This window comes from Symphodus melops (genome assembly GCF_947650265.1).
Source record: "Symphodus melops genome assembly, chromosome: 15".
In the NCBI taxonomy this organism is placed as follows: Eukaryota; Metazoa; Chordata; class Actinopteri; order Labriformes; family Labridae; genus Symphodus; species Symphodus melops.
In genome coordinates this window covers 1,191,973-1,245,388 of record NC_136705.1, presented here as the reverse complement: position 1 = coordinate 1,245,388, position 53,416 = coordinate 1,191,973, and the positions used below count along the sequence as shown (strand labels likewise).

General features: G+C 46.5%; 4 protein-coding genes across 4 annotated transcripts; 3 read left to right on the top strand and 1 right to left on the bottom strand.

The window, feature by feature from the left end:
- Nucleotides 1-4,187: 4,187 nt before the first annotated feature.
- epcam (epithelial cell adhesion molecule) lies at nucleotides 4,188-7,088 on the bottom strand. The gene is made up of 9 exons (XM_079363082.1): nucleotides 6,732-7,088; nucleotides 6,021-6,131; nucleotides 5,649-5,910; nucleotides 5,467-5,532; nucleotides 5,317-5,383; nucleotides 5,132-5,230; nucleotides 4,846-5,043; nucleotides 4,667-4,711; nucleotides 4,188-4,575 (listed from the first exon to the last, which is right to left on the bottom strand). Exons 1-9 carry the CDS (start codon nucleotides 6,790-6,792, stop codon nucleotides 4,552-4,554), a joined length of 933 nt encoding a protein of 310 aa, XP_079219208.1. The 5' UTR covers nucleotides 6,793-7,088; the 3' UTR covers nucleotides 4,188-4,551.
- Nucleotides 7,089-9,446: 2,358 nt separating this feature from the next.
- On the top strand, nucleotides 9,447-30,364 carry LOC306836187 (uncharacterized protein). The gene is made up of 25 exons (XM_079363146.1): nucleotides 9,447-9,712; nucleotides 12,809-12,864; nucleotides 12,987-15,068; nucleotides 15,826-15,948; nucleotides 19,044-19,177; nucleotides 19,729-19,896; nucleotides 19,982-20,161; nucleotides 20,273-20,456; nucleotides 20,526-20,864; nucleotides 21,044-21,193; nucleotides 21,856-22,073; nucleotides 22,717-22,792; nucleotides 23,030-23,320; nucleotides 23,425-23,661; nucleotides 23,735-23,887; nucleotides 24,101-24,279; nucleotides 24,869-25,064; nucleotides 25,180-25,299; nucleotides 25,534-25,653; nucleotides 25,748-25,768; nucleotides 25,889-25,950; nucleotides 26,205-26,397; nucleotides 26,755-26,883; nucleotides 27,118-27,250; nucleotides 30,197-30,364. The coding sequence occupies exons 1-25, from the start codon at nucleotides 9,708-9,710 to the stop codon at nucleotides 30,339-30,341; spliced, it is 5,694 nt and encodes a 1,897-aa protein (XP_079219272.1). The 5' UTR covers nucleotides 9,447-9,707; the 3' UTR covers nucleotides 30,342-30,364.
- Nucleotides 30,365-37,808: 7,444 nt separating this feature from the next.
- Nucleotides 37,809-42,124, top strand: calm2a (calmodulin 2a (phosphorylase kinase, delta)). The gene is made up of 6 exons (XM_079363372.1): nucleotides 37,809-37,905; nucleotides 39,575-39,605; nucleotides 40,774-40,917; nucleotides 41,025-41,131; nucleotides 41,233-41,368; nucleotides 41,468-42,124. Exons 1-6 carry the CDS (start codon nucleotides 37,903-37,905, stop codon nucleotides 41,494-41,496), a joined length of 450 nt encoding a protein of 149 aa, XP_079219498.1. The 5' UTR covers nucleotides 37,809-37,902; the 3' UTR covers nucleotides 41,497-42,124.
- Nucleotides 42,125-43,974: 1,850 nt separating this feature from the next.
- On the top strand, nucleotides 43,975-48,927 carry stpg4 (sperm-tail PG-rich repeat containing 4). Its single transcript, XM_079363132.1, is given in 7 exon segments — nucleotides 43,975-44,264; nucleotides 45,485-45,694; nucleotides 45,696-45,728; nucleotides 45,875-45,939; nucleotides 46,165-46,210; nucleotides 48,382-48,486; nucleotides 48,733-48,927. Coding segments are annotated over 7 exon segments (684 nt in total). The 5' UTR covers nucleotides 43,975-44,147; the 3' UTR covers nucleotides 48,841-48,927.
- The last annotated feature ends 4,489 nt before the right edge of the window (nucleotides 48,928-53,416 follow it).

Sequence of the window (53,416 nt, the reverse complement as noted above, 5' to 3'; positions counted from 1 at the left end):
GAGTCGAGCGGTTTACCGTCTCGTCTTCTTTTGAAGTCTTTACAAAGTGTTTGATTAGAGATATCGACCAAAACATTATTTTTTATTTATTGTTTTTGTCTCCCCAAAATCAATATTAAGCCCCGAAAATGAAAACGATCCGGTTTAAGGTTCTGGAAGACCAAAACCTCCCGTGATCAACAAACTACACCCCATGTTTTCGTCCGGAGGAGTCGGAGGTCGTTTGTGTTTTTTTTGTAACACAATGTGATGTTGTTATAAAACAACGTTAGCTCTTTAAGCACAGGTCGTCACCGTCGAATCACCTGACTCCACCGACTCTGACCCTACCTCGCCATCAGGCAGGTAGTGTTTTAGTTTCATGTCCACACACACCGCGACCACGAGCGTGTGTGCCTGTAGTTACTGATTGGCCAGCGGCGAGGTGGAACTTTGATCTTTGACGAGAGAGCAGCTGAAGCCTTGTGTTCTGAATTTCACACGACAGTTTTTGTTTGTTTGTTTTGTTTTGAGAAGTCAAGCCGGGTGGTGATTATTTATACAGATTCGGGGTGAGGAGGTGAGAGGAAGTGACACGTGGTTTATGGGAAGCGTTTCCTGTTGAAATGAAATGGGAACTGGAAAAGTGGTACTTTAAGCAGATGTTTGTTCCTTCCTGTGTCGTCGCTCCCGCCTGAACTTGGCGGCAGGTTTCATATTTATTTGTGTTGTTGAAAAAACAAACAAACAAACATCATTATTGTAAAATGTGATTATTTGAAGAGTCAACAATAAACGACAGAGAACACGCAGCTCGTTTCACCCAGTCTCACGCTCATTTCTTTCCGGCTTCACCTCAGTTTCTCCTGCACAGACTCCGCCTCCTGATTGGTCGGCGGGATCTGACGTGCTGATACCTGCAGCAGGTAGCTGACAGCGAGTGACGCACCCTGTAGTATCAACACAGAGAGAGAGAGAGAGAGAGAGAGAGAGAGAGAGAAGGGGGGAGGGGCGGGAGGATATCTGATACCTGAACTGTCTGAACTAGTTTGAGACATGCTTTTGTACCTGTTGCCATGGAGACAAGGGGGAGGGGGGAGGGGGGGGCTCACAGCGGGAGGGAAAAGGGGTGAGGCAACAAAAAAAATGCACTCAATAATAGATTAATGACTTTTAATAATTTGCTCTGTGGAAAACTTTAGGAACATAAAATCAAACAAAGTCGACGGGAAACAAAAAGCTTCTTTGTTCTCCTGAAGTCAAATTCCTTCGTGTGTTTTGGAAAGTAAAGGACAAACGGTCACTTCTGTGTTTCCACCTGAAGAGCTGCGTTCAGCTGAGAATCACACACACACACACACACACACAGCGCTGTGATCATGTTGTAACAGGTTACACAATAACAGTTTCTCACAGAGTCCGGGAGCTGCTTTAAAAAAACAAACCTCTACCCGAGGGGAGACGTGTTTCCCAAAGCTGCTGTTCGTCACATAAAGGAGCAGAAATACAGACAGACCGAGACAGAACCCGAGACCAGACTAAGACCGAGGTGGGGCGAGGCCGAGACAACACCAAGACCATAAATGTAAAAAGCAGATCCTCATCTTGAGTCCTCATCTCTTAGACCAGAACACCGGGGGATAAAAATCCAATCCAAGTCGGTGTCTAACCTGACTCACCAGCTGCTACTAACCTTTAGAGTCAGGCCGTAGAGTCCTGCTCTCCTGGTGTTCAAGGTCAGCTGATTTGACCTTGAATCCACATATTCATACACTGCTGCTAGATGCCTTGAATTTCCCTCGGGATCAATAAAGTACCAGCCTGCCAGGTAGGTAGGTTTGGGAAAGATCGTGCCCTGCCAGGAGGGCAGAGGCTCTATGTGGCGTGATGGAAATGTTTAAGTCTTCATGTTTGCCTTTGTTTGGGGCCTTTTTCTCTCATTCGCCGAAGAAGAGAAGGGTCTTCAAATGCTGCTTTTGCTTTCGAATAAATGTTTATTCTCACTCTTTGTTATTGAAAAATTCCACGACACCCCTCAAGAGGATGTTCAGGTGACTGAGGTGCACGAAGCTCGCACGCTGTTTTCACACTTTTACAAACCTCCTGAATGTCCAGAGAGCTGCATGCAGCTCATATCTCTGGTCGCGCCCTGGTACACTTTAAATGTGAGCCAATTTCACAATGCAGCGAGAAACAATAAAGGTAAAAATCATTTGACATTTCCAAAAATATAGATATGGACTAATACAAAGGTAACAACGCACAAATATCCCTTCTGGGCCTCCATACATGGTGGTGGTTAGTGTGCCTGCAGAGGTCCTGGCCTCTTCCTTCATTTATGTTTTAGTTCGGTTGACTCGGGACATTTGTGGGCATGGAGCAGGTGCACTTCCTCCAGCCAATCACAGTGCACAGGTGAGTGCACTGTGAGCCAATCACAGTGCACAGGTGAGTTTAGGACAAGATTCAACCTGGCAAATATGGCGGACATGAACGTAGCAGCAAAGAAGAGAAAATAGAATCACAGAGAGGCGAAGGGCAGAGCGGGTAAAGCTCGTTCTGAACCGAGCGTGAACCCTGTGTTGGCTTTGACCCGTGGACGTGGAGTTGATCTACTTCCTGTTGGACAGGAAGCTGACAAACACCTGTGCTAGCGTGCGGTATTAGTAAAGGTGCACAGTCATCCTGCAGCCAGTGTGCACAGCAGGAGGCCACGTCTCAATGTTGTGTTCACAAACAAACCTTTAAGTGTGTTTAACCCCATGTTTTGTCCCGTTTCTAAAAGTATTGTGGACATTATTTGACGTGACCTTAAACTCTGTTAGTTAATAAACTGCTTGTTTTAGTATCACTCCGTATCTAAAGCTGTTGATTGTGAATATTCCTGCCTTTGTGTTGCCACACAGTTTATGATTAACACCCTGCTGCTTTGACTTTTCACCTGACTTGGGATCAAAAGCTGCTGCAGTCCTTTAAGTGTGTGTGTGTGTGTGTGTGTGTGTGTGTGTGTGTGTGTTTGTTGTGTACATAGCTGTGTGTTTGTGAGTGCAGAACCAGACCGACAGGTTGGGCGTGATGCCAAACACTTCTTTGAAACACACATCTCTAAATGACTAACCTCCTCCCTCTGCAATGCCTAACAGATGTGTCAAAGCAGGAAGTCACAGCTGACTCTCAAACTGTCAAAATGTTTCGTACTTCTACTTTTCTATCCGTATCAGATGAACCAAAATCTCCATTATTAAAATACAAAAGGTGTCAAAAAGCCAAATCCTACAAAAGGAAGTAGCTCTTTTAGACGAGGCAGGTGAACAGGTATACCTGCATACTCACTAAATTGCATAAACACTCCCATTGGATCCTTTTTACTGCTCTCACATGTTCATTTAAAGTTCTGTTATTGTGTCCACCTGGTCCTCCACCAGCTCCGCTCCAACACGCTGTGTTCTCACAGGCGGTGGAGGAAAGATCGACAGGTGTGTTGAGGATGATTCAGAAAACTGTTTCAGCAATCCAAAGATTTTGATTTTTAATTTTCAGGTGAAAATGGGAAACTTAATTTTTTTTTTTACATCTCTTCCATGAGTTGCATTTAAAGAGTTTTTCGACAGCGTGATAGATTCTGGTTGGAGTAGAGTCGCTGGCCCGCTCGCAGGCGCTGACATAAAACATCTTATTCTAAGAAGGGCAGACAAAATTCACGATCCTGTTTTAAAGCTGCTGCAGGCTCCATTTCAGTGAACCAACAATTAAACGTTTGTTGCATTTATTTCATTAAAAACATTTGTTGCCTAAAATTAGGATGCACACTTGCAAACCTCCAGCAGCCCCCCCATTGTGACCCCAGAAAGCTTTCCCCCCTTTGATGAGCAGCTTTTAAAGGCATGAAGACATCAGATCTGACATTTCACTGAAAACATCAATTTAACCTGAAAGAATTAAATGTTCAAAAGAAAGCTGCAGGTGAAGAACAGCACGTGAACAGCAGAGATTTAAGTTTCTGTCAGCGACACAAACAATACCAAGAGGGTGACACATCCGTAGCAGAGCTGCCACGCCCTCCAGGAAGTCACCCAGGTGGAAAACTTCCATTTTACCTTCCCTGTGTAAACAACTCTGTTTATGAAAGCTGCCATCTTACCGGAGAGACCGAGCGTCGGTCACCACCGAGGTTCAGGAGACACAAAACAAGACGGCGACACATCGAGAGTCTTTTAAAACTTTTTTTTTTATTCAAAACAAACCAACAAACAAACATTAGTAAGAAAGAAACTGTACAATCTATGACGTGGAATTTAAACTCAACTCAGAAAAACGGTTTTAAAAAGCACAGTTCTTTATGGCAAACAGATTGGATGAGTTAGACTTTACATTTTTCATAAATAAAAAGGTTGATCCAGTAGTGCCGACAACATTAAAAAAACAAAACAAATAAAAAGCCAGTTAATTGTTCCTTTACAATCTGCATTCCTCAAGTAAAATGTCAAACATGGCACCGTCCCACTGCAAATAGAGTTCGTCCTAAAACACAGGTGAAGTACGAGCTGGATCTCCGGATCCTCCATGAAGACTTCACATGGCCTCCATCTCTCTTTGCTGGATGGAAAAAGAAGAAACAAAATGGAGTTAAACAAATGAAAGAAACTTTTAGAAACACGGTGACAAAAAGACGGGCTCTTCTTCTCACCTGGGCTTTGTTGTATCGCTGATTCTGACGCTTTCTAGCGAAGAACTGAAAACAAAAAGAAACAGGAAGAGAGTTACGACTCGGCTCACAGCTGCATATAAAATACAAATCAAAACGTGTGTGTGTGTGTGTGTGTGTGTGTGTGTGTGTGTGTGTGTGTGTGTGTGCGTGTGACTTACCAGCACGGCCAGGCCGGCGAGCACAGCCAGCACCACCACCACGATGACGGCGATGATTCCACCCGACAGGTTCTTCATGGTGAAGGTGGGCGGCTCCTCGTCCACGTAGTACACCAGGATCTCCTCCATCTGCAGCTTCTTGTCGCCCACCATCGGCTCAAACTTCTCCTGGTCCTTGAACAGGGGCAGCACCTTCACCTGCAGGGGGGAGGAAGAGGACGAGTCAGGAGAGCCAATCACACGCCGCCCTCTCACCGAGAACGCACACCAGAGTCTGTATACATACGTCTTTCTCCATGTAGTAGGCCATGTTGGCCAGATCCGTCTTGCGCTCTCCCTTCTCCTTCTTCACGTCCACGACGATGGTGCGGCTGTCCTGGTCGTACTGCAGGACGTCAACACGTTTAATTTAACGCTCTTTTTTTTAAATTTACATTCATATTTCATGTAGCGGCGTTCTCTCTCACTCACCTTGATCTCGCTCACCAGCGCCTTGTTAAAGTTGTTGTAGCGTTTGTGAATGGCATTGGCGATGGCGCTGCAACACGAAGAGGAAAAGTCAAACATTGAGCCGGTGCGTTTTTAGTCAGATCACAAGTTTCATGAAATGTTTAAACTTACATCTTCAGCTTGGACTCGTCCACGTTTCCTGTCACTTCTTTGTGTTTGAGCTGAAGACGAACCCAGCTGGAGAGAAAGAAGACAAACGGGTCAGGATTAAAATATCACAACGAGGACGATTAGAAAGAAAAGATGTGCGTCCAAGGTGAAGCATCACAAAGGAGGAGAACGTTTATACTCACTATGTCTCCACCAGCTTCTCGCACGTCAGCGTCTCGTCTCCCTTGTCGGTTCTGCGGACGCCGGCGCTGTTCACACACCAACACTCCTTGGTGTTGTTGCACTGCTTGGCCTTGAACGTGCCGTCGTTCTCGCACACGGGGTCGTAGATGCCGTCGTTGTCCACGAAGCCCTCCTCCGTCGGCTTCCCTCCGATGGATCGGGTGTCCAGACCCTTTTTGGCTCGGTACATCTCAGCCTTCATGAGGAAGCACTTTGGGATCACTGAGGGGGGGAGGGGGGGAAGGGAGGGAGGGGAGGGGGGATCAGCGAGAGATCAGAGGAAAGGAGCGGCAGTATCTGCAGGATGGATGGTGATGATGTCTTTTACTTACGTTTGTCACATTTCAGTGTTTGTCTGTTGTTGTTGTTGCTGTCGTCGACCATGATGAAGCAAGAACATGGAGTTCCATCGCAGGTGGCCCACTTCATGCTCGGACATGAACCTGAGAACAGAAACAAAAATCAGACATTTCAACATAACACCTGCTTCAGGGACAAAAGTGGAAAGGCAACCGGATCATTTTAAAATCATAAAATGTGCTCAGAGTTTCACTTCACTTTCCTGAAGTCAGGAAGTTCACCCGATTCTGACAACTAGACAAAAAGCTCCAAGTTTGAAATGCATTTCAGACATCTAAAGTGTCTCATAGGCCGAGTGTAATCCTGTTTAGTTCAGGTGTATTCTACCTGTCATTACAGAGAGGGACAGGGCGGGTGGACGAGCAGGTTTGTCGAACACCTGGGCGTTGGTTTCCCCAGGGAGCGGGACAAAACCTCCCCACCCCCACCCAACTCACCGTGCATGCAAACAGCTCTGAACCTCACCTTTCCGCCTCCCACCACTGATAAACTACATTTAAACATAATGTGAAGCTTAAAGAGCAGAACAGGTGAACAGTTACAGGTGAACTCCTGTAAAGGTAACTTTAAACTGAAGTCCTTGAAACACAAGCAACATGATCCAGCTTCTGTGTGAGCGCAGACTGCGCAGGAGGACTTGTGTCTTTATTTGATAAACTTGTGAAATCAATCAAACTACTCACAGCTTTGCGCCGAAGCTCCCACCGCGAGCGCAGCCAGCACGAGCGCAATCCACATGTTCATGATTTAGTTTAAAAAATCGACTTGAAGAGAAAGTTTCCTCCTGATGCTCCTCTGACCGTCCGTCGTCCTCTGAGCTCAAAGATGGAGTCACACACACAAAGCCTTCTTCTTATTCCCCTGCAGGTGTGTCCCGGTCCAACCTGTTTGAGGAGAAACTCCACGAGCGCGCGCTCACGCACACACAAAGGTAAGTGTTTATAAAAGCACGCGCAGGTCTGTTGATTATTGGTTATATCCCGGTCGATGTTTGTAGTCGAACTGACGGAGAAGTGTTATGAAGTAAATTTATAAGATTGATAGTCTCGTGACGTCACTCTAATTTACATAGAGGCGGGACTTGTCGTCAGGCGCACCTTTTCTCCGGAATGACCATATTTGGTCTCCCTCTCGCGCCCTCTCTGTTGACAAAACGTTCTTCTTTCCACTCAGCAAATCCCAATTGACTTCAAATATTTGTTTGACACGTTTCTAAAGATTCTTTGTCATCCGGATTGTTTTTAGTTTCATCTTTTCTTCAACAGTTTCTGTGATGTAGAGACGAAGCAGAGTCATATACCTGCAGGGGTTCAGATTATTGTGTTTTTAATTCACCTGTAGCATTTAAAAACGTGTAGCATTTTTTAAAAAGTAATGATCTTTAAAGTCAAAGGGGAACAATAAATAGATTTTATCATATTAAGAATTTGTGTACAAAATGCAGCGTGATTGTTTGATATCAAATGTTGATGAACCATCAAACAGACTCAGAATAATTAATTCATTTATAAACAATAAAATAAACGTTTGTTTGTGAGAGATTCTGTGCGAGGCGATGACGTCATCAGCAGGTATCTTGCCTGACAGAAACCAGAGGCAGGTGTTGTGAGTCAGGCTCTGCTGGATGACACGGCTGACTCACTGACTTCAGTTCTCACACTGATTCTCCATCTGAGAATCCCTGTCACGCCTTTCTAGTATTTTTATCCTTCTTCATCATTTCACAACAAACACTCAGTCTGACGTCAGGCTCAAAGTGAAACCACAGTCATGAGATGGGATTCAGGATCAGAATGAGTTGAAATCATTCTGATATTTATCACGTCATAGAAGCTTTACAGGGTGAAAGAAGGTTTCAGAATAAAGGGGGCGTGGCCAAAACCCATTCAGATTTATTTGTCCTTTGCAGGAAATTTGCTTTCACCCTCGTACGAGAGACACATAAACAGACAGGCCTCAAGATACATAAAGACATACATTACATCCTCCACCATACACATGTAACACAGAGAACAGAAACAACAGAAAACAGAAACACAGGTATGAGCGGTATCGTCACATCAGGAGCATGCGCATGCGCAAATGATCAGCAGTTTGTTTTGGTTTCATGCTGGTGCTCAAGTGCGACATCTACTGGATCAAAAAGTTGCACATTCTTCCTTTAAACTTTATTAGCCTTAATGACAAACATTTTACAAAAATCGAAAAACTTGTGTGTGTGTGTGGAGGGACAAAACAGGCAGGAAGTGATAGATAGTATCACACCTATTTGTTTTTTTTGAAGCAGGCTGTAAACATGTAAAAACAGGCTGTTTGAATGGGTGTGTATGTGACTTCCTGTGCTGCTGCAGCCAGCCTCTAGTGGACACTCCAGGAACTGCAGCCAGCCTCTAGTGGACACTCCAGGAACTGCAGGATCTTCAGCATCGACCCACTTTTGGGTCCCGCACCCAGCAGCTGAGAACCACTGCTCCAGGAGAAACTCTGCACACAGAGAGGATTTGTGTCTCTCTGTAATGTCTGTGCCTTCATATCTGCAAAGTGAAAAGTGACGCCGCCATGTTGGATTTAAATTAACCAGCGACTTTGTTGACATCATCAGACATGAAGGAAACCTGCTGTGTTGAAGCTTCTCTGACAACAAAGCAGCAGCCAGTACGTCCTCCTTCTAACTTTAGATTCTGCTCCTGAAGGGTCTGGATCTGATTGGACCAGAGAAGGTAGGCGGGGCTTTGAAGGCCGTTTTGGACGCCCCTGGGTTTGATCAGATATGAGAGCAGTTATCAGATGAGCAAAGTTTTTTCAAATATAAGCATCTTACCGAACCGTATAAGTAAAATCTGCTTGCTGCACAGGTAGAATCAACCGTTTATAACTTATTCAGGTATTAATTCTCTCTTTCAATATCGTGAAAGCAGATCATGGCTTCAAATAAGTGAAATCAGATGTTTTTGAGTAGAAAGTTCGGCAGATCGATTCGCCAAGATTGAGTTTTTTTTCAGTGAAAAGATGAAATGATGTTTTTGAACTGCAAGAATACCAATCAATGATAAGAATGCAGAAGTCAGCCGAGTTCACAGCAGATGTTGTAAAACCTGCCGTGTTGTTACCCAAGTCGAGGCTGAATCAGACGCACGCGGTGACATTTAGGTGTCTTCATTAAACCCTCATTGTTCAGGTATTTATAAGGATTGTAACTGAATCCGCGTTCTTAACATCTGTGATACAAAGTGGTATCAAGGAGAATCAAACCGTTAAATACCAGCGCTCTCCCTCTCTCCCCTGATGCTCTGCTGAATGAAAGTCATCTTCTTCTCGTCTACAGCGGCGAGGACAAACGAGGCCCTCAGGAGCCCTCGGGGGGGGGACCGGTCCCATCATTGTTCCACGGCTGACACACAAGCAGGGGAATATGGGTGTTCCCCTTCCCAGAGGTTTAAGATGTCAGGGCAGAACATGGTGTGCCGAGGTGGGCCATTGTCCCCGATCCCAGGGGCGGAGGAGGAGGAGGAGGAGGGGGGACGATGAAGGTGGAAGAGGATGACTCTGATCGACATCAGACAGTTTGACTCTGTCAGGAAGAGAAGGTGGAGAGATCCAGAAGAGGGGAGTTGAATCGCTCTCTCCCCCAGAAACACTCAAAGAAGACCGGGGGAAATATGCGGTGAGTGTTTTTAATGTTTCACATCTTGATTCGCGGATGGTTATCTATTTAGTTCCACACAGACCTTAACTACATCCATCATTATATTATGTATAATCTTTATTCACGGTCTCTTTTAAGAATATAATGAAGAATACATATAATCAATCTTACATTTTTTTTATCAGAAACAAATTGTACTAAAAGACAGATTAGAGGGAAAATCAGTTCAGTCTAAAATCTGCATTTTTAGAGTCACAAAGCTGGTTAGGTCATCATGCTAACTTTACAAAGCTAAGCTAATCTGGACGAGGTTTCATCTCTGAATCATCGGAGAAGCATCGCGCTCTCATTGAGCGTGACCTGAGGATGCTCTCTGTGGGCACTTTAGATCTACAGATAATTCACTGTGTGTTTGGAAGCTGCACAGCTACAGTGACACACACTGTTGGAGATGAAGAGGCGGCCGGAAGGCTGGGGGTTCGATCCCCAGCTCCTGCAGCCACCATGTGTCCTCGGGCAAGGCACTTAACCCCAACTAAACCGGTCTTGGCACCAAGATGGATTTTGAGCAAACAGATTAAAAAATCAGCGGCTTCTAAAGCAGAACATCCTCTCTACAGAAATATTTGACTCGAGAATTGCTCTGTGTTGTTCTCAGACGCTTGGACTCCACCGTGCTCCTCACGTTTCAAACGTTTGTTTTTTCAAAGGTGTATGTATTACCGATGATGATGGAGTTTATGGCAGCTGTCAAACTAATCTGTGTTCCAGTTACAGTCCCTCGGGAAGGCTTGACTGGACAGTAGACTGTTACGTATTTATGACACGAAAGTCTGCTTCTGTACTCTCACTGGCCTTTTGGAAGCATCTCCTGGGACACAGATAATAGCGCTGCATGGCCTGAAGGGAATACTGACATTAAGACCGTAACCCAGGCTGGAAAACAGGAATTGTTTGTGATTTTTTGATTGTTTGTGAACTACTTCTTGCCTGTTTTCCTTTAAAGCCTCTGACTGACGGTCATGAATACAGAATGATATTATGTTAACAATTTAATACACACATGTCGTACTAAATGTGGTGGTTCTTGGAAATAGATTAGATCTCAGCCTTGTAAAAATGCAGGTGTTAAAATGAAGGCTCTGTGCCTATTATCATTAAATATGAGAGCAGTTATCACTTCAGATAGAAGTGATTGTAGCCGAGCTAAAAAGCCTCTGCATGTTTCTAATAAGCTCCAGCAGCAGAAAGCTGCTCAAACTAGGATCAATGTTGGAGATGAAACATGGAGAGAGGTTAGAACGCAGAAAGCTTTACAGACCCATGCAGAGCTGGCTAAACACTGAAGCTACAGTGTCTCTACATGCAGAGCTGGCTAAACACTGAAGCTACAGAGTCCACCACATGCAGAGCTGGCTAAACACTGAAGCTACAGTGTCCACCACATGCAGAGCTGGCTAAACACTGAAGCTACAGTGTCCACCACATGCAGAGCTGGCTAAACACTGAAGCTACAGTGTCCACCACATGCAGAGCTGGCTAAACACTGAAGCTACAGTGTCCACCACATGCAGAGCTGGCTAAACACTGAAGATACAGTGTCCACCACATGCAGAGCTGGCTAAACACTGAAGCTACAGTGTCCACCACATGCAGAGCTGGCTAAACACTGAAGATACAGTGTCCACCACATGCAGAGCTGGCTAAACACTGAAGATACAGTGTCCACCACATGCAGAGCTGGCTAAACACTGAAGCTACAGTGTCCACCACATGCAGAGCTGGCTAAACACTGAAGCTACAGTGTCCACCACATGCTGACCTGTGTTAGAGGAGGGGGCGGGGCCAGCTCTCTGTAATGATTAGAGTTTAGACTGCAGTACTTATTTTAAACACTAGGGGTCAGAGGTGCATATTGCTCCTTTAAAATTCCAATTCATTTAACGTTAAAAGTTGACTTCTTCAGATGTTTGACCTTTGAAGAAAAACCCTGGTACTTATTTTTATTATTTATTAGGCAAATGATTTTCTTGTTGTACTGCTTTGGGAGGAGTCAGAATGAGCTTATTGTTTCAGTGTTGCGTAAACTGTAAACAAAACAGACTCCTCCCATTGTGCAGAGGTGTTAGTTAGTTGGAGAGGTGACACATACTCTGAAATCAGGTCAAATTAAGACTTGACCTCCCTTTTTTATGAAAACAATAGTAGTGCAGGAAGAGCAACATCTGGGCTGATTGCTATTTAGTCTTTGATGACACCTGGAGTCTGTTAGTCTTCCTCACAGGTGCCCTAAAACGACGACATAAGAGTAAAAGTTCAAACCTTCTCTGAAGTGAACGATTTGAGCAGACAAGTAAAGCATAAGCTCTTCTCAGCTTTTGGTTTAAAAGAGTTTTACAACAACCAAACAGTGTTTTGAAATAATGCCTTGTTAGCATGGCTAGGACTTAGGGCGTAAAATGTTAAAGGTAACACACTGTTCTCTTCTTCAACCAGTGTAAATAATTCTAAGAGCTCTTCTAAACGTGTGTGAAGTGTGTTGTTGTAAATCCACTCTGATCCTGTATTTGATCATGTCTATAAACCCCTCTATTTCAGCCCTGCTCAGAACAGGCTGTTTCTGTGTCTGTAGCTTTAAATATGTAAATGAGCTGTGTCTGGCCACGCCCCCTCTCTGGAAGGGCTCGGGTGTACTCGCTGCTTTCTGGCTCCATGTCCTATTGTTTACGGTGAGAAGGCAGACTCAGAGGGCAGAACAAACACCTAGCTGTGGAAGTGTCACCCACCTGGGGGAGGGGCTACTGCCCTTTGTGATGTCATGAAGGGAAAATCTCCAAACAGCCTGTTTGAGCACACATTTTCTGAAAAGTGGAGCAGGCAGCGGATGGAGAGGATGGATTTTTCTCATCATTGGGCGCTTTGTATACAGACCAGTGCACATGTCAGTGCAAAAATAATAGTGGAGGAATAAAAGGAATAGTAGGATTTCACTCTTCAGAAAAACTTTATTGACACACGCTCATTGACAGAAACACTTAAAGGTCGTACCAAAGAATACAGTCTAGTATCACTCTAAAGGCTGATTCTCATGAATCTCTTTATTTGTCTTCACAGGTTTCCACTCCTCTGGCTGATAGGTCTTCTTGCAGGGCTGGAATGCTGCTGTGCAGGTATCTAACCTTAAACATCCCTATCAATGCTGCTCCTACTGAATTTTAAATACCATAAACACATTGATAAGGAATAGGTCGACACAAAATCAGATTCATTTTTTTCTCCGTCTTCTCTCCAGTTGCTGACCTGAATGACTGCGAGGCCGCAGGCAGCAAGTGCCACCCGCAGGCTGAGTGCTTGAAGGTCAACAACAACTTCACCTGTGCCTGCCGCATGGGTTTCCAGGGCGACGGTCTGCTGTGCAGCGACATCGATGAATGTCTTAGCGGCCTGCACGACTGTCACCGGAGAGCTCGCTGCAATAACACTCTAGGCAGCTACAGCTGCATCTGCAGCGATGGATATATTGGAGAGGGTAAAAACTGCCAGGACATTGATGAGTGCCAAAAAGAAAATGGTGATTGCCATCCTAACGCCCTCTGTACAAACACTGAGGGGGGGCGACAGTGTCAGTGTAATAGTGGCTTCCTGGGAAACGGCTTCCAGTGCTCTGATATCAATGAATGCGCTAACCAAAGAACTTGCCACTGGAACGCCACGTGCACCAACAACCCCGGGTCCTACGTGTGTACTTGCAATTCTGGATATAAAGGCAACGGAAACTACTTGTGTCTTGACATAGATGAATGTTCAGAGACTCCTCAGGTGTGTTCTTCGTCCCTGGGCTACAGAGGATGTAAAAATCTGCCCGGCTCTTATCGCTGCACATGCAGCACAGGCTTTGAGAGTAACGGTCGGAGCTGTGTGGACATCGATGAATGTGCAAACAACATCTGTAGTCTGTACGCAGACTGTGTGAACACCATGGGGTCATACCGGTGTACCTGCAACAGTGGTTTTGTCGGAAATGGACTGACATGTGCCGACATAAATGAATGTAATGAAGGCAATCAGTGTGACCCTAACTCTGTCTGCATCAACCGGCTGGGGAGTTATGAGTGCTCTTGTCAGAATGGTTTTGTAGGAGATGGCCGACTTTGTGATGACATCGATGAGTGCGAAACACCAGGCATCTGCCCTTCTGCCACGACTTGTGTCAACACTGGCGGGTCGTATTACTGCGACTGTGGAAGTGGCTTCATCTTCAATAATTCCAAGTGCCAAGACCTGGATGAGTGCATGGCAGGCGGCTGCGACCCGGATGCTATCTGCACAAATTCCCCAGGCGCCTTCACTTGTCAGTGTGCAGCAGGGTACAGAGGAGATGGCTTCACCTGTGAGGATATAGATGAGTGCTCACTGGCTAAGCAGTGCCACTCTAATGCCCTATGCTTGAACCTTCCCGGCTCCTATAACTGCACCTGTAGTGTAGGTTACTCTGGAGATGGGGCGATCCAATGCAAGGATGTAAACGAGTGTCTGGTGGATAATGGGGGCTGCAGAAACAGAGCTACATGCGTCAACAACCAAGGTTCCTTCTCTTGCTTGTGTGAATCAGGCTTCCTCCTGCTCAACCGGACTTTTTGCCAGGATATAAACGAGTGTGAAGAAGTGGACGATCGATGTGGAGTGAACGAAGAATGCAAGAATAACGATGGGTCGTACGAGTGCCCGTGCAGAGTTGGTTACTTCCGCCCTGCCAGCGACATGGACTGTGTTGATGTGGACGAGTGCAAAGACAACCCCTGTCATGTCAACGCAACGTGTCTCAACACCATCGGGTCGCACACGTGCACCTGTAAGCGAGGCTTTGCAGCAAATGGCACCCAGTGTGAAGACATCGATGAGTGTTCTGAACAGGGTACATGCCATCCACAGGCGCTGTGCACTAACTTCATAGGGGGCTTCTTTTGCTCCTGTCTGCAGGGTTTCAAGGGGGATGGCTTCTCCTGTAAGGATGTGGATGAGTGTGCCCTCTCTGACACCACATGCTCTGCCTTCTCAACGTGTATCAACTCCCCTGGTGCCTATGTCTGCTCATGTCTGAACGGCACTGTGGCCTTCAATGACACCTGTGTGACACCCAGTCCGTTGTGTGACCCGGCCTGCCACAGTCGCGGCCTGTGCCACCGATCACCTGCTGGATACCAGTGTGTGTGTGACCTGGGTTATGTTGGGGATGGGCTGACCTGCTCTGATATTGACGAGTGCCAGAGGGAAAATATATGTCCTGAAAATGAAACTGAGTGCATCAACATCCCAGGATCCTTTTCCTGTGTCTGCAAGAAAGGCTACGCTCTCAATGGAACAAAGTGTTTTGGTAAATCTTTATTGTTTCTTTCTAAGTGATTCCATCTACCGTTCATTAAAGTTAATGTAGTTCTAGGACCTGCAAAACTCAACAGTGAAACAACATCAGCTCCTCTCGTCAACACCAGGATTACTAGTCTGTTTGTAAATCAAGCTCTATAAATAAAGCAACCAAACATAGAAGGTAAATGTGTGATTTCTTTGGCTTTGATCAATTGTGCATACTACGAGAGTGGCTCTAAAAACATGGACGCAGTCTCAGTGATGAGACAAGTTGGTTTCAGATGGGGCTTTTGGCGGCTGCCATGTTGGAAATGCTGACTTAACCAAACTGCAGACTAATTCAAAAACAAAGAAGGAAAGTGAAGGGGGCCTTAAGTCTCCTTGAAAATAACCACAACATGTAACATGTACATCCATCTGTCAGTCAACTCAGCCAAGCCCCTCATCATGCACATTTTAAAACGTTAGCCCTAACCCTCATAAGAAGATAAATAAGCTGTCTGAGGTTGCTGATTGATGCTGATTAATACCATTCATTCAGAAAGAGAGGGGACGCACCACTGAAACATGTCACATCACTCAGTCCTCCAAGCAGGTCTGACACATTTCTAAAATTTGAAACCAGACATGTCACTTTCAAAAATTTGAGTCCATCCCTTTATCCAAAAGTCTGACACATTTTACGTCCTACAAGCATTCACCAAAACAAGTAGTTTGATTCTTGTCAAAGTTTAATTTCTCTCCACATTCTGTTTTCTTTCTAGATGTGAACGAGTGTGAGACAGGGCAGCAGGAGTGCAGTGACTTTGCTCAGTGTGTCAACACAATTGGCAGCCATTCCTGCCTCTGTCTGAGTGGATTTAAAGGTGACGGGAAAAACTGCTCAGGTGTGTATTGATTCCTCATTATGAACTTGTATGTTGACCGATAAGTGGGCACTCCTTTGAACTTTCTCTTAGCATAATTTGGGGCTTTTTGCCTGACACTGTCCCATTTTGGATAAATTATAGACTTTGATGAGTGCCAAGTCCAAAATGGAGGATGCCATCCAGTTGCCAGCTGCTCTAACACACTTGGATCTTTCTTCTGTGCCTGCCCGACTGGCATGGAGGGCGATGGCTTTGACTGCCAGGATGTGAATGAATGCGGGCAGAACTCTACGCTGCCAAACAACTGCAGCTCCCAGGCTTCATGCCACAACACAAACGGGTCCTACATCTGTCGCTGCAGCGATGGATACCGGGGTGACGGCTTTGTTTGTGATGACGTGGATGAATGCCAGCTGGACACCACCTGCAGCAGGAACATGTCGTGCAGCAACACTCCTGGTTCTTATGCCTGTTCGTGTATGTTGGACTTGGTGTATGAAGAGGGCACATGCGTGAGTGAAGACACCTGTCTGAATGCGAGTGAGGTCTGCCATCCAGTAGCCAAGTGCCAGCCACATCAGGGCTCCTTCTACTGTCAATGCCGGGACGGTTACATGGGAAGTGGCACAGAATGCTTGGATGTGAATGAATGCGAACAATTGGACAGTGAAGTCTGCCCAGGCTCCTCCCACTGCGTCAACACCAACGGCTCATATCTCTGTAATTGCTGGGACGGGTTTAGAGGCAACGGGACTCATTGCCAGGACATGGATGAATGTTCTACCGGGAACTTTACTTGCCCCTTCAACAGTACTTGTTCTAACACTGAAGGGAGCTATGAATGTACCTGCGTCCAAGGCTTCTCCCGCAATGCTTCCCTGTGTTTGGATGTTGATGAGTGCTCCCTTGGTGTAAACCAGTGCCCTGATTTCTCCAACTGCCTGAACACAGTTGGATCTTATGTCTGCGAGTGCTGGGAAGGATACCATGACAACAACACCATCTGCAAGGATATAGATGAATGTCTGCTCAACTCAACCTGCCCTGAATATAGCTCCTGCATCAACACGAATGGAAGCCACCAGTGTGTCTGTGATGCAGGGTTTTCCAGCGTTGATGACTTGTGTGTAGACGTTGATGAATGCAGTGACAAAGGGGCTGGGGATCTTTGCACCAATGGCACATGTGTGAATGCGATTGGCTCGTATTACTGTGAGTGCAACGGAGGATTCTGGAGTAATGGGACGGAGTGCATGGATGTCGATGAATGCTTGGCCTCCCTAAACTCCTCAGTGTGTCAACCCTACTCTGCGTGCATCAACATCCCAGGGTCCTTCCGTTGCCCCTGTAATGAGGGGTTCATACTGAATGGTACCGAGTGTCAGGATGTGGATGAGTGTCATGATCCAAATGGCGTCCCTTGCCCTGAGCACTCATTATGCAACAACACAGCAGGGTCCTTCTTCTGCCTGTGTCTACCCGGGTACAAGCCTGTCAGCCTGGGCTGTGACGATATCGATGAATGCAGTGACAACGCCACCTGTCGTTTTGACCAGGTGTGCACCAACCTGCCAGGGACAGTCGACTGCTCCTGTCCGCCGGGGTTTCACGAGAAAGAAGAGGCATGTGTCGATTCCAATGAATGTGACACTTCCCCATGCCACCCCTTAGCGCGGTGCTGGAACACCCCAGGCACCTTTTCATGCCACTGCCCGTTCGGCTTTGCTGGAAATGGCTCCTGGTGCAAAGATGTGGATGAGTGTGTCGCCTTGACAAGACCTTGTCACCCCCTTGCTCGATGCTACAACACCCCAGGATCGTTTGTATGTGTGTGCATGCCCGGTTATGTAAGCATCGGGCCTCAGTGTGTCGACTTTGACGAGTGCCAAGAGGATAACGGGCAGTGTCACTCAGCCGCCACCTGCTCCAACTATGCAGGAGGTTTTAAATGCTCATGCTCGCAGGGATGGCGTGCTACCAAAGACAACGGTCGTGGAAAAGAAGGATGTGTTGACTGGGATGAATGTGCATCACCCAAAGTGTGTCCTGGACAAACGTCCTGCACCAACCTGCCAGGGACTTACAACTGCTCCTGTCCCCAAAACAGCACAGAGTGCAGAGAGATGCTTCAGAAGGGTCAGCTATGTTTATGTTAATCACTCTGTTTATTTATTGAGTCCTGCTGCTCCGTCGAGCTGAACAGCTAAAACAACTCATCAGTCATTTTAACAGGTTTTCATTAAAGACAGACTTTTAGCTTGTTGCAAACTAACTACGACTTTGCTGACTGAATTCAAACCCTCAAATAGCTGTCGTGTTATCCAGCCTGCTTTTGGAAGTTGATGCAAGCTTTGAGTTGATTAAAAAAAAACGTTTTAAAGAAAGGGTTGTAATAAAGGGTCTCAAATCTATCTAGGAAGTAATCTCTGTCCAACCCAGTTAGCTAGAAATGCTAAAAGGATAGCAACTTCTGGAGACAGAATAATCACCATTTCAGTAATTCTTTACGTTTGATTTTTTTTTTTGGTGTGGAGAAGGACAAACAGGGTGAACACACACTGCTCCTCAGTGCAGGGGAATATAATTCTTTGCTGCCTCATCTTCATCCATGTTTTACCATTCAAGGTTTTTAAAAGACATCTGCTTCCTTTCATTACTTCCCAGGTGGTTAAGTACGGGAGCATGTTGTAATCACTTGAGAAAATATCGCTCAGCTTTGAATTTTGAAATATCAGAATGTAAAAAATCCCGACAGCAGCTCTTAGTGGGACCACTTAAAGTAGCAAGCGGTCCCAGACTGTTTAGTTTAACACAGTTTTTAAATAATATGGATGGTATTGATATTGGTTTGTCGACTTCTTAGATCTTTGCAAGCCTCCTAACTCTTGTTAATTCATTTCCTGTCTTCAGTGTCCTCGATGACTCAAAACACAGCTAGCTCATGTTGTGTGTCAGTAAAGAGGGCAGCGATAGGCTAGCGTTCAGACAATCCTTCTGAGAACACAAGAGGAGCCCTGTTGGGATGAAACCCAGTCTGATGTGCTGATTCGATTTCACTTGTTCCTCGTGTTTAACTAAAACATGTGATGACTTACCCTCCCCCCCCCTCGCAGAGAGCATCCTGTACCCCTTTGGAGCAGAGGTCGGCGATACAGCAGTAAAGATCGACGCAGAAGATGGAAACTCTCCGTACATCACTCCGCCGATGGGTTTCCCCTTTTTGGGAAAACTGTACGATCGGCTTTATGTGAGTTACACAAAAAATACCAGAAATGTTTATCAGAGAGGGGTAGATCTCTGCAGACGGTTGTTCAACCACAACTCATAAAAAAGGTTGGGACAAAATGTGATGTTTTCTAAAACTCTGTCAAATCAAAGTTTAGATAGATAGATTGATACTTTATTGAGTTTCACTGAGGAGAGTTTTCAGTGACCTTAGATGCAGTTTGTGTCCAAAAAGTCAAAATGCTCCTTAAAAGCGGCGTTTTCAAAAACATCCGCTTACGTGTGGACGAGTTGTAAAAAGACTCGGAGGGTCTTCATGGCAGGTGTCCCTAGTTACACAGGGAACACAATAAGGGTGTTAACGTTAGAGGACATGCACAAGGCCAGAATCACCGAGTAAAACAGGAAACACTATCGATGCAAAAAAAAAAAAGACAAAATAAAACAGGAAACTCCTTTCAAAATAAACTCTAGAACACGTGACACTCGACTTTGTTATTTGAAAGAAATACAGACTGACTAAAAGATAAACCTTCCTGTCTGATATCGTGTGTCTGACCTTCTCCGTCTCAGTTTTCTGATAACGGCCTCGTTCAGTTCCAATCCCTCGCGGAGAATGAGCAGTACCTGCTGCCGGCGCCCTCAGCCGACGGTTTCCCAGACAACATGAACGTGTCTCTGTTGGCCGTGTTCTGGGACGATGCTGACCTCACCCTCGGGGACGGACAGCTGCTCTACCAGGTGAGCTACCCGGGCTGCGTAGCCGCTCAGCTAACGTGAACTAAAACTTTGTGCTGCAACTTTTGAAACGCCCTCTCGCCGTCAGGAGTACCACGGGCGGGTCGTGTCGGACGTCTACTCTCAGATAGTTTTCAACCGTACGGCTGATGAGGTGACAAAGTTTGAGGAGCGGAGAAACAAGCCGGCCTTCCGCCCCGCCTGGATCCTCAAGGTCACCTGGGACAGCGTGATGCCCGTCTCTTACCAGAAAGTCAACTTCTCAGAGGTGACGACCATTTTTTTTAAGCATTTCACATCTTAAAATTAGACGTGTATCCGGACTCGTCAGGTGAATGGGACAGTTGTTTTTGCAGCATTGTGATTGGTGTTTTTCCAGACAAACACGTTTCAGTGCATCCTGACCACAGACGGCGCCCGCTCCTTCGCCCTCCCCCGTTACGGAGAGATGTTCTGGGGTCCCGGTCAGAGGAAACACCACGACGCCCTCATCGGATACACGGATGGAAAATCCTCCTTCAGGGAACCAACCGTCCCACCTGGGAACCTCTTCGGACCCGGAGGTAGATACAGGCCACAGCAGGTGAAAGGCATCATGGGAAAGTTGGGTCAGCAGGTGTATGATCTGACAGATCGGGCGGGGTCGGACGTGGATCCTCGCATCAGATGCCAGACGTGGGCCCTGAAGGAGCCGGAGCCCTCGCAGTGGATGGAACATCTCTTCTCGTGTCCCTGCACGCGCTCGCAGGCTCTGGAGGATCTGTCCTTCCTGCAGGACACGGCCGACCCGGGGACACGAGTGAAGACACTGAGGGGTCAGCGGTGGGGGGGCGCGGGGGGACACGTGTTCAGGTCCATCCTGTCTAACAGACTAGGCTCAGGGAAGAGGTGCGTGTACGAACCGGACGGCCCGCTGCTGGCCGGCTTCAGTGAGCGCTACTTCTCCAGACACAGCATCCAGAAACACATCGGTAAGACACGGAGCTTAAAACACAAAACTCTCCTGCTGGTCTGATAAACAATAAGACTACGGCCTCTGTGTGTGGATTGTGCATTTGCTGCCTCGTTCAAAGAGCCAATCAGCTGCTGGGATCAAACCCTCGGCCTCCTGCTCCCGCCCTCTCTACAGTCTCTTCCCTCCTCTGTGCAGATGACGACCTCCTGCCGTTCCAGTGGTGCTGCATGGAGTCTCCCCTGTGCCACCTCTACCTGAACAGGAGACCTCTTGACCGTTGCCAAGGTTACGGCTGTTCCAATTCAGACGGCTGCACTCCCGCCACGAAGGCGACGCAGGGCTCAGGTGAGCGGCCCGCTGTCTCGATTAATATTTTTTTAACATATTTAAAAAAAAAACAAAAAAAATAACACGTTCAACAATTTCTCATGATTAATCCAAAAACTGATAATTTCATAAGTGTGTGATCAGGGCTGCGTCACCCCGAGCTCTCTACCTGATCATAGCAGACTCAGTCAGATCTCAAAATGTAGTCAGATAAAAGGGGGGGGGGTCTCTGGTGTCTGATGAGATGAGGTCGGTAAGAGTGCTGCAGAAACAGAAGTTATTTTACATTTCAGATTAAAAGTTAAAACAGGTTCAGCGTAGAGGGAGTGCTTTGTGCACAGGAGGCGAAAACCAAAGTAAAGCTCTTTGAGTTTGTGTGGAGTTTGGCGCCCCCATGTGGTCAAAATATGAAGTTACATTTAGAGTGCTGGTAATCTGAAACTGGACATTTCTGCAAAGTCTTGACAGGATCAAGTTTATCGAATCCAGTTTTTTTGCTGTTGTTGTTGTTTTAGATTCAACCTTTTGAACAATAGTTATTTTCACATGATGGTGCGAAATATTTACTGGCTTTTTTCAGTTCCTTTGAATTTGACCTTATAGGTTGTATATCTGTGATTTCCTGCCCCTACAATCGTGTAATGAATTTAAATAGCTCTCCTGTGTGTATTTCCCTGCAGCGATGGTGTTCGGCTGCCTCCACTTCATCACCTTCGATGGGACGGAGTACTCCTTCAAAGCTCTGGGAGAGTTTGTGATCCTGCGTCTGTCCTCCACCAGCGGCTCCAACATCTTCACCCTGCACGGACACACGGACCGGCTGCACACACACACCACCAGTGTGGTGGAGGTCCCAGCGGTGGTGCGCATGGCTGCCTTCCACCAGGGCATCGGCAAGGTCAGGGTGTGTGTGTGTGTGTGTGTGTGTGTGTGTGTGTGTGTGTGTGTGTGTGTGTGTGTGTGTGTGTGTGTGTGTGTGTGTGTGTGTGTGTGTGTGTGTGTGTGTGTGTGTGTGTGTGTGTGTGTGTGTGTGTGTGTGTCACATTAAGACAGTGTGTGTGTGTGTCATTGAATGCTACTCTCATGTTTGTGTGTGAATCACTTAGCTGTCTATGGGATGGTAATTAGCCTAGCTTAGCATAACTAAGAAGAAAAAACATTATTCTCTTTTACAAACTCAAACTTTAAGACAAATCTAATCCATGCAGTTTCATCCACTTTCGACCAAAACAGTCTGTTATTGTACCAGGCTGCTTGCGGCCAGCTCCAAGTGGACACTTAAGGAACTGCAGCTTGTTGCACTTTAGCTGTGGCTTCATTTTCCAAGCTAGACGTTGCAGCTTTCTCTCAAACTTAAGAAACTATTTATTTTACTCGCCAGTGTTTCTGCAGGGTGAAACTAATTCTGTTAGCGGTTAAAGGAGTTTGTTAAGCTAACAAACGAAGACGTCCTGGTCAGTGATGAGGTGGAAATAGCGCCCCCCCTTGGAGAACACTGGACCAGCTGCTGGTGAATCTCAAACTTCGTGTTTTATTTTCAGATTGAGTGGAGATGTGCAGACGCAGGAGACGGGCTGCAGCTGTTTGTGGATGATGCAGAGGTCCCAGTCACAGTTGGTAATTACCAACACACACACACACACACACACACACACCTTACACACAGTAAACCCCTCACCACACCTCCTGCCCGCCTATCATCAATGGGGTCTCGAGCCTTTTTCCGTGCATCTCTGGAACTGTCTCCCACAAACCGTCTCTTTCCTGTCAGAAGTCTGGAGTGTCTCCCGGTGGACTGGATCTCCACAGGTGTGTCTCTTTACACCCTGAAAGACGTGTCTTGTGTTTTTATAGGTGTGGTGCACATGGGGGAGGAGGACTTAGCCGTGCGCTGCATGTCAGTGTCTCGCTGTGCGGCCGTGTATGCCGGTGGTCTCCATGTGCTGGTGTGGAAGGTGGAGGGCAGCAAGCAGCTGGCGGCCATGGTGGAGGTTCCTCAGACTTTCTACAACCGAACTGTTGGTCTGATGGGTCTCTGGAGCTCGAACCGCTCCGATGACTTCCTCATGTCGGACGGCAGGCTCCTCCTATCGGCCGACCTCAACCCCCCCTCTGAGGAGAGGCTGCACGACTTCGGCCTGTCCTGTGAGTGGAACATTATAACCGTGACTGACTGAGGGAAACCCTTCGATTGTTAGGCTTCAGATCACAATGTTCACGTGTGTGTGTGTGTGTGTGTGTGTGTGTAGGGGGGGTTCCAATCCCAGAGAGCCTGTTGTTCTCCCCTCCCCCCCTCTCTCCCCTGGTGTCTCCCTCCTTTGAGCAGCTGATCAGCAGCGTCAGTCCCGCTGAGGTGCAGGATCTCAGGAGGACCTGTAGAAGCAGCCTGCAGTGCGTCCACGACACGCTGGCCACCGGCAGCGCCGACCTGGGTCTGCAGACTCTGGACGCCAAGAGGAAGTTTAAGAACCTGGCTCTGATCTATGGTAGGACCAGCTGCGCTTTCACGGAGACTTTAAACAAAACAAAAATCATTAAACTGTGTCTGTTGTTTCCTAGGTAACATGCCTCCCATCGTGACGGAGCCCACAGTGATCCACTTTAAGGTCAACTCTACTCTCAACATCCAGATCGATGCTCAGGACCCAAACGGAGACCCCATCGCCTTCTCGCTGCTCTACCCCCGACCTCCACGTGCCTCCATCGGCAGCGGTGAGTCAGACGCCTTTCTCTCAAACATCCCTCCTCCAGTCTTGTCCGCCTTCTTCTACATCCAGCAGGACTGAGTGTTTCAGAGGTTTCTCTCTGCGTGCAGGAGATCCCTCAGGTAGTTTATGCAAACACACAAAGTGGTCCTGTCGGGCAGCTTTGACCCTCAGGTGTGAGAGTGTGTGTTGTCTGACCCGCTGGTGCGCTGGCCTGCAGGTGACGGCCTCCTGTCCTGGACGCCCCTCAGCACGCAGCCCGTCCAGCTGACCGTCAGAGTCAGCGACGAGGTCAGCAGCTCCCTGTTCACCCCCGTCCTCAGAGTCTGCAACTGCCTGAACGGAGGATCCTGTCAGTACGACAGCGTCACGGAAAACCACCTGCACGGAAAGTTCCAGGTACGGCTACTCGGCTCAGACACCGACTTGTAATGAAGCAACTGGAAAGTAACTTTTTAGAAAGCCTGTCTGGCGTTTTAATTTTCTTGGGCTTTGAAGTTTGCAGCATCGACACAGGCAGTAATGGCTGCAACGAAACTCGAAATCTCTACAGAGAGAGAGAGGCGTGAGGCTCTCGCCGGCGTGCTCGTACGTACGCGAGCGAGCGTCTTGATCTGAGTCATCTCTGGCTCCATCGACGCTCCCTCCATGAATGAACATCTCCCCCGTGGTCACTCCCGACCGACGCCGCTCAGACGGGCCTCGACAGATAAAACCTGTGTTTTTGTTTTCTTGTGTTTGCTTGGATTCTGTGAAGGAGTCAGGGTTGTTCTAGAAGCTTCGTCCGTGCTGAGGAGGACGTCGAGAACGTGCACAGAGCGAAACGTTATTTAGGCGACACAGATAGACAGTGAACATATTTAACATCATTACTGATGATGAGAGAAAAGTGACGTACTGCCCCTTTAATGATGAAGAAACCGAGAGCAGGATGAAGGTGTGTGTGGTGTTTAACCCTTTGTTGCCCTCGCTCTGGTGTGTCCATCAGGTGGTGGGCTGTCTCTGCCCCGAAGGATTCAGCGGAAAGTTCTGCGGCAGCGCTGCAGACGTGTGCAGAGGCCGGCCGTGTTTTCGCGGCGTGCAGTGCCGATCGGCGCCATCGAAGGCGGGACGCTTCACCTGCGCAGAGTGTCCCAGCAACATGGTCTCTGAGGGGAAGCAGGGGTACAAGTGCTTCGAGCACGGTGTGTGTACCCGACTGTGTGACGTTACACGGTTCAGTTTGGAGACCACACACACACACACACACACACACACACACACACACACTCTGTGATTAACCGGACTCTCCTTCCACAGACATGTGCATCCCTCCTTTTCGCTTCCCCTGCCACAAACACGCAGACTGCCTCAGCACCAAACTGAACTACACCTGCACCTGTAAGCCTGGATTCACCGGAGACGGGAAGAACTGCACAGGTAGCCGAAGACCTCGGCGTGAATCTGAAACACAGTCGCTGACAGTTCTTTTCAGCGTCTGTCTGTGTGTGTGTGTGTGTGTGTGTGTGTGTGTGTGTGTGTGTGTGTGTGTGTGTGTGTGTGTGTGTGTGTGTGTGTGTGTGTGTGTGTGTGTGTGTGTGTGTGTGTGTGTGTGTGTGTGTGTGTGTGTGTGTGTGTGTGTGTGTATGTGTGTGTGTGTGTGTGTGTGTGCAGATATAGACGAGTGTGCAGAGCTCTCCACCTGTCCCAACGCAAAGTTTGAGTGTAGGAACACGCCGGGCGCCGTCGACTGTTTCTGCAGGTACCAGAACAACAAGGACGCTGACGGATGTGGTACGTGTTTGACACACTCAAAGAACGTGACGTGTTTTTATTAACGAAGCCCGAATGGATCAGAACCTGAACCAAGTGTTGTGTCTCTCTGCAGGTGACTCTGCTAATCCTCCAGGTAAGACTGACCGTTTCCTGTGGCAGCTTCACCACTGCGTTGCTCTTCTTCTTCTTCTTCTTGAGTTACGATGGTTTACACGCCCTTATATGGTCGTGACGGGTTGTCTCACATTGACAGGGTATAACGTGTTCAACGTCTCTGTGGGCTGGAAGAAGAACCGACCTGAAGGACTCAAACAGGTGTGTGTGTGTGTGTGTGTGTGTGTGTGTGTGTGTGTGTGTGTGTGTGTGTGTGTGTGTGTGTGTGTGTGTGTGTGTGTGTGTGTGTGTGTGTGTGTGTGTGTGTGTGTGTGTGTGTGTGTGTGTGTGTGTGTGTGTGTGTGTGTGTGTGTGTGTGTGTGTGTGTGTGTGTGTGTGTGTGTGTGTGTGTGTGTGTGTGTGTGTGTGTGTGTGTGTGTCTCTTACACTTCACTGAGCTGTCTCCTGCTCCTCAGCTGGTCGACATCCTGTCAGTGGGCTTCCAGAATAAATTCTACAACGCCACTGAGAAGGAGGCAGGGCCGGCGTCGACTCCGGCTGCGACCGAATATCGTATCAACATGTCGAGTGACACGCCGCACTGGTACATCAGAGACTACCTGTCCAGAGTCAGCAGCCACTACGACATCACGGACATACGAGTGGACGGTCCGTGTCTCAGCTTTCTAAGAATTTACACTTTAGAATAAATCAATGTTTTTAACCAAAGAGTTCCTGTTTGGAGAAGGTAGGTAGGAAGGTGTGTGTGTGTGTGTGGGTGAGAATGTATTTCTATGTGACCCACACCCTCTTGTGGACAAAATGAGAATTACAAAAACATACTCTTGGAAGAAGAGGGCTGTGTTTTATTAAATAATCGTTTTGACAAAATAATCTAAAAAATCTGAAATCAAACTCAGGAGAGAAGATGATCATATCAGTTCTTGCCTCTCGGAGCTACGAGGATAACTAAAGCATCAAATCGACCGCAGCTCTTTTAATGACCTTCTGTTTGCACGCCGGCAGATCTGGATGAGTGTAAGACCAAGGAGGCGGCGTGCGTGCCCCCCGCCCTCTGTGCCAACACCTACGGAGGATACAGGTGTATCTGCAACGGCACGACCGACGTGGACGACACTCAGTCCTGTGTGTTAGGTGAGATGACTCTCCATCGATCCTGCTGGGGGGGGAAATCACTGCAGAGCTCATAAACGGACCTGAATCAATATGATGAGGACATTAAGAGCCGCTCGGGTTCTTTTATGACTTTAACTGTGATCAGGTCGTTATTTAAGTCATTATTGTGTCATTTATGAACCAGCTGATGACATTTACACCGTCTTTAACACATATCTTACTGACCCGCCCCTCCCCCACTCTCACCTGCAGACACCGACCAGAAGAGCAATGTGGAACTGGACCTGGTTCTGGGCCTGGTTCTGGGCATCGGCATCCCTCTGCTCCTGCTGCTGCTGCTCGCTGCTCTGGCCTGTTTCTGCTGCAGGAGGAAGGTGACGGGGGAGTGAGTACCTCCACCGAGCATGCTCAGTACAGCTCACACTAACAGCAACGCTAACAGCTTATTGTAGTTTTATATGTTTTAAAAGAGATCTATTTTACTAACTTTCATACTTAATTATGTCAGTCTGGGACTTTATTATCCGATATCAGTAAAAACACTCATTTCAGCCTCTGTACATTTTAGCTGCTGTCTCTTTAAGGCCCTCCTCCCCAACTTCCTTTGATTTCCGGAGTGGGCGTGTCTGACTTAGTTGCTCCATGTTTTGCTCCTAACACATCGGCAGATTAATGAACCAAGTTCTGCAAAGTTCTCGTCACGTCTCGTTCGGATCTGCAGGAAATCCAGGAAGTAATCCAACAGCCGTATGTCTCGTCTGGCACCAAAGTTTGGAAGTTTAACAAGATGGCCGTCGGTACAGACAGACTGTAAAAATGATGCTTATTGTAATTCCACCCCATGCTTTGTGTGTTTACAGTGTGGTGAAATAAGAGACAGAGCAGATCATGCTACTAGCCCTTTTAGTTCTATATAAAATATAAAGTCCTGGTTAGACTTTGTTGGTAAAATCTTTTATTGAAAGGAAAGATAATTCATACAATTTTTAATTAACATTCTCAGTAGTAAAGGTCAAATCTAAATCCACTCTGATCCTGTATTTGATCATGTCTATAAACCCCTCTATTTCAGCCCTGCTCAGAACAGGCTGTTTCTGTGTCTGTAGCTTTAAATATGTAAATGAGCTGTGTCTGACCACGCCCCCTCTCTGGAAGGACTCGGGTGTACTCGCTGCTTTCTGGCTCCATGTCCTATTGTTTACGGTGAGAAGGCAGACTCAGAGGGCAGAACAAACACCTAGCTGTGGGAGTGTCACCCACCTGGGGGAGGGGCTACTGCCCTTTGTGATGTCATGAAGGGAACATCTCCAAACGGCCTGTTTGAGCACACATTTTCTGAAAAGTGGAGCAGGCAGAAGACGGAGAGGATGGACTTTTCTCATCATTGGGGGGTTTGGAGACAGACTGGAGACACATGTTCGAGTCATGTTTTCTTGACCTTAACACACTTCGTCTTGTTTGTGGAGCGATGATCACGATGGAGTCACTGCAGCTCACGCTGTCTGTCAAACTTCTGTGCGGCATCGGAATCGTCTAATGAATTAAAATAATGTGTCGAGGTGGCTCAGCAGAGAGCGAGAGAAGGTTCACTGCAGGTCAAATGAAATATACTGCTGCAGAGAGTGACCACACACACACACACACACACACACACACACACACACACACAGGTCTGCCCAGAGACAATCTTCGGAGCAGCTTGAAGGCTTTAAATCGTGTCCTCTGTTCTGCTGCAGCTCCTTCTGTTTAACTTCGCTCTGCCCACTCTCTTACTATATTAAACAAAAACACTTCCTACTAACTGCTTCGGCCCGGTTATGAAACTGCACTTGGGTAACACTTTGCAGATAGAAGACGCAGTAAACAAGCGTTATAATGACAGGAACACATGTTAGAGTATTCTGATTAAAGCAGCTAATAATCATTGATATAACTGCGAGAATAAAAGATTTTTAAATACTCTATAAGCTACAACGTCCCTCAGGAGTATTTCATGTATTTAAACATGAATGCATCACGTTGGATTAAATCTGCTCCTTCTGCGTAGTACACCTCAAGTCACACGTGCGCGTGTGTGTGTGTGTGTTCATTCAAGTCGTTGTGCATCAGAATGTGTGTGTGTGTGTGTGTGTTCTTGGCCCCTGCGTGTGCGCGCAGATGTACAGCATCTGGGCCAGGTGTTAGTGGGCCACAGAGACTCGTAATCCCCCCTGATGACTGGCCTGCTTTCTGTGCACCCTATGGATGTGACGTCCCGGCATTGTGGGATTATGTTGTTAGATTAGAGTGAATGAGCAGAGGCCGGGGGGAGATGTTGTGCTGTTGTCTTTTCACGGAGATGTTGGATTATGATGTATGATATGATGGTATTTAAGAACCCAGATGTAAACGATGGATTTAACCCATTAAAGCTCAAATAGAACTGTAGTGGAACCGTCATTAAAATAATTAAGATTATTAAGAGCCTTGTGCAGCCTCTGGGCAAGATATCATTGGCAGGAAGAGCGTTTTCGGTTTTTTAACTTTTCTCCACAGAATGATTCATGGCGTCTGCGGCTCATTATCAGAGAGGATCTGCATGTTTGCTCAAAGAACAACCGTAATGATATTCAATCCAAAACATCTGAGCCGCAAATCAGACGACAGCGGGTCTGCGAGGAAGCACCCGAGTGTGTGCTTCTTGTTTTTAATCAGCTTCAGCCCCAGATTACAGCATCTTTCAACACTCTGAATATCTAGGCTACAGCCGGCATGAATATTCATGAGTCACTGACTCTTCCACAACAACAACAACAACTGCTGCTGCTGCTCGTCCGATCGTTTCCATAAAGCCTCGAGTGATTGTTTTAATATAAGAAGACGAGAGCGTTTATCATAAGCAGGAGTCACCACGGAGTGAACCACATGTGCAAAAACAAAACAAACAGCGAGCTCGCAGTTTACTGAGATGAAAACACTGGGATGAGAGGAAACAACAGAGACAGAGGAAGAGATAGATTTAAACTGTTGTTTGGTATGTACAGGCACATTTTAAGGTGTCAAACAGACTCTGAAACAAACATTTCAAAAAGCTGTTCCTGTGCAGATTTCAGCACCATGGACAGAGAACAGATGGCTTATTTACACGCTGCATGCTCAAACTAAACATAGTCAAAGTTTAAGATCATGGAGTCAACGTATGTTGGATTAATCCTGGATAAATCTGCGGGGGGGGGGGGGGCTAATCATGCAAAGCTTTCACAAACTAACAACAGAGAGAGTTGGTCTACAGTGACTCTGTGTTTTCTCTGTGTCTTCCTGCGTTCTGATTGGCTCGTGCGTTTTCTTTCAGCCTCCCTCACCTGATGTCACCTGACTACATCCAGGAGCAGTTCAACCCTCCACCCTTCAACTACGCCGACCCCGCCCTGCACTACCAAACCCACTGCAGCCCCCGGATCATAGACAACATCACACCCAGGCAACGCCACAGATAGCACACACTGAGCACACACACACACACACACATACACACACACATAAAAGAGGTAAAAAATGAGCACTTTGGTTGCCTGTGTGTGTGTGTGCTTGTTTTATAACTGCAGGATGAATGACTCTTATTTATATGGTAACAAAAAAGTAATTAAAGCAAAGTGACTTTAAAAGTCAATTATCAGCGCTCCTCCGGGCTGAGCGATGGAGCTGGAAGTCTTTCTGCCGGGACGACACTTTACAGCCGGAGTCTGAGCCAGCAGAACTCGAGCGCTGATGAAAAGTAGACCTCTGCAGTGGCGTTCTGCTTCCAGCTGATCTGAGGCCAGCAGCCGCTCTGATCGCAACATTAGCATTAGACCGAGTACCTACATGGCGTCAGTCTCCTGCCCTCCGCTCGCCTTCTCCTCCTCTGAGTTCTGGTTCTGGTCCGGAAATTACAGCATCATGCAGCATCAACAAAACGTTACACTAATCCTACTGTTTACCTCGAAGAGATTGTGTCACAGGTGAATCCATCAGTATCCTGCTTCTCTGTGTGACCTCTGTCTTAAGGTCACTCTAAACCCGACGTGTTCACTTGTTGGTTTGTTGGATCATCGTTTCGTTACCACGGAGACGGTTTGTCTTAACTAGCAGAGCGTGACGTCAAAACTAACCTAAATGTTGCAGCAGAAATGGCCAATCAGTGAGCAGCATTTCATGCAGCGTTTGTCACAGTGTCTTATTGTTTCTAAAACAAGCGGGAACCTCCGGTGCAGTACCTGGAGTGTCCACTAGAGGCTGGCTGCAGTACCTGGAGTGTCCACTAGAGGCTGGCTGCAGTACCTGGAGTGTCCACTAGAGGCTGGCTGCAGCAGCACAGGAAGTCACATACACACCCATTCAAACAGCCTGTTTTTACAGCAGACATGAACATGTTTACAGCCTGCTTCAAAAAACCAAATAGGTGTGATTAGCTCATGTCTCCATCCACACACACTGTACGGGGGGAATGTTTTGATGACTCAGCAGTTTTGATTGGATGAAGGATCAGAGTTATCCACAATAAGGCGTGTAGCTGAGCTGATTGACAGGTGGGCGCCGTGTAACGGTTTGTCAGGAGGCTTAAAACCCGCCTCAGCTCTCAGCCTGTCGTTAGCTTGACTCAAAGTTAGCCTGACTCAGCATTTCTGAGGGATGAAAACTCTGACCGCGAACACACTGCTGACACCAAACTAAAACCCTCTGCTCCTCCGTATCCTCTAACACATCCCGCCTTCTTAACCATCGCCATGACAACCACATTTTGCAGATGACGTCGAGTTGTAGCTTCAGCCTGCGTTTTAACCATCTCAGCTGGTGCTTCACCTTCTGTGTTAGCGGAGCGTGAAGTGAATCAAACTGGACGACGTGTGAACTTACAGAGAGCTGCTGATGTTTGAAACGCTCAAAACAAACCAATAAAAGTTCTGTTGTTTCAATTCCCTCATCAGTTGTCTTAACTCGACTCAGAAGCAAAACCCAGAGACAGGGTAAAGATGTCTCACAGGAAGTGCTGAATATACTGTGGGCTGGGGGGGAGGGGGGGGGGGTGGCCAAGGCGAGCTCGGAGGTGGAAGGAGAGAAAAAACACAAAAGCAAACAAGTCGAATGAAAAATCCAAAAAGAGAAAAAAATCTGGCAGCATGGAGAACAGGTCAACCATGTGTGTTGCAGGTGTGTTTGTGCGCTCCAGGAAGCCACGCCCATCCTCTGAACACACAGGGAGAGAGCCACAACGGCAGCAAAGGGAAAAACCAAAATAAACTATTTTAGAGACGCCTCCCTTTGGAGGTCTTGTTGGCGTTGGGGGGAGAGTTTCTGGAGGGATTATATATCCTGTTTGGACTGGGGAACGCCTCGGGATCCCCCTGGAGGAGCTGGAAAATGTTTCTGTGGAGAAGGAAGTCTAGGTGGACTTCCTGCCACTGCGACCTGTCTTCAGATAAGCAGAAGAGAATGGATGGATAGATTTAGCTTTGCTGGTGCTTGAAAGACGACAGCAGGACGTTGGTGTTTTGTTCTTTTCCTTTGACGGCACGTTTGAAAGTGTCAAAGATTAAACTTCTCACTGGAGAAACTGATCATGCTTCATGATCAGGGACTCACACATGATTAAATGAGCTTCTTCTTCACGTGGTGGGTCACATTCACGTCCGTCGCTGCCTTGTTCTCTTGTTTCAAACTGACTATCAGAGCAGATTTGATCCGTTTATGAAGTTAATTAAAGTCAAATAAGCTTCTCCGTCGAGGCAGACGCTGATGATAGCAGAGGCCAGAAGAACAAAAGCTTCAGGCTGAAAATACCAGAAAGAGTCTTTGTGCTGGACACGAGCCCGGAGAAGCAAGTGAGAAAATGAATTCTGGTCGTCCAACACAAATGGTTTCATGATTCAAGAAAGTTTACACGTTTTTAGTTTTTAGTGAAAAAATTGGCAAAAGGAATTTGATCTTTTTCTTCAGTTTCAGTTTTGACGATCATTTTATTTACGTTGTAAAATCTTTTTGAAGGTTTTGTTTGGAGATAAAAGGGATTTTAAAACAGGCATGTGTGGTTCAGACGCAGCATTCTGATTGGACAACGTCTCAGGGACTTTTCACCCTATCACTCCTCCTCAGCCATGTGCTCCGTCACTGTCAGATATCATCACAGCAGACAGGTTGTCCTTCTTATTGTCGCTCAGACTCTTCAGTTTGATCTCAGAAAAATCCCTTCTCACCAAATAAACCTCTGATTTTCTGTCTTTGAACATTTATGCTAAACGTCGCCCGTTCTTTAGTCATAAACAACGAGGAGAAAGTTGAAGTCCTTCTTATTCACGGCGTCTGTCACAAAGTAAAAAGTCCGATGAATGCATGAATACAGAGGAGTAATGATCTCCAGCTGAGGAGGCCGTTCTTAAACCCTGAACTAAACAAATACTCCATGTTCATAAATCATGTATTTCACACTAAAGAAAGGATTTTTTATTTTTGCTGTTGCATTATTTCATTTAAAAGCAACAATTATGTCTCCATCATACATAATTTATTCCTCTTTCACTCTGCATAAAAGTTGTATGAAAAAAAGTATGAAGCAGCATCAAATGAAAGAACTAAAATAAGAAACAATCTTAGGATATTTAAGGGGTGGAGTTATTATTCTGCTCCCTGCAGTTTCTCCTCCTTCCACCAGATGTCACCGCTGCTGAGTCTCCCACATGAGGCATCATCGTCTACTTTGTTTATGAGTGTGGCTTCAGCAGAAACAAGCACTCTCACTGCCCTGCACACACACACACACACACACACAGGAGCAGACACCTGCTCTGCAGCGTTCATCTGGACGTGGCCTCAGCCTGCAGAATGAGATCATCTGGGGGGGCATGGCGCGAGGCGGGTGGCCCTGCAGAGACAGAACCGGTCCAAGCTCGGCCGGGGTCAAGGACGGGCCGCCGCTCACACACTGTCACTTCCTCATTGTGGTCACACATCTACCCCTGCATAACCTCTGCAGTGCTTCTCCTTCCACCGGTTTCACTTTCCACTCGATTGATGGAGGGTAAACTGAGATTATAGCCCGACGCCACACACACACACACACACACACGCACACACACACACACACTTTCTGAAGGGGAAACTTCAGGAGAGAAGAGAAAAGAAATCCAAAGCAGGTAGAGGTCCTTCCACCTGTTAAAAACAAAGTGCCACGCTTCTGGAAGGTTCCGAGTGGCTGCTGAAGTCTGCAGTGTTTGAGCTACAGCTCCACACTGACTGCAGCAGACATCCTGGAGACAAGCCAGGGAGGGAAAGAGAGAGTGGAGATCAGCAGCACGCTTTCTTCCTGACAGCCAGTCGGTGTTTTTCATCCAAATCAAATAATAAAAAGAAACAAAAAACGTGCAGGTTTCGGGTTTGATTCGCTCGATGATACAAACAGAAACACGGTGGCGGCACAGAAAACTAAGTGCATGCTAAACACTATATCCATTTCATTACAACATGATTGAAAGAGGCAGGCCCCACCAAATCCTCTTATCCGATTTGAGGCCATTAATCATTTCTCCCTCATGATGTAATTTTGGGAAACATGTCATTTCTCAGTAACAGGTAGGCCAGACAGTGATGGGATTGGCTCCTGAGCGGCTAGCCTTCTGTTGGACCTTAACCTGCTAATGCCCTTTTAGCACGGCTGTAAAACCATTCAGCGTTGGCTTGGCCGATCCTAAATATGACTGGGACACAACCTTTGGCCAGTGCATGCTGGGAAACAACGAGGAGGTCTTCTGAGGATGGTCAGATGCTTCATGCAGGTCATAAAAAATAATTGTTCCACCCTGCGGTATTGACCATCGCTGCATGCGAACAGAAGAGGTTCATCTCACGTATAGATTTCGTGTGCGTATGTCGAAGCAGCTCTATATGTGCAAACACACAATGTGAAGGTCTTTTCATCAATAGTAGCTCGACATCCATGACGCACAAAACAACTGCCATTCACTCCCATGAAAGGTGATCTGCCGCTTGGCATGAAACCAGCAGGTGCATTACAAAGCCTCATTCATTAGTGATGGCGTCGGAGTCTTTCTGTTACACAGGTAAACATCTTCTCATATTTGTCACCAGCACTTCATCCCTACGAATGAGCCTTCTTCTCTTTAAATTTAGAGCCGCTTTATCACAGAGCAAACACACACACACACACACGCACACACACACTGGATCTCACATGATGAACGCCAACATGCCCCCCCCAGTGCGAGGAATTAGACCGACCCTCATGGTTGGTTTCTCTGCACAGGGGACAATGCTAACTGCTATCAGCTGGAGTGATGTTACAGGCCGTTAATGAAGATGGAGGGGCGACTCCCGCCCGGCCTCCGCTCAGCTAAGGAGACCTTTGACCCCTGTGCTGGAGAAAAGAAAGCTGCCATTTTATAGAATTGTTCCGGGTTGGGCTGAGTCCGATAACAGTCGTCATGCGAGGCGGTGACACATTCACAGAGCTGATAAGAAGAGCCGGAGGAACAAAGTTGCTGTGGTTGCAGCTTAGATTAATCAGAGTACAAAATAAAACACCCAACATCCATAATGGAAAATCAACAGTGTAACACATACTGTACTGGGCTCCGTGTTGGCTTTCATCACACAGATTGGTTTCAGGTTTTATGGACCATTAAGTCATGTCTCGAGGGCTCCAATATTCCCCGTCCATATTAACTTCACAACCTGAACCCACCTCTGACCTGGAGCGGGTCCTCAGAGACCCGTAGATCACCGAGGTGCGAGTCATCAGGTCATCAACAAAAGTGCTGATTCGGACGCAGACAAAGAAGGAAGCCATTGTGATTTTGAAATATTTATCACCCAAAAGAAAGCCATTGTCTCCAGACAACAGATTTTTATTGGAGCCATTTACCAGCAGAGGTGGAAGAAGCACACAAATATTTAACTTCAGTAAACGTAGGAATGGCACAGTGCAAGCATCTACTGCATCATAACCATCAACGTGGCTCGAGAGTCAAAGCTGATAAAGGTGAAGCAATTATTTATACACCTGTGTTGCTTGTTGAATTCACAAAGGGATTAAACAAAGATTTGTCTTTATCCAGCACAAAGCGCCAGAGTTGGTGTTTCCTATCGTTTAACTGAATCTGAAAAGGATCCAAAAAGTTGTTGAATAAATGTAAAGGAGTATAAAGGCACAATATTTCCCCGTGATTCACCGTGCAGGGAAAGTAGAAAATTCCAGAAATCAAAAAAATGGAAACAATGATTTGAAGTTCAAGTCGCTCCAAACTGTATTAAAGTACAGTGTAGAAAATGTACCTAATTTCTTTGGATGCTTCATACTGATTGTGCTAACACAACAAGAAGTGCATTTCTGTGTTACTGATGTGTTTGCCAAGTACTTTCAGAAAGGCAAAAGGTGAAAAAGTACATAATACACCTCCACGGCATGCAGACGCTCACACATGCTGCAGCTTATCTGCTTCTTGTGACAGGCCTTTGTGCCGTCACCTTTGGCATTACATAATCTGCACGGTGACAAAAACCCCTGAAGCTGAAAAACAGCTTTAAATGAAAAGAATCCAGTGTGCTCCAGATTAGGTATGGTTGAGAAAAAGCCTGGCTCATTCTAAAGCAGCTCAGCAGATCACATGGCCCAGGCAGCATCACCTCTGCAAACGGTGCAGATGGAAGTGGGAACCACTTTGGATCCTCGTTTCTTACATCTTACATGTGAAATATTGAGCTTTGCACAATCCTCGCTCTCCACTTATAATGTGACATCCGCGGCTAATAATAAGAAGAGAGGCAGTGGAAATGGGGGGGCTGTTACGGGACATGGAGATTCTGGTACATTCTCTCTGAGTGGTTATTCAAATCCTTCTCTTTGCACATCCCTGTCCAGCGTCCTCCTCCTCTGCATCTCTCATGGGAGCAGGACAGAGACAGGTGGTCACTGGGAGACAGGGGGGGGCAGTCAGGCATAAGCAATAAGGCTATCAGATACTCCCATCTACAGCAGCAGCAGCAGCACAATTAGACCTGTGAATCCACAGCGAGCTGAAGGCAACGCCTGCTTCAGGCCCCGTCACATATCACACATGTATTACAAACTGTTGCACACAAACACTTCAGCCCCTGACACTGCATCTCATTGTGCACAAAAAGTGATGATGTCTTGCAGAGTAGAGAAGGAGGAACTTCACTCAAGAGTCACACTGAACTCTATATCCCAAACTGTGGTCACATTTTAACAAAAAGAAATAATAACACAGCATGCATGTGATGTATAATAGCATCAGAAACAAACTGCAGCAACAGGAAACACTCAAGATCCTGTGAGCACAACTGAGTCAGTAATACCCCCAGTTATAGGAAGCTAATTCTGCTCCTGATAGAGAATTACTCATCAAAACTACCCCTTCAGATAATGCCTGTATAAATGTATATATACACACACACACACACACACACACACACACACACACACACACACACACACACACACTATGCAACAAGCTTGTCTGCTGTGCCTGTGGCTCTGACTGGGATGTCTATGGAGAAGATGCAGCGGCAGCGCAGACCATGGGAGTGACGCATTGCAGGTACAAACACACCAATCAGAGCGCGCGATTTCTTTCAGCTACGTCTTGTGCCTCATCACAGAGTAGCAGAAAGTATTCATCCGCAGTTGTGTAGTCCGACGGCGAAACGGAATATCATCTTTAATATTAAAGGTCATGCCTTCCTAGTAGCCGAGCATGGCTACATCAGCTGTTAATTGATTATTTTTGCTGATGTGTGTCTTACCAAAAACGTTTTAAATATAAATTCAGTTAGCGAGGAAACGAGAAGCTGGCGGAGTGATACGGTAAAGAGGCGGAGTTTAGGGCAGCCGTTAAAGGCGAGTCCGGCTGCCTCTCTGTCAGTGTGTTCATTGAGCGTTAGTGGACTGAGTCAGTGTGTTCATTGAGCGTTAGTGGACTGAGGCGTCGCTTTGGCTTTTATTTGACACGGATTTTGCCGTTACCCAGCCTCCACATCTTCATCCAAATGGTAAGGAACACACTCACTTTTCTTTTTAAGTCTAGGATTAGTTGACCGTGCTGTTTTATTAATAATAAAGCAAGAAAACGAAGGCTCATCCGGGTGTGAGTCCGCGCGCTCCAACGTTAAGTACCGCAGGGTCTCCGTGGTGACAGTGTTCTTGTTGCTAGGAGATGCTAGCTTGTTCGACCGAGCTAATGTCGGCTCAACCTGCGTTGGTGTGGGTGAATACAGAAGCGCTACCTGCGTGGAGATGAAGCTTTTACAAAACCGACTGAAACGGGGTGATTTCATCTTCATGTTACCGTTGGCTGTTGGCTCTGATGAGATGTGGATTCTGTATGAAGGTTCTCGTTTTGTTAATGGGACTTTTGACAGAGCCGGTGTTGCGTCGAGTTTTGCTACCCATCGAAACCGGTGACCAGCTAACGTTAGCTCTTCCAAGCTAACGCTTACCGCCAAATTGTACGCCCCCCCTCCCCTAAACTTTACTTAACAAAGCCCCGTTTATACGTCGTTGAACAGTCAACAGCTGCTCAAACAAATGTAAAATACAACGTTTACACATGCAGAAAGAAGATGATAAATTGGAACATGTCAAATTTATCGTTTTTGAAAACTGTTAAAAAGTATGAATTATAAACGCAAAATACAGTGAACTTCCGGGTGTTCATCAAACCTTTATCCTTCTCATCTGTCAGGGTGAGGGAGTTTTTAAGTGTTTTAAATCGGCTAATAAAAAGTAAAGGATGATTTTTTTGAAATAAAATCTTATATGAATGAAAAATGGACTCGATAACATTAAAAAATAGTATATGTGTTGTCCTAATGACAGATTTAAGGGAGTTGTTAACAAATGGACTTAACATTTGCCACTTCTACTGAGTATGGCCCAGTTGGCGTCCTCTTTTTCTCCTCCAAACTTTATTGAAAATATTTGAATGCACAAACGATGCAGACGTGCTCAACATGATTGCATGCAAAGAGGCTGGTTATATTTTTTTTTACATAAATCAATTAATAATAAAATGAGTCTTAAGATGTAATTTATGTCTGATAAATGCAAAGTAGACGAATGGTTGTACAGTAAAACATCTGGATGAAACACTTTACATGGTACAGGAACATTTGGTTTGGTGTTAGAATTAGGGCCAAGCATTACATGTAGTTTTTCAATGGAGCTGATATATTATTGATTTTAATTCAGGAATGTTTGTCTTTGCATCTCTGCCTTGGTAAGATAAGTTAAATACTTATAACCCACTTATTAATGGTCAATGTACTCTGGATACTTCCAATCTACCAGTGCAATGTTTTTATTCAAAAGGTGTAATACCAGACATAATGTAAACAGTTTTATGGTTATTGTAATGCTGAGTTTAATCCTAATACAACATTTAAACGTTTTTTTTGAACGTGTACCAATCATGGCTGACACAGTGGAGAATGTACTAAAAGACGACCTGTAAAGGCTCGGAAAGAGGCGTTTCTCAACATGATTTGATCACTTAAAAGGCCACGAGTCTCACCACTAAAGTGTAAAGATATGTTTGCATAATTTTTTTTATAAAATGGACGACTCTGGCACTGAGGCCCAACATCATTCTGAACGCTTGTGAAGAGAAAAGAGCGAATTCTGACTATTTGATATTAACTGCTCCTTTTTTTTCTTTTTCAGGCTGATCAACTTACAGAGGAGCAAATTGCCGGTAAGACCTCTCGCCTCCCTTCCTTCCTTGTGTCTCGCAGAGCCGTATGCGTTATGGATCCTTGCAGTGGATTTACACTTTTGCCTTTTAAGGCATTCCTCAGGGCGGTCTACTGGTCATAAAACAGGAATGAATGAAACGGCTGTTGCAGGCTGACTCTGCAGTGCAGAAGATCTCCCTCATGAAAGACTTTGCATTTCCTCGTTTGCCGTGTAATAAATGATGTAATCTGGGAAGGCCGAGTGTCCTGACGGCGCTCACCTTAGCATGCATGAAGCGTCCTTTGCCCTGGGTGTGTTCTTATAAGATTACATTTTTCAAGAACAATTGCAGTTAAAGTCGTGCTTAGTGCACTGGTATCTGAGATGTTCATGTTGTCATGTGAAGAATGCAGGAGTGTCTCTCTATGGCCCGTGTATGCTGACGGCTGCGTTCTGTAATGTACACGCTGTCTAAAATGAGGTCCAGTTGTAGTGGTTAGCTTCAGCTCTCGGCTTTCACAATATGCTGAGTGAAGTTTTACTACATTACATGGAATCAGCTTTTACAGCGTAAACTTTTAAGACGTTCTACTGGTGTGTAGTTTTCTTTTAAACGGGACTGTATGTGAACATGTTGACTTGGGGCAGGTAACACACATTTGAAGTACAGTAAGTGACAGCATCCCCCACCCCCACCCCGCTTTACAAAGAGGGTGTTGCCCCGTGTGTTTGACCCTGATGGGGCAGGTTTGTTTTTTAATGATGCAGACAATCTGATGCACGCCACTCCTCATTGCCCATTGGCCTCATCACACTTGATGAGCGTGTCGTCCCTCACGGCGCTGTCGTTCTGGCTGCTCATGCTCGCTGTCCTTGTTTAGCCATAAATGACTCCAGTTGGAAGTGAAAACACGAGTGTTGGGTCAGCCTGCTGGAGCCAGTTTATACCTGAAACACGAGTGATGTAATCCCTTAAATGTCATGAGCTAATTCAGGGCTTATGAAGTCTATAGATGTGAGTTATGTATGGGGGGGCTGATGGTACTGACGTGAGGTTTTAATGGAGATTTTGGCTTCTGCAGAGTTTGTTATAAAGCCATCGTCATACTGTTCTGCCAGTGTTCACTTGCTTAAGTTTGTGACACGTCAGCCCCCTCCTAAAGAAGCCCCTCCCCCTCTTTCTGCAGAGTTCAAGGAGGCGTTCTCGCTCTTCGACAAAGATGGAGACGGCACCATCACCACCAAAGAGCTGGGCACAGTCATGCGCTCTTTGGGCCAGAACCCCACAGAGGCCGAACTGCAGGACATGATCAATGAAGTGGACGCTGATGGTGAGTGCTCAGTCTGGCAGACACACACACACACACACACACACACACACACACACACTGTGGATGCACTGGATGGTAATCCCTCGTTGTCCGTCTGCTGTCTCCAGGTAATGGAACGATAGACTTCCCAGAGTTTCTGACCATGATGGCTCGTAAGATGAAGGACACAGACAGCGAGGAGGAGATCAGAGAAGCATTCCGTGTCTTTGACAAGGTACGCTCTGTCTGCATGCACACACACACACGCGCACACACACACAGACTCACGCACACACGCAAAACCTGCAGCTACTAACTGACTGCTGTGATGTTCAGGATGGTAACGGATACATCAGTGCTGCTGAGCTGCGCCACGTGATGACAAACCTCGGGGAGAAGTTGACTGACGAGGAGGTGGACGAGATGATCAGAGAAGCAGACATCGATGGAGACGGACAGGTCAACTATGAAGGTTTGTACTTTTCTCTTTTTCTGATTTTTATTTGAATCCCTCCGCCTCGTTCATCAGACGCTAAATCATCCTCCTTCTTTTCTCCACTCTTCCCTGCAGAATTCGTACAAATGATGACGGCGAAGTGAAGGCCTTGTACAGATTTCGTATATAAATAATTTGCCTTTTTTTCTTTGTGTAATTTATCTGTAAAATCTTAATAGCCCCCTTCGTCCCGCCCCCCTCTGCTGTCCAAAGGAACTGCATGTAAACTGCATAGGCTCTTGTCCCCATGTCCCTTTCTTTTGCTGTCATGGTGTTTTGGAGTGACAGAACGGTCATACAACCAGAAGCCTGCGGAGGCCCCTGGGAGCCGGAGAACTTCGAATCTTCCCGTCTTGTGTGCTCGGGGCCCCTCCACGCATGGCGACATTGGAAACCTGTCAGCTGGTTGTCACTTGGCAACACTGTTGGCATGGAAACAATGTAGAGGAGTTTAAACTCTGCATGGACTACGGACAAAGTATATATGGAAATCTCTCAGCATTGCACTACTGCAAAAAAATGACACGGGTGTATCTCCTAGGTACTCGTACAAACTCTTTTTGTATCTGCTGTTCTATACCAGAAAACGACTAATCTTATCATGCTTTTTAATGTTTTACTCACTTTACTTTTCTTTTTCTTTCTCTTTTTTTTTTTTATGACCACTGGTCATGCCTCAAATAATCCATTCCAAGTTGTATATTTTTGTTTTCCAATAAAATTTACAATCTACCCGGATTTGAAAATTGTCTTGTTTTCTCAGTTCTGATGGATCCTTGAGTTTGTATGCCCTGTAATAATTCCCATTTTTGTATTGAGGACAGGATGCTCCATTTTTGATAGGAATTTTTTTTTCTTCTTTCTTGTTGCTTAGAATACAAATGAAATGTTTACCATTTGAAATAAAGTGTCCCCTGTTATTTTCCCCCAAAGCACTGAGGAGCATCAGCCAATGCCTCTTAATGTTCAGATCAGATCCAATCTGTATTGTCATTGAAATAAATAAAAAAAAAAAGCACGGAGTGGGATCAAAGGCTTCTATCTTAACGTGCACACGATGGTCCTCGACTTTAATCAGCCTTGTTCTGTCCAGCTCCCCCCGCTGACTGCACGGGCCACGCGTCTGCTGCTGATGGCGCCGTTTAGAAGCTGCCTCATGTCTTGTGGCGTTGACGCGGTGCAGGTGATTTGAGCGTACATCAGAAACATGGTGTAAATAGAGGTGTACCTGTTCTGTTTTTTTGTTAATTTCTGATTGAGTTTGTTACAGTAGCTTGCAGAGATACTAAGTTTGTTATTTTGATGAATGACTAAAATAAAGCTCTATTGTGGACCTCTGATTTGGCTCCTGTGTGGATTTAATGAAGCCCCGCCCCCTGTCGGTGTGTTAGGGGTGAACGTCCCTAAGCTGTGATGGGTTGTGACTGTGTAGAGTAGTGAGGGTTGTTTTGGGCCTGCTCAGTCATGCATGGTGTTCAGAGCTCCCTGTGGATGCACATTTAGAGCGCAGGGAAAGTGCACTTACATTTCAAACACACACACACACACACGCACACACACACACACACACACACAGTCTGCCATGCAAAGTAGCTTCACTGGTGTTTTCCTTGAACCTTGTGTTCAGTCTGTAGCTGGAGAATCAGCTCATCTCCTCGGTCTGCACAGGAACAAGTTAAAGCTGCTGGAACAGAAAGGGAACAACACAACCCGCAACAGTTTCAGGTGTGAACCGATGACACAAGTGGCTCACATGTCGACAAAACCAATTATCACCAGGGCTGGAAAAACTCTGAGTGGGAAGTGAAATCACAGTTACTTTAAAAAAAAAGCTGTTAATGACCCAGAACACGTCTGAATAAGAGCAGACCATGTGCAGGCAGGTAGAGAGCCGGCTGTTTCCTCATCCCAGGTCATCATGTGACACTGAACAATCACTGCAAACACGAGTCCTTGGCCGAGTCGTACCATGTGTTTTCGTTGCCTAGCAACCGGGTTGAAAGTTGTTCTTTGGCTCCAACAGTGAGATTCTCACTTCAGGTGATGAGCCTTAGTTTTGCTTGCACATGAACATACATAGTGTGTGTGTGTGTGTGTGTGTGTGTGTTGCAAGAAAGAAAGACGTCACACTCGGTTAAATATAAATGTTTTAAGAAGAAATAAAAATTCCTTTTTGTCTTTACATGTTTGTATTTGAAGAGAAGGTAGGCAGCTCATTTTTAACCATATGGATGTCACCGATATCAGAGTTGCTGCTTGATTCTGATTGGCTAAGGCAGACGAACAAATAGCCGCAGTTTATCAGATCTCTAGGGGGGGCCATGCCATCACTCTGGACCTCCTGGAGACCCCCCCCGCCCCCCCCCCCCCCCAGAGAAAAGGGAACCCCACTTTGGAGCACGTTAGAAACTTTAATCCACTTAATTCACAAACCTAAATATGTTACAAGAAGACAACAAGGTTTCATAAAAAGTTCAAACCTCAGCGAGTCTGCACTTCCAGATGTACTGGCTTCTTATTAGCATTACAAGCTAACTATGATATGTGCCTTCAAATGATAATAGCAGCCCTTCAAATGATGAGGATCAAGTAAGTCGTGGCACCATGTACACGGTGTTCCTCTGCGCCGCCTCACCATCGTGTCTCAGTCTCATTCAAACTGGTCGGGGAGTCTAAATTTAGCCCTCCACCAGGCCGGCTCGTTGAAAAATTGATCGATAGTGGAGTCGCTGCTATAGTAACAGTCGCAGTTTTAATGGTGGTCAGGTGTCACCGGATCTCCAGCCAAGCAGATAGTGAAGGAGAGAGCCGGAAAAACAGAGCCATCTGTGGAGGCACTGACATGTCCAGGGGCGGCAACACGGCCGATAAGGTAAGGCTCCTCAGAGAACTGTGTGTGTGTGTGTGTGTGTGTGTGTGGTGTGTGTGTGTGTGTGTGTGTGTGTGTGTGTGGTGTGTGTGTGTGTGTGTGTGCTTCATGAGGACGAGACACGAGGAGATGCATCAACACATTGTTGGCATAGCAATTTCATGACAGCAGTGACAGTCCGCCGTGTGTGTGTGTGTGTGTGTGTGTGTGTGTGTGTGTGTGTGTGTGTGTGTGTGTGTGTGTGTGTGCTTCTTATCCGCAGGCCGTTGACAAGGTGGAGCGGTGTGTCCGGGGGAGCTGGTGGCTGGGAACACTGAGAGTAGTGTCACACTGCAGGATGACTTCAGTGTGTGTGTGTGTGTGTGTGTGTGTGTGTGTGTGTGTACACTCAAGAACAACACACACACGTTTCAGAACAATTAAAAGACGACTCGACGAACTTGTGTTCAGACGATTTCCCCACGTTTTTTTTACACAGAGCTCTCTCATTATTTCTAATCTGCCAGAAATAGCCTCAACACTCACACTACACCGAATCAAGCCCCTCAGTGCCTCACAGTGCATGCTGGGTAATAATGCACAGACCTAATTAATTATCAGGTTATCTTAGTGTGATCCTGGCTCTCACGCTCCGTTGTTCAGCAGCTGCTGTCTTCTTTCTATGAATGGATGTATATATATATATGTATATATATATATATATATATATATATATGTATATATATATATATACATATATATATATATATACAGCTGACAATGGACCAGGTGGCCGTAACAATACGTCTTTATATGTGAACAGCAGGCAAAGCTTCGAATTCATCTGAGACGGTCGACTACTTTGAGTCAAGAGGCGAACGCTTGACAGACAGATTTGGCTCCTGGCCAAAGATGAAGAGGCCTCAAGTTAACGGTCTTCGTATGAACACGTGTGATAACTAACAGAAGCATGTGGTCGTGTTGACGTTCTCAAGTTCAGTTTGGGTCTCAAGACCACTTTTTGAAGGTCTCGTCATGGAATCGAAAGCAATTTTTTACTCGGTCTGGGAGATCGGTCAGGGTCACCACTGATTGGCTATTTCTCCATGTCATCACTGTGATTTAAAGGAAAACACCTCGTGGAAAAGTTACACGTCGTTTCTTTAAACAGATAGCTCTGTTTCACTCCCAACAAGCACCGTGCCACAAGTCGCTAAAACGTCACCCCTCTCAAATTCTTCCAGGACACTCCCAACCCGGGTGTCTATCACATCCGGGATTTCCTCGAGGAAGCCGAGCTGAACCCGGTGAGGAAGACGTACGGGTTTAAAGGCGTGGGGAGGAAAGCTCAAACGAAGGAGGATCCGCCTCTCTCAGGAGCGTACGACCACATCGACTCCATCCAGGAAGTTCAGAGAAAGCCAGCGTCGTACTCTTTCAAAAACTGCCCGCGGGCCGGACGTGGTTACGCTGGGCCTCAGGGACAAGGTAGGGTCCGGACACGACCACTTCTGACTTTATGACTCAGACTTATTTTGTCAGTAGCGTCAGTAGACTCCCTGTTGGATAACGATGTTTGCACATATGCTGACACTCATATTTAAACTCGTCTTTGTCTTCATCCCGCGTGCCAGCAGATAAACACTTCACCCTGCGACTACAACGTGACTGAGAAACCAGTGGAGAAGACTCCCTGCAAGTAGGAGCTCCACAAACAGCCTCTCTTTAACTCTCCGTCGCAGCCGAGCAGACAAGCTGTGAATCATCTCCTCATCTCCTCTCAGCTCAAAGATGGAGGAGCAGCAATCAGCATCCTCCTCTCTCTTTGTCTCTTCTCTGATCAAGCTCAGCTTCATCCTCTTTTCTTTGACGGTCAACCCCCCTCTCTCCCCCCCCCCTCTCTCTCTTTCTCCTCTTCGTGCAGGCATGTGATGTTTCGCTCGACTGTGCAGCGGATCAGCTTTCCTCCTGTAAGTATCCAGTCACCAAGACTATAGTTATTAGGACCATTCAGTGTTTCCACTGCCCACAAAAAGGCTTCATTACAATGCACTTTCAATGGGTTTTGGTTACAAGCTGTGCCCGGGTGTGTTCCTGCATGCTCTGTACAGGAGCTAGTTATGACAAGCACAAGGGTCAGAGAAAACTGATCCCACTGGGTGTCTGATTGTATCATCTGAGGGCCCGTTATCGCCCCGCGCTGGCCGAGCAGGCAGCTGTGGTTCATGTTGCAGAGTGTCGCAGCCTTCGCCCCGTGTCCGTGCTGGTAGCTGATGGATATTTGAGCCGCCCTGGCAGCTGCTGAGTGTTGACAGAGAAGGAAAGGCGCGAAGAAATCCCGAGGGTGTTATTACTGCAGAGTTGCGAGCAGTTTTCTGCTGTTAGTGTGTCACAGCAACTCCAAGACAAGTCTATTGTCAAAGGTTAAGCAGCCAACAAATCCTGCAGCGAAGTTAACTGAAGCTCAGCTTGTTTTGGACAGCTGGCCTGACGGGACATTAGCAGATCATAAATGAGGAGACTTAATGGTTTACAGCAGCAGCTCGTGCTCCGTCCTCCGAGACGCTCCGAGAGAAATAAAACCAGATTTCTACTCAGACAAAGAAAATCCTCCAGTGATATGAGGATTCCTGGGGACATTTAGTCCTTCTGATTGGTCCTAATTTCTCCGACCCCGGTGCCACTGCATCCCAGACTTACATGTTGTGCTTTTTTTTTTTTTAATCGTCTGCACGTGCTGCGCTGAAGGAACAAATCCTCCCCTGACATTCAGGCGAATTGAAGTCATAATCCTGCACATTTCCATATGAATACACGCCTTCCTCTCTCAGCACACAAACGATTCAGCCTTTAAATATACAGCATGAAGACTCGCTGTTCAAACACCTGCTGCCACACCAGCTCGTCTGTCCACATGGAAATATCTCAACAACTGCTGGACGGATTACAGTGAAACTCTGTGCAGACATTCACGGCGCACTGACGATGACTCTGGTGATCCTTTTAGACTCAAAGTGAATACAATCGTCACTAAAGCTTTTTAGATAGCATCACCCCAGAGGATGATGTTTCCTCTTGCAGCAGGTCAAAGTTTTATGATATTCTGTGAAACATTTCAACACCTTGGATTGGACGGGAGCGCTGAACTCTCTGTCTCAGGTTGTTTTCAGTGAGTGACAGGAGAACAGGAGGTGTGAGAGGGTTTCACGGACTGACCACCCAGCTCCTATAAAACACACCTGCATCGGCGAGGGGATGGCGGAGGATCGAGTGAACGGGCGACGGGGATCAAATGGCACGTAATGCTAGAAAGTGTCTCTGAGGAGCTGAGAGAGGAAACCTTCATGTCTCCATCAGAATCAGAGAGCAACTGAAAATAAAAGACTGGTGCTGCGTTCAGGGACAGAGGGACAGTTTTTATGTCTGAGGATGAGGAGGGTGGAGGGGGGGTGGGGGGGCAAGGCTATTTCTGCACGGCACGCCGCTGGTGGTGACCAGTATGTGTGTTATTGGGTAAGAGGAAAGGAGAAGTGAAAGGCAGTAGGAGAGAAAGTATTTAACCCCTGATACAGATCACATGGTTAGGAAAACAAAATAAAGAAATCAAATCAAAAATAAAAGGTCCTAAAATCTGCAGCACAGAAGAAATCCGACAGACGAAGAAAACGGCAAGCTGCAGTTCCTCGAGTGTCCACTTGATGCTGGCTCCAGGAGCACTGGAAGTCACAAAAATAGCTGGTTCAAACTTGAAATAATTTGTAACCTGGCTGCTTTGAAATTTTGAGTTTGGCGAGCTAAGAAGCTTCGACATGATGGTTTCAAAAAGTAACATTAACGTCAGCCTGTCGTTAGACTGAGACAGCATTTCCAACATGGCGGCTGCTGCCGATGAGCCCACGAAGCCCCTGCAGGAACAGACGTCACTCAGACTGAGTCCATTTATATTTCTCTTCATAAGTCTGTGGTTAAAGGTCATGATGGATTCTCCGCTCGGTGGAAGCAACAGTCCTGTAAGTATCAGCTGCTTCTCAAGATCTCGACTTGCTCATCTAGAAATAACAACGCAGGTTTTCTTCTGATAACGGGTGAATTTCAAGTCAGCGTCGAGAGATTAATGAAACACATGTCTAATCACTCACAGAAGGAGGGTCCGGCTCCGTGTCAGTATGATCCAAAGTCCAGACCCTCGAGAGGCGTCACGTCCTGCTTCAGATCCAGATTACCCCGGCTCCACTTTGTGCACTCAGTGAGTTCAGAACTTCACCGTTAGCTTGGTTAGCATTTCCGCTAAAGATGCTAACAGGTTTCAGTTTTATCACCTTGTAAGCTTCAGTGGGAGTAAAGATGTTAAATACTGATATTTAGATAAATGTTACATGATTGTTTTTCATTTTTAAAAGGCTTCTATTTTCGGGCGATAACGTTTTCAGAACGACCGCCATGCCACGCGATAAAACAAGTCGTACTTGCTGCTGTTCCTGTGTTTGAACAGAACACTCCTGGACCGGGCGCCTACGAGCCGAGCTGGAAGTTGGGCGACCGTCTGAGCAAAGACGCCACCTCAGATCCATCGTTCAGCCTCTTCTTTCGTAACCTGTAGTGTGGACTTCATTTCCCATAATGCCTTGTTTCAGCTCCTCATCCTGACAACTCTGTAACCTGAGCTGTATCCGATTAAAGGAAAAAATGTGGAAGAGAAACAGGCGTTCCTTTTCTTTGACTAAGATTGTAGAAGAATCAGATACTCAGCGGTGGTGTTTCAAGAATCAATATGGACGCCCTCCAAACGGCGTTCATCACCTTTATACCTGCCAGCGTCTGCTTACACGCTTACTCCTCTTCCTCTGTTTGTGTGTGCTGTCAGATGGGGGCCCTTTAGGGAGGTCTCTGACTGTCATTGCAAGATGTGCACATTTTGGGACGCTGTCTTTAGTTCAATGTAGACAGTGTGCAAGAGGTAACCGACTTTTAAAAAAAAGATGGAGGATGACCTGCACCTACAGGTCATGACGCAGGAGTCGAACCCACAGTTGTTGTTGCCGTTCGTATCGACACGTGTATTGATATTGTTTGATTCTTACGAGAAACATAATTAAGTTGAACATCGTGGCATCATAACAACAATAACTTGGTCTCCGTTTATCGACGTGTCTGGAGTGGATCAACAACATAATCAGCAACCTTTGTTTTTCTCAGATCGTTTTACCGACGCCGGCGAGGGGAACACGATAATCTTATCTGCAACGAGGAGTGCTTCATTCCACTTAACGACATGTTCCTGGTACCGCTCCCCCCCCCCCCCCCCCCCTCCATCTCTCTCCCTCTGCCTCCCTCCTATCTCCGGCCTTCGATGCTCTCAGGAGGAGGAATTCTGCTCAGCCATGCGTCACATGCACATAGCTTACTGTGGCATGCTGCACCCTCAGATAACACATTCGGCATTAGAGAGCCGAGGCAGCCGCGTACAATAAAACAGCTATTCTTATCGCTACCTACTCCACGTACTCTCGCTGTCGACGAAACAAACACACGGGCAGTGATGCCGGGTCACAGAGAGCAGCAGCGAAACAGCTCACATGATAATGGTGCACGACATGAATAAAAACATAGCACATTTGTTCTGCTTCTTTTGTTGTGAATCATGTATTTATTCAGAAGGTTTCCCTGAGCGTGCACGGCGCTTCATATTCACAGATTCAGACACTCGTGCAGGCGAGCTGCTGAATGTTGCACAGCTGAGTTGAGACAGGTGTTGAGGGAGTGGCGAGTTATATTCATCCAATCTCCAGATCCCGTCATCAGATCCAAGCATGCAAATATGTGCAGCCGTTCTTCAAACCGACTTTGTTAACCATATCTTAATGTGGGATTGATTTTCACCCACGGCAACAAATCAGAGAGAAAAGAAACGGAAAATAAAACTGATACCAGATTTAAAGTCTTTTAAAGGAGCAGTCTGTAGCTCCGCCCCCTAGTGTTTAAAATGAGTACTGCAGTCTAACCTCTAATCATCACAGAGAGCTGTCTCCCCCCCTCCTCTCACACAGGTCATCATGTGGGTGACACTGTAGCTTCAGTGTTTAGCCAGCTCTGCATGTGGTGGACACTGTAGCTTCAGTGTTTAGCCAGCTCAGCATGTGATGGACACTGTAGCTTCAGTGTTTAGCCAGCTCTGCATGTGGTGGACACTGTAGCTTCAGTGTTTAGCCAGCTCTGCATGTGGTGGACACTGTAGCTTCAGTGTTTAGCCAGCTCTGCATGTGGTGGACACTGTAGCTTCAGTGTTTAGCCAGCTCTGCATGGGTCTGTAAAGCTTTCTGCGTTCTAACCTCTCTCCATGTTTCATCTCCAACATTGATCCTAGTTTGAGCAGCTTTCTGCTGCTGGAGCTTATTAGAAACATGCAGAGGCTTTTTAGCTCGGGTACAATCACTTCTATCTGAAGCAGTTCCACTGCCCGCTTCCATCTTGAATTTCCCTCGGGATCAATAAAGTATCTATCTATCTATCTATCTATCTATCATCGCTGCAACACCTGTTCACCTGATAACTGCTCTCATATCTGGCAAACCCAGGGGCGTCCAAAACGTACACGACGTCTTTATCAAAGCAGCACAAACGGCCACAGGACGGCAGCTTTTAGTCCTTGGACGTAACATCCTGTGTTTCCATGGCAACGACAAACATTTTGACTCATCATAGCGGCCACCAAGAAGACACGGGCCATCACAACTATAAAATTATGGCTGTTGGAATTATTTGTGTTCATTTAAGTAATCAACAATAACAACACAGGTTTAGTCAATTTTTAATGAATTTTCATGTAAAAATTATCAACCAGTTTCGACACATTGAGCCTTTAAAATGAACTCGATTAAGATCTAAAAGACAACATTTGAGTTTGGATGATTGTGTGCACATTGTGAGCTGTTCATCAGTGAAGTGTTTTGTTTGTTGTGACAGTCAGACGGGCTGCACAGAATGTGATCTCGGCACATCTCCTTAATCCCCGCGCTCTGTTTTCCTTCAGTTGCCGACACTTAAGAGGTTCAAGAGGTTCAAGAGCCGGACTCTTATTCCCCCTCTCATTATTCCTGAGACAAAGGAGAGGAAGACAATCTTATTAACACGCAGCGTGGTCGTGTGTGTGTGAGTGTGTGTGTGTGTGTGTGTGCTGCTTTGTGCCGGTGGTCAGGGCTTGGAGCCCCTGGTAATCTCTGCCTCTGTCGATCCCCCAACGAGCCCCTCGCTCCTCGTCTCTGCGCTCTCTGCAGTCCGCCGCTGATCTCTGACATATGCCTCATACTGACGCCTTAACACCCACAGCTGGCCTCGACCACAGGCACGGCCACGCTGCCGCTCTCTGCCTGTCAATCAGACACACAGCTACACAGTGACATGAACACACACACACACACACACACACACACGCACACACACTTGTGATCCTTTGCTCTTTAAAAACTCTCTGGCATACTGATGCACAAATCTGCAGACCCCACACACACACACACACACACACACACACACACACACACCACACACACACACACACACACACACACACACACACACACACACACACACACACACACACACACACACACATTCTGTGAGTTACAAGTCTCACTTCTCCTTTTCTCAGAACATCCAGATTATAAAACATGAAGTGGGGATCATCCTGTCCTCAAACCTCGGGCGCCGATGACCCGGGAGTGAGGTCGTGACCTCAGACTGACCTGTGGTCATTCCTTCATTCTCCTCTCTCTCTCTGCAGATCATTAAAAACTACCACGAGACCAAATTAGACCTTTGAACTTTGCAATAGAAACACAACAAGTAATCATTTTAAGACCCTTGAGTTTAGGTCCTAGGGCTGTCCATCGTCTTCGGTCTATTAATCCCATTTGTTATAGTCTTACGTCTTAGCTGATAATAGATGAACCCTTGAGCGATCATGTTTGTTTCTTCATTTTAAACCAATGTAACAGGATTATATAAACAATACTTCAGAGGTCTGTTTTCTAAAGGTTTTAATGGGATTAAAGATGTGACGTGTGCTGGCGCAGTCACGTCTCTTAAAGGTCAGGAGAAACATCTGGTGTCAGACGAGCCGCACAGTCAGACCAAAACATCAACTTCAGTCTGCGGGAGCAACTTAACGAGAAGCGCTCAACCTTTAGGAAGCAGGAGCAGCACATCCGAGGAGGACATCTGAGTTTCTGGCAGCTTCCATCAGGAGGCGACGTGACCCTCGCTCCGCAGCCGGGCTGGAGTCAAGGACGGAGAATTAGCAGCTGACACGCTGAGAAAATGTGACCCTGCTGCAGAGCGCTGCAGAGTGATTACGAAAGGCAGGCGGATGGAATTCAGAAAGAATGCGAAGTTACACAAAAATACCCATAATGCAATTCTCGTGTGGGACAAATGCAACTTTAAGTCGCTGCTAAAGGTCGACAGTCGAACAGTGAAGCCATTGTGCAGAACAGCTCCGTCTTTCTCTCTCTGTTGAACTGCAGCACCTTGAGAACCTGCTTCCTGTTAGTCCAGGTCACGCTCACCCACACACGGGGGGGGGGGGGGGGGGGGTGACGAGAACGACCAGGAATGTAACACGCCAGGAGGGTGACCAGGTATCCTCCCCCCCCCATCCCCCCCCATTCCCCCACTTGGGCCGTTTAGATTAAATTACATTTAAAAGTTTAATCAGCTCCAACAGACGGCTGTTAGCGAACAACAGGGTCATTGTTTGCGTGGGTAAATGTGCTGGCATGGACGTGGACTCGGTCCAAGAGCGCTGGAGGTCGAACAGGTGAAACCGCAGTCATTGATGGAAGAGGACACAGCGCCTGTGTTATGACGTCCGCTGCTCCACAATGTCGACCTCACTAAAGAGCATCAGAAAAACAAACAGAGCGAGAGGACAAAGCAGCGACAGCAACAACGTGAGAATGATTCAACAGTTATTTTTTTTCAACCTTTCAGTGTCTGAGCAGTTCAGGTGAACTTTTGACCTTCTGTCTCCTGAATTTTATTTCAGTAATTTCAGTTTTTTAAAGAATAGCGCGATGGTTTTCAAGTACAGTTATTACATATCTTGTTGAGATTGAACATTTGTTCCTACCAGTGTCCACTAGAGTCTGTCTCCTGCAGTGAGTCAGTCTCCATAGAGCTCT

Excerpts from the sequence above, each read along its gene's own strand:
- epcam (XM_079363082.1), bottom strand. The coding sequence starts at position 6,792 with ATGAACATGTGGATTGCGCTCGTGCTGGCTGCGCTCGCGGTGGGAGCT. Across the intron at positions 5,384-5,466 it reads GACGAGTCCAAGCTGAAGAT|CGCCATCGCCAATGCCATTC; the intron begins GTAAGTTTAAAC and ends TTCGTGTTGCAG. Across the intron at positions 5,044-5,131 it reads CCTACTACATGGAGAAAGAC|GTGAAGGTGCTGCCCCTGTT; the intron begins GTATGTATACAG and ends TCCCCCCTGCAG.
- LOC306836187 (XM_079363146.1), top strand. Across the intron at positions 24,280-24,868 it reads ACCTGCACGGAAAGTTCCAG|GTGGTGGGCTGTCTCTGCCC; the intron begins GTACGGCTACTC and ends TGTGTCCATCAG. Across the intron at positions 25,300-25,533 it reads AGACGGGAAGAACTGCACAG|ATATAGACGAGTGTGCAGAG; the intron begins GTAGCCGAAGAC and ends GTGTGTGTGCAG.
- calm2a (XM_079363372.1), top strand. Across the intron at positions 39,606-40,773 it reads TACAGAGGAGCAAATTGCCG|AGTTCAAGGAGGCGTTCTCG; the intron begins GTAAGACCTCTC and ends CTCTTTCTGCAG. Across the intron at positions 41,369-41,467 it reads CGGACAGGTCAACTATGAAG|AATTCGTACAAATGATGACG; the intron begins GTTTGTACTTTT and ends TCTTCCCTGCAG.